At 28.2% G+C, this 65,801-nt stretch overlaps 6 protein-coding genes and 2 non-coding genes across 8 annotated transcripts; 5 read left to right on the top strand and 3 right to left on the bottom strand.

Annotated features, from left to right (window-relative positions):
• The first annotated feature begins 1,516 nt into the window (after window positions 1-1,516).
• Window positions 1,517-4,532, top strand: LOC114176949 (DEAD-box ATP-dependent RNA helicase 52B-like). Its single transcript, XM_028062153.1, has 6 exons — window positions 1,517-2,246; window positions 2,379-2,462; window positions 2,563-2,805; window positions 2,941-3,108; window positions 3,196-3,309; window positions 3,642-4,532. Exons 1-6 carry the CDS (start codon window positions 1,644-1,646, stop codon window positions 4,287-4,289), a joined length of 1,860 nt encoding a protein of 619 aa, XP_027917954.1. The 5' UTR covers window positions 1,517-1,643; the 3' UTR covers window positions 4,290-4,532.
• Window positions 4,533-9,533: 5,001 nt separating this feature from the next.
• On the bottom strand, window positions 9,534-11,848 carry LOC114179965 (adenine nucleotide transporter BT1, chloroplastic/mitochondrial-like). Its single transcript, XM_028066484.1, has 3 exons — window positions 10,622-11,848; window positions 10,276-10,437; window positions 9,534-10,195 (listed from the first exon to the last, which is right to left on the bottom strand). Exons 1-3 carry the CDS (start codon window positions 11,216-11,218, stop codon window positions 9,728-9,730), a joined length of 1,227 nt encoding a protein of 408 aa, XP_027922285.1. The 5' UTR covers window positions 11,219-11,848; the 3' UTR covers window positions 9,534-9,727.
• A 133-nt stretch (window positions 11,849-11,981) lies between these two features.
• LOC114179966 (ribosome biogenesis regulatory protein homolog) lies at window positions 11,982-15,572 on the bottom strand. Its single transcript, XM_028066485.1, has 8 exons — window positions 15,316-15,572; window positions 15,085-15,235; window positions 14,779-14,830; window positions 14,519-14,647; window positions 13,718-13,835; window positions 12,609-12,792; window positions 12,376-12,489; window positions 11,982-12,286 (listed from the first exon to the last, which is right to left on the bottom strand). Exons 1-8 carry the CDS (start codon window positions 15,423-15,425, stop codon window positions 12,143-12,145), a joined length of 1,002 nt encoding a protein of 333 aa, XP_027922286.1. The 5' UTR covers window positions 15,426-15,572; the 3' UTR covers window positions 11,982-12,142.
• Window positions 15,573-19,722: 4,150 nt separating this feature from the next.
• On the top strand, window positions 19,723-21,198 carry LOC114177103 (NHP2-like protein 1). Its single transcript, XM_028062348.1, has 5 exons — window positions 19,723-19,877; window positions 19,990-20,110; window positions 20,213-20,316; window positions 20,660-20,791; window positions 20,934-21,198. The coding sequence occupies exons 1-5, from the start codon at window positions 19,875-19,877 to the stop codon at window positions 20,958-20,960; spliced, it is 387 nt and encodes a 128-aa protein (XP_027918149.1). The 5' UTR covers window positions 19,723-19,874; the 3' UTR covers window positions 20,961-21,198.
• An 868-nt stretch (window positions 21,199-22,066) lies between these two features.
• TRNAS-AGA lies at window positions 22,067-22,148 on the top strand. Its single transcript has one exon. It is a non-coding gene; the product is annotated as a tRNA-Ser (tRNA).
• A 77-nt stretch (window positions 22,149-22,225) lies between these two features.
• On the top strand, window positions 22,226-22,307 carry TRNAS-AGA. The gene has a single exon. It is a non-coding gene; the product is annotated as a tRNA-Ser (tRNA).
• Window positions 22,308-36,716: 14,409 nt separating this feature from the next.
• Window positions 36,717-40,864, top strand: LOC114178746 (protein NRT1/ PTR FAMILY 6.2). The gene is made up of 6 exons (XM_028064811.1): window positions 36,717-36,928; window positions 37,032-37,134; window positions 38,489-38,706; window positions 38,852-39,396; window positions 39,484-39,827; window positions 40,080-40,864. Exons 1-6 carry the CDS (start codon window positions 36,926-36,928, stop codon window positions 40,610-40,612), a joined length of 1,746 nt encoding a protein of 581 aa, XP_027920612.1. The 5' UTR covers window positions 36,717-36,925; the 3' UTR covers window positions 40,613-40,864.
• A 14,668-nt stretch (window positions 40,865-55,532) lies between these two features.
• LOC114178652 (probable sugar phosphate/phosphate translocator At4g32390) lies at window positions 55,533-57,075 on the bottom strand. The gene has a single exon (XM_028064674.1). The coding sequence runs from the start codon at window positions 56,785-56,787 to the stop codon at window positions 55,750-55,752; it is 1,038 nt and encodes a 345-aa protein (XP_027920475.1). The 5' UTR covers window positions 56,788-57,075; the 3' UTR covers window positions 55,533-55,749.
• Between the last annotated feature and the right edge of the window lie 8,726 nt (window positions 57,076-65,801).

Consider the following 65,801-nt stretch of genomic DNA (forward strand, 5'->3'; position numbering starts at 1 on the left):
TTGTTCTTTTCAAAAGTCTCAAAATAACAATTCAAGTATATAAAATAAAAACCAATCATCCTTCCTAAAAAATATTACACAACAAGCAGCTTTTCACTTATGTTTTTTCTACTTTTTTAACACAACTGATTTCATAACTTTTTATCCTTCCCAACAGATAACCTAACAACATTCAACATCACACCAGTTCACGAATTCCCCAGGCTTCTAAAAGCATTCTATGTATTACTCATATGTTTTTTCCTGTAGTAGAATAAAACGTATATAAAAAAAAATCATAATCTACTCAACATCAACTAATACACTATTCTTTAACTTCGCATATTTATTATAAATCACACAATTATTTAATATTATCTACACATTCTTAATATATGCAAAAGTATGATTTCAATTATGTACTCCACTCCCTTTACATTTATAACATAATTTTGATCTTATATTACAATTAACCTTTTTAGTCAAGTACATTTTTTGTCTCATTATTTGTAATAATTATTTAATGTTTTTTTTATTCAATATAGTCTTAATATTTAGTAAAAGAGTGAATATAATTTATTTTATTCAATGAGAGTGTTAATGCTATCTGAGGATGATACATAATAATACATCTGTGTTTTCAACCAGAGAAAAAATGTCTCATCATCTATAGTTAACCGTTTTCCGATATAAAGAACTATACTGATCTATTTTAATAAATATTATGAGTTAAAAGAAATTGAACAAAAAAACAAAAAATATTAAACCTAACTTCTTCTTTTTTATCTCATTTTCCATAGATTTAAGGTATTTAAGCTTTGAAAGATATGAAGGGTGCAGAAACTCCTCAAACATTGTTTTAAATCTCAAAACTAGTCTCGTTCATGTTTTATTTTAGATAAAAATACGATAGGAAGGAGTAATTTGGTTATTAGAATTACCAATGTAATATAAATTATGAATATTATTATTATTTATGGATAAGATTAGTTTTTGGTATTATTATGTAGTCTTGTTTGATTTAATTGAATGACATAAGTTTAAAAAATCTAAGAGATGTATTTGATTTGATGGTATAAAAAAAAGGAATGAAGTATGTAGAGAAATATGGGTGTGAAATAGATAGCAGAAATTAAGAAAGAAAAAGGAGAGATTGAAGAGGAAAGAGGAATAAAGGAATATGAAAGAACAGTAATAGAGTGTAGTAGTGTAGTACTAACTAGCCCCAAATCGTTACGAATATTAGTCATGCGTTCCGGTTGTGGTTGGTTGGGGGTTGTGCTACATCCCATCTCCCACCACGCCAACATTTATTTCATGTTCAGACCCTGCAAATACCCACCCCATTTTCTATCAGCTTTTCCTCAAATCCCCTTTCGACACGTGCCCACCTGGTCCCACCACCCAAAAGATATTTCACGTGACCCAGGATTCTGCACGATGCCTCCATCCCACGTCATCCAACTGGGCCCACCCCTCTTTCTCCCTCTCCTTCAATGTCTTTCTCCTCTGCACTTCACCCGTCGTTTTCAGAGCCACTCTGCTATATAAACACCCATTCAAACCCTTCCATTATTATTCTTACTACTACTCTACTGCTACTACCAAACCAAAACTCCTCCTCTTCTTCCTCTCTTCACCCATATAAACAACAACCATTCACCATGCCCTGGTCTTATTCTTCCCCCTATGTGCCTCCGCAACACCACTCTAACTACATTCCACCTTCCTCCGATCATCCCGCACAAAACGGATTTCCCCGTGCTGCCGCTCCCCGTCCTCTACCCTGGCATCGCGGTGGCGCCGGCGGCCGTGCTGCCTCCGCCGGTCGTGGATTCTCTCGCCCCCGTGACCCTTCTCACCGGAACTCACGTTTCCCCGCGGAGGAACAAGAAAATGGCGACGCTATCAACTTTGACGCGTACGACTCGGTCCCCGTGGAGGCGAGTGGGAAGGACGTGCCTCCGCCGGTGAACGTCTTCGACGATACGGACTTGGACGAAGGGTTGAAGAGGAATATCAAGCGATGCAAGTACGTGAAACCCACGCCCGTTCAGCGTCACGCGATTCCCATAGCTACCGCGGGCCGCGACCTCATGGCGTGTGCACAGACCGGGTCGGGGAAAACGGCGGCGTTTTGCTTTCCCATCATATCCGGGATTTTGAAGGGTCGCTCCTCTCCTGGGTTTTCGCCTGTATCTCGTGGTGTCGCTGTTGCATACCCCACTGCGCTTATTTTGTCTCCTACAAGGGAGTTGTCTTGCCAGGTTTCTTTATTTTGCTGTCCGCTCTACTACGATATTAGGTTTTGTTATTTAAAACATGGATGAATAGTAAAAACTGCTCAAATATTCTATTTTCCTTTTATTGTGTATTTTAAATGTATGTTTTTTTGTTAGATACGCGATGAGGCCAACAAATTTGCATTTCAAACTGGAGTGAAGGTTGTTGTTGCCTATGGTGGGTCTCCTATAATTCAGCAGGTGTGTTTTTTGACATGCATGTACCCCTGTACAAAGTTGGTGTTTTTAAATGTAAATTCAGTTATTGATTGTGCATTTCATTGTTTAAAAATGGTAAAAGCTGCGCCTTTTGGAGAAGGGGGTTGACATATTAGTTGCCACTCCTGGGCGTTTGGTGGATATTATTGAGAGAGAAAGGGTTTCGTTGGAGAGGATTAAGTACCTTGCATTAGACGAAGCTGATCGTATGCTGGATATGGGTTTCGAGCGTCAAATACGCAAGATTGTGGAGAAAATGCACATGCCACCGCCAGGTATCAGACAGACATTGTTGTTTAGTGCAACCTTCCCTAATGATATACAGGTATGAAAATTATTGGGTTGCCCTGCTTTAATATTTGTTTATATTCGTAGTGGTGCGTTTTTCATGCTTCATTGTAATATTTTATTACCGTTTCTTGTTAAGTCCTTTTGATGTAGCATTTCATTGATGACTCAGAAACTAGCTTCGGACTTTTTGTCGGACTACATATTCCTGTCTGTTGGGAGAGTAGGATCGAGCACTGAACTCATTGTGCAGAAGATTGAGCTTGTACAGGATACAGACAAAAGAGACAAACTTGTTGATCATCTTTGTGGCCAAAAGGTGCATGGGACCAATGGGAAGGTAATAAGTGTCTATGCTCGTTTGTCAATTGGTTTGTCAATTGGTTTTTTGGATAATTGATTTAATTGTCTGTTTCCTGCATCGCAGCATGCTTTGACTCTTGTATTTGTTGAAACAAAAAGAGGAGCAGATGCTTTAGAAAGCTGGTTATCGAAAAGTGGCTTTCCAGCTATTGCCATACACGGTGACAAAGTTCAAATGGTTAGCTATTCTGCCTTCTATTTTATTCTCTGGTGCTTGAGATCTGTGTCTTTTTTTTGCCATTTCCCAATGGGTTTTGGTTTTATTGGTAATGAATTACTCCAAACTGAGTGTTAATGAAGCGAATTAGGAACGTTGTACCCAATAAACACGTAACATCCTTTTCCTTTCTTCAATAAAATAGATAACGTTGTACAGTCTCAACACCCTTCCATGCATATTAGTGTAGTTTGTTCTGTTCTTTACAGTTTTCAGCTCTCGAGCATTAATTTTATTCCATGTTTTTCTTGGTAACATATTATTCACTGAATGGTTCTTGTTTCGTTGTTTAGGAGAGGGAACGTGCTTTAAGATCATTTAAGTCTGGACACATTCCTATTTTGGTTGCAACCGATGTTGCTTCGAGGGGATTGGATATCCCGCATGTGGCTCATGTCATAAACTTTGACTTGCCCAGAGACATAGATGACTATGTGCACAGAATTGGACGAACAGGCCGTGCAGGCAAATCTGGTTTAGCCACTGCTTTCTTCAGCGACAAGAACAGTCCAATGGCAAAGGCTCTTGTTGGACTCTTGCAGGAGGCAAACCAAGAAGTTCCTTCTTGGCTCAGCCAGTTTGCAGAGTGTTCCTCCTCAGGTGGCCGTGGTCGTGGTTATGGATCACAGCGTTACAGCAGTGGTAGCTATGGCGGTCGTGATTTTCGAAATCCATCTGAACCTGAGGTGCAAAGCTACAACTGCTACGGTTCTCACGGCAATGCAGATAATGCTGTGGAATCTTTTAGTACAACCTCATACGTTGATACCTCGTACGACATGCAAAACTCCCTTGTAGAAACCTCTTTTGACAATTTGAATATAAGCTGCAATTATGATGAAGGTGATGTTAACTCTGTTGAACTATGTGGAGGAGGTGTTGCGGTTGGTGAAGAGGGGCCTAGTGGTTATGCATCTATTGTTCCCACTGGATGGGACTAGACTTGTATAGTTGGTAGTGGAATGTTTTTTTTTTGTTTGAGGGTTGGCGTTTGAGCATCAAATATATAATCTCCATACTATAGTGATATTAGTGAAGTTGGTAGCCACTTAGGTAGCAAACATTCCTGGTTCCGAATTATGCCATACTTTTTTGTGCACCCTCTAGTCATAATACAATAGATGATTATGGATGTAATTTGTTTTGCTTATTGACCACTCAGGACTTATTTAATCATTAAATGTTGATTGACTTTTCTATAACTCATTTACTATTGTTACTATATTCAATTTATTTGGTCAAATGCATTTTTTTTTATATCAGTAAAATCCCTACTATGTAATTTGATAATGTTTTTAATATTTAATTCGACATTTTGCTCATCTATAATTTTTAATGGTCCGAGTAATTAGACAGTGTTAATATTTTGAAGTTAATAGTTTCTTGGTCTAAATGCTATTATTTATTGAGGGAAGGTTTGAATTTAAAAGATGATGCTAGTAGTGACAAATGTTTCTTTTTAAATTATAAGGACCCTTTAATTTGAAAACTAGAATGAGATGTTATTTATTATTACTAAAGTTGTGTGTCATTTAAAATTCAATACAAAAATATTGAAATTGACTTTTAATTCCCTTTTTATTTTTTGTTTATATTTGTATAAACTTGGAGAGTTAAAAACAGAATAATCTTTATTGAGGTAATTGAAAATAATTTTAATATTTTGATATAAGCCAAGAAAATTAAGAAAATATTAAAAATATTACTAATATACTGTGGATGTTAACATCTGCTGTCTCTTATAATATAAAAAAAAAAACAATAATTTATTGATTATTATTGAAAGAAGTAACTGTCGTGCATATTATTATTACATAATTATTTGAAAGTGGCTCCTACCCTGTATTTAAATCGGTTAATTTAATTTGTAATAAATATTATTACCAGTAAACAATCTATAGTTATTATATAAATTGGTTACGAAAAATGTTATTATGAAGATTTAATTTGTAGTAAAGATTTTAATTACCAGCAAACAGTCTGCAGCCTTTTCACTTTGAAAGTATGTCTTCTTAATTATAAGAAGTTTAAAAGGTTTTAGTCCAGTTTTCTGACTTTTACTATTTTTTCAAAATATTCTTTAGTGTTTAATACAGTGACTTATATTTAAAATAAAGAGATAAAATATAAGTACAGATTACAGTCTAGAAATATTTTATTTTACTTTTTTGGTATATTTCTATTATAGTTTATTTTAATCCTTACCTCATTCTCATCAAAGACCTTTGTGCCTATAATAATTTTGTAGACGTTAGACAAATTTTATATTTGATTCATTTTTTATATAATACACTAATTTTCATAGTATTTTTCTAACTTTCTAAATTATAAAAAATACTAATTGAAATTTTAATAATGAAACAACTTCTACAATGCTCATCTATATATATAAAGCGATTCTTTTTTATGTTCATCATCCAATTTTACCGTTTGAATAATTTTTAAATCAAAATAATTATTTTTTTCATCTATACTTATATATAAAAATAAATAGTATTTATCTTTTCAGTATCCATATTTACTTTCTAATTTTATTCTTAAAATAAAATACTTTGTAAATTAAAGTAATTAGTTTTTCAATTTTTTAAGTGACCGTTTCTTTAAATTTATTTATTTTAATTGCCTATATTTTTTTAACTTTACTATTTTTAAAAGAAATAAAATCATTTATATTTAATCTACACTATTATATAAGGAGAATTCATTTTTTTACATATATTTTGTTTCAAGTTTACCTAATTGTTTATCAATTTTATCCTTTTAAGATACCGTTTTTTAAATTTAAGTGTGCTTTTTTTTAAATTCAACCATTTTTTTTAAATTAAAAGAACTATTTATAATGAAATATAATCTATAAAATAAATAAAAACTATCTACAATAAAATTATATAAAAAACATTTACATTTACTTTTATAGTTATAATTTTATTATATTTTGTAATTACTAAAAAAAATAACAACAGATGCACATGTTCACTAGTGTAATTAATTATTATACATTTTGCATTATTGCAACATAGGTGATCAATGGCAGATCCTTACCGATAATTTGAGGGAAATCAAAATAATATACTAAAAAAAGTTATAATTTTAAAGTTGTATTTGATATCCACTTCATTTTAAATAAGATTTTTTAATTTTATTCCACAATATTATCATATTTGAAAATTTATTTTCTCATGTTCTAAATAATTAATATCAGATTATTCATTTCTAACTTTTTGAACCTTGAGAAAGACTTTTCTAATTGAACAATCGGATATTTAGCATGTTTTCTAGGAAGTTGAATCTACTTTTAATCTTCACCAATCACTTTCTTTTATTATTTAAAAAATATAAATTTATTTATTTATTTTTCGTCAATATATATTTTTAAAAAAATAAAAATAAAAAATAATTGATCATAATATAATAAAAAATTTATCAACATAATTATTAAAAGAAAACTTTGATAACTGGCCCACAACTAAAAGTTAGAAATAAAAAGACATAAAATTTATTATTTTTTCTTTTATATTGATAATAAAAAAATAAATAAAAACTCGTGTCATAAACAAATAAATAATATTAAACTAATATTTCATTATCAAGATAAAAGAAAAATATTTTTTTTTAAGAATATAAGAAAATATTTGAAAAATGAGAACTAGAACAGTGAATACATGTCTATTTTTTTTTTCAAAAAATAATATTAGTGAAAAATCAATACAATAGATAAAAACTCAATAGATAATGAAAAAAATAAAAAACTATATTCTATTTAATTTTATATTTTTTTATTTATTAACATTAAATGTTATTATTTATAAAATAAATAAAAAACATACTTAATTTAATCATCATCACTTATCATTTTTCAATATAAGCTATGTATAATTTAAAATTTTTAAAACTTTTTAATATATAAAATTTAAAAAATTTTAGGAGGGCAATGATAGCTCTGTCGTCGAAAAGATCCGCTGATCTAAATTTGAAATAAAAATATCAACTTTATATTTTTTATTTCTGGTAATTTTAATATTTACAAATTATATAATATTACATAAATTTCTAAATAATTGCATTTCAATATAATTTAACATATTTAATCGGACATTTTTTTATTTTGTTAATATTTTTACTAAAACCAGATCGATTCAGAAATAAAAAATTGAAGCAAATAATACCAAATTAGTATTTCGGAAAACCTAATTTCTTTTTTAGTTAAAGAAAAATATTCCAAAGTAAATTGCATACTTTAAATTTTGTTTAAATGAGCAGTGTATAAATATATATATTATTTTCTGTTTATACACAAAATAATCCAAATTAAAACAATAAATTGCTTTCTTATAAGATTTTATTTTTAACTGAACGTATCATTTACATCAAAATAATTTTATGGATCGTACTATTTTTATGAAATTTAACTTCAGTTCTCCTTTTTAAGAAAATAAAAATAAATTGAACTGATTTTCTTATAACTTTTTAAGTGATTAATACAAGTTTTCAAATAATTTAAATAATATCTATGCATATTTTTTTCTAATTTGTTTAAATAAACATATTAGCGAATGATATAATAAAGTATTGTTTAATAGTTTAAAAATTAAATTGTGAAAGGGACCTGTAATGAATTTTGGACTGAAAGAACGAGGGATAGTGAAAAAGTGAAAAAGTGAAAAAAAGAGAGAGAAAGATATATCTAAAAAATAAATAAATATACTTATATAAAAAAATTAATTAAATACTTAAAAATGTTTTAATATGGAAGAAATAATTTCATTAGGAATACACGAACAATTCAAATGTTCTATATATGGCAAACACTAAAAATTAATATAGACCAATATGAATTTATATATCAAAGGATATTGAACAATTAAAATATCATTTCATATTAAATATATTTTGTTATAGACTAACATCTAATACAATGTCTAAAACTTTGTTTTACTAGCGAATCTAAGAGAAATGATAAGAATAAATTCATTATAAATCAAGCTGCATATCTACTCATGTTATTGTATGTAAAAACTTACAAATGAATCATATTGATTATTTGACTTCAACTGATATTTTTCATCTCTTTTATCAGTCACAACACGTTTAACCAAGTTTATCCTTAATTTTTCTTCAACCTCATAAAGCATTTCAAACCACTATATCATACTAATATTTAACAAAAGTAAATCATAATTACTATATACATCTCTTCAGAGATTTCATCCACAAATAGTGTCATAAGATATAAAAATCAATAACAAAAATAACTACTTTTCCTTACCTGTAATGACTATAGTCAAATCAAATTTTCCAAAGTTCAAAACTCAAAATTTAAACACCTAAAGAAAGTTATCCAAATATAATTGAATCTTTGTATATAGTAAAACATGTTAAGAGAATCAATCTTTTTAATTGATCCCACTAAAATTAATGACAAAATTGTAGAAAACGTAAGAGAAGAAGAAATCTATAGAGTAAATAAAAATTGAAAACTTTGTCCTCAATTAGTGTGAGTTGCATTCAAAACCAAAGAGATGAGAACTGAAAGTGAAAATTTAGAGAGAATGGAGAGGAAGTATGTCAAACTATATTTACAACCTTTTTTACATCAGTTTAAAACGCAAAGAAGAAAGAAAGTGAATCCCATACCTTTTTCTTTATTTATTTTCAAATTAGTGGATCTAAATACATACTACTTTATACACTAATTAGGGATTAACACTAAAATCTTTAAATAATTTATTGTTGTTGTTGCATTCGTACTATTGTGCGTATCGATAATTATATTTTAACCTACTTTTTTTGACTTATTTTTAACTCATCACTTTTATCACTTTTAGATCATCACATCACATCATTATAAAAATTAAAATAAATGATTTAAGAGTAATGAGAGTGATTGGTTAAAAGTGAATCAAAAAATATGGGTTAAAATATTTATTTGCATATTTCATAAAGGCATCGGCACTGGGATAAAACTACAATTAACTTTACATGTCAAAGATTCATACTTCTGTTCTTTAAATAATTTAATGTTATTTTCAGAAACATATGCGTAAAACTATACAAAAATTTGTATATTATGCGTCAATAAACTTTATATTTTAAAAACAATTTATTATCTATTAAAATAAAATAAGGTTACAAAAGTATTAATCATTTTTTAATATCAATGATTTGAATAAAAGTCTTCAATTCAATAAAAAAAATTGAGTATAAAAATTAATACTGTGAGCTGAGAATTTGGTTCCTAATGTAATAAATAAATATTTTTTCCTAAGAAGAAAATGAAGACAGGTTTAAGGAAACACCCTGGTTGAAATGGTGAAAGTGACATGCAGGGAAAAGCAAAATCTGCAAAACAAAAATTTTCCCAATTCCAAAACTCTTAGTTTCAATCTTGTTCATCTTCAACAAGTATCCTCTTGCAAGCTTCATAGCACATGAAAGAAATGCCAGCAGCAGGAACCAATTTTAAGCAGCTTGGTCCCAAACCTCGATAAAGACCTGCAGCTCCTTCCTTTTCAAGTATACTAATCAGGGCATGAAGCACGTTACCGTAATGTCTTCCATTCAGAGCCCCTGCTTGCATATGCTTACGAGCCACCTCAAGTGGAAATGTTGCACTGCTTGAAAATGCACCAGCAGCTGATCCAATTACAAGAGTCATCACATTCCCTATCTCCTCCTTACCAAAAATTTTCTTGTACCCTTTTCTGAGTGTGTCATATGCAAAATAGTTTGTTGCAGCATAAGGAATCACACCGATTAGACTAGGAGTGAGGCCCCTGTACAGTTCTGCAGGACCTTCCTCTCCAATGATTCTCACAAATGCATCCACCATGTTCTTGTACACTCCTCTCTGCAATTTTTTGGAGTATTGCCATAAATTTACATCAGTTCAGAGCAAGATAAGATAATCAGAGAGGTGTGAGTGCGTACCTGGACTGTAAGACGAGTTTTGAGGAGTTCAAGAGGGTATGTACATAGGGTAGAGCTAACACCAGCAACAGCACCTGCAATTGATGAGGGAGGAAATGGAATCTTTGGCTGTTCACCAGGTTTTGGAGATAGTTGCTTCTTGACAGTGTCATACGCAAATAACTGCATGTTCCACAAGATGTCAATAGCTCATGTGTGTAACGAATTTAGATTACAAAATCCACTGATGGACTCCTAGTTTTCAAGTGATGAATAATATGCAAATTACAAACCCCTTAGATAAATATGCATACTAATCAAACATTTGAAGAAAAGAAAAAGGACAATTCCGAACATGTTTACTCACCTCAATGGCCTTGCTAGGCGCAACTCGGATGATGTTCACGAAATTGCCTCTGAACAAGCCCTTCCATCCATCGGTCTCCATAATAGATTGAAACACTTGAAGTGAAGTGTGTCCACAGCTCCCCACCATCAAATGGGTCCTTATGGTCTCCAACGGTGCCACGGCTGTTCTTGACACTGCACCAGCAATTGCCCCACTCATCAACCTCCTCAATGATGGATTCCCAATCTTAAATTTCAATTTAAACGCCTTCCTCTTCTTTTCCTTCCTCGTACCATGGCCTTCTTCATCAACTTCAACTGCACCGCCACTCAATAACCCTTCAGAACCCGAGCTTCGAAGACCAGCTTCAGGCATTAAAACATATTTCGAAGAAGAATAGACCATGGATGGTTTGGTGCCACTTTCTCTGGTAGTGGCAGCAGGAGGATTTGGTGAAATCCCAAAACCGAATCCTGCTTGACCAACGCTTGCAAAGAAGCTAGTGGGACGAACTTTACCCTCAAGAGAATCCCATTCAAACTTGATTCCGGAACTAAATATTAGATCTTTGTTACCTAATTCAACACCTTGCACTTGCAACCTACCTCTACCCATGAATCCTTGTTTTCAATACAGATATACGGAACTGCTTCTCTCTTTAAAGTTTAAGCTTTGAAAGTATCACAAGGAAAGAGATGATTAAGAAGAAATGGGCATGCAAGAATATGCGAATTTGAGATGTTACACCAAGTAGCTGAGAACGAGTAATTCAATTCAACAAGAACAACGAAGACCAAGCCACACAAGATATCGAATAAAGGAATGAAGGTGAATTTTCGTTGGGTGGAGAATTTTGTCTAACGGAAGCTACAAATTCAGTCTATATCTATGAATCGGCTATGCAGATAAAGAAGGGAAGAGAGGTGTAATTTGCAAGAGAGGTATAATTTGCAAAGCTATACTTAACTCGTCTGTGTGACAGCCGATGCAAATTATGAATATTTCTTGCTGAATAAACTGAATTATCCAATTATTTTCTCCTGCTGAATTAAGGTCTTCATCGGCCACACAAGTTGGATAAAACTTATGTAATTAGAAGACAAAACACTCGCGAGTCACCACCTATATTTGTCCCAAAGGAATCTGCAAAAATATATTTGGTCTCATGCGCAGCACATACTAGTTTATGCACGTAAGGGCCCTTTGGTCTTAAGCCCCAAAAGCAAATGACATGTGACGCTTGAGAAAAAGTGTTATCTTCAAGAACTTTAAATATCCACTGCTGGTTCTCTGGCTCTGAGGACTCTTGCTCGGGAATTCTAAACAGAATATACGGAGTGAATGTGTCTGCTGCATGCAATGCATTGTTAGTCGTTAATTTGATAAATTAAAAGAATTCTGTGAATTAAAAGATCTAATTTAATTTTACATAGATGGTAAATAAAGAGGATATCAACCAATGAAACTAGTCTACAAAACTTGAAACCAGTAAACCGAGTTTCCAATAACTCTACAAAACTTGTTTTACTAAAATCTAAACTATTTCCCTTTCGCCTTGCCTTTCTTGAAATTTCCCTTTTTAAAAGACTTTTTCTCGGTTTTCAATTTCTTGTCAGCTGGTGAAGCCTTCCCATTCTCGCTCCTTCGCTTCTTTTCTTTCTTCACGTTGTGCATTGTGACGGCCTAGAATTCAGAGAGCACGATTTTTACAAAAAATTGTTAATAAAATTGGTAAAATTTGAAATCCATTTCACTGAAAGACTCTACTGTACCTTTTCAACATTCAATATGTTATGAGAATGCTTGGAGATGATCTTGTTCAATATTTTTTCAGTTTGCTCCCTCTCTTGTGATCCTATCCCGGTTCCTTCCACCACTGGCAGGAACTAGATGAAAACAAAACTACGGAAGTTAATAAGTCAATTTAGTTAACAATGTGTGCTTCTACGTATAACAATTTACATGGCTAAGACAAGCAGTTATCTGAGAGTATACAGTGCACAACCTTCCGATATTTTCCTTCATGTTTTGCAGGCTTTTCACCAGGCAATTTCTTGTCAAATTTCCCACCACTGGCTGTTGCAGTTGCTGCAATTCCTGCTACATTACCTAGTTCATCCTTTGTAACTTTCTTTGGTGCTGCCTGAGTTCCGGTTATAGGCAAAGCTGTAGCTGCCAACTGAACATGGCTGCATAATAATTTGTTCAGATTTCATCACAATAAAGAAATAATGAAGATATATATTCAAGAAAACAAGAAACACCAGGTCAAAGCTCTACGACAAACAAGTCAAAAGTTGACACATTGTTTAGGCAGGGCAGTTGTCACTAGATCACTCAATTGCTCCTAAAGCTGGGGAAATTACCACATGCCATGAAAGTCAGACAAATGAAGTTGAGATGCCACCATAGCGGAAAGATTTTCTATTAAGAACATCATATAGAACAAGTAAATGTAATTCGGGCATTGGAGCATGTACGGCCATCATATTTCGGGTCGACTTGTGCATATTATCTAGTTTTACCTTTTTCTATTTCAGCACCCACACTCTAATCCAGTACCTCAAAAAAATTTAAATGGGTCTCGCTAATAATTTCATTTTATCAATAGAAATATTGAACAAGGTTATGAAAATGAAAAGTACAAAATTATTAAGTTTTAAATTTTTTTAAAAATAAAAACTGACATGGTCTCACTCAAAAAATTAAGCAACTGGTGCGTATTGAAATAAAGGTACAAAGGAGGCTCTTCTTTGGCACAGGTGCTTAAGTTAAAGGAAGGAGTTAACCACCTCCCAATGCAAAGAATTGCCTAACAAATAAAAATAAATAAATAAAAAATCACTAGTGTATTCATGACAGTAGCATAAATATGAATTGTTTCTATCATTTGGATTTTGTTAAGTTTAGCATCAGAAACTTCAGTAAAAACTTTGTGAATGAGAAAAGAAAGTGGGCAATGGCTGAGTGAAAGGCCAAGGTCCATGATCCATGAAATAAATTATGCACACAATTATAAGCCGATGATGTATACTATAATAAACAGTAACAAATTGAATTCCCATGCTACGAACAAAATCTTCAACGTTAATTGGACAACGTTATGTTACAAACCTTGGTAAGGCACCAAATTTAGCAGCTTCTTTCAAGTTCTGTAGTCGATTTTTATCTTGTTTTTCAATTCTTTTCTTCTTATTTTCTCTTCTTTTGGCAAAAGGATCCTCTTCTGGATCTGAAAAATGTTACAATATCATTATTGATATGCAAAACATATAGTTCTGATCAGTGTCGAAAGGAATCCCAGTAAAATGTGAATTACAAGTTTGTATTCATGAAAATACAAAAATGTTAAAAGTCAACAGAATAATAACATTAAACATCAGCAGTCTAAATAAACATCACATGTGATTTGAAATATAGGTATATAAATACTACCTAACTTCCAGACTTCACATGAAAGAATTGTCATAACCAAAAATGACAACGTGCCAAAATATGGTAGGAAAGTAAAATCCTCAAAATTTTGAAATCTTAACTGATGGGTATTCCATCAAATAGATGTCTGGTTTAATGCTTTGGTAACCCACAGTGTCAGATATATGTTTTCATTAAACATTGAGCATGCCCTGATATATCTAATTGTTTCCATTTTACAATCTGGATTTTCTAAAAGGTCAATGGTGGTCTGGTTCAGATTTTTTCTCAAAAGAACAGTTTCGAGTACGCAAACCTTATGCAGGTCTGCCATGAATCATCCTATCTTAAAATTTTATCATATTCTGAACACATTGTAGTGGTTCTGTTTGTGCCCAAAAGTGATAACGTAAAGTAGAGTGTCTACGGTCTACACCTTATTCATGACCATTAAAGACACACGGTAGCACTTCACAAGGAAAGAGATGTTCGATTCTTTACCATCAGTTTCTTTTGCCTCGATGATAGGTATTGCATCTTCATCATTTGCGCGATCATACCCATATCTGCGTTTCCAGGTTCCTGATTGTTCATCGTACACAATCTTGTCTTTCTTCCGGTTCTGTATGCCTGCATAATAACACAGGATAAAATTCATCGGTTCAACTAGCAAAAATTAGAGAGCACTAAACCTAAACACAGACTAAGTAAACAGCATTAAGATAATTTGAGGGTCACATGGGCAGCATGAATAGACAAACCTTTCTTTTTGGCAAAAACTTCCCATTTAGTAGGAGGCTTAGGTTTTGGCAGCTGAAAGCATCACAAAAAATTATGAGCCAGTGTTTTGAAAAATTGGACATAATAAAAATACTGGAAGCAAAGAACCGACGAAGGAATCAGTAAAATTGCAAAGCAGACACGTATATGAAAGAAGAGGCTTTGGAAAGTTGCAATACAATAGGAATAAGGATTAGGGTTACGAGCATCAAAGTAAAAAGTAACAATTAGTAGAATTTATAACCTTTGGATTTAAAAAAAGAATAAAGATTGGAGTGTGGGATTACATGTTTTTCTCTTGGCAATTTAGTTAGTGGCGGCGGCAAGTTGACTAGGGGGCCATCTACATCTTCAGTCGATGGTAATGTGAAGAGGGCATCTGCGATAGCTTGAACCAAGTGAGTGCCTTTCAGCAAACACTGCTTGACGAGGTCCTCCCTGTGTTCAATTAAAGTAAGCAAGGCAGTTTCAAAAACGAAAATAACAAAAAACCCTGAAGAAGAAGAAGAATACAGTACCTGGAAAGAGGTGGTTGAGAGGGGAAGGTGTGATTGGAGTCGAAAGCCATGAGGTGGCCGAGGTCCACATCGAACTTGTGCTGTTTCTCACCCTCAATCTCCATCTCCATCACCTTCAACTTCAACAAATGAAACCAATATCAAACCTCAGCGGCGTCGGACAAAGTGGGTAAGGACTTAAGGGCTTGTGATATGTTGTGAGAGTGAAGAAAATAGAGAAAGCAAAAGAAAAAAAGGGTTTTGGTGGTTTTGTAAGCAAGCTCTTCTAACAAAATTATCAGTAATAGTAATTTCAATACTATATCTTCAACAACCAATCTTATTTCAATATTTAGAGATTATAGCTTCTTTTATTCTTTGAGAAACAACAACAGTTATCACACGAATCAAACAAATATTGCACATACAATTATTCTTTTTCTGTTGTAATCTATCTTTGTTTTATTTCTTTAATAAAACATTTTTTCTCATACAAAATAATTCTAAAAACTAATTGTATCATATGTAAAATTTCATATATATGCATATGTATACAAAATTTTATTTATCTCCAACAGATAACTATATATATATATATATAACTATATATATATATATAAATATATACTAATTTTGTTAGATTTGTCTAAATATTTTATTTGTATATAATTATATTTTATTACAATTTTATAATAATATAATGAATAAAATAAAATATAAATTATTAATAATATTAATATGTGTATGATACAATATGTGTATCGAATCGTATATGATATGTTGATATGTTTATTTTGAAAATAATATGACACGATACGTGATATATACATATTAAAAATATACGAAAATTCTTAAAAACATGATAAATATATGATTATTATTGTGTGTATCTAAATTAAAATCAAATGTATAAACATTCTTAACATACAAAATTACAAATTATTGTCATCATAAAAGTATTACTAGTTTTCACATTAGATACTTCATTTGTAAGTATGATAAAGTATCATATAAAGTATCGGATATCAATATGTGTCAGACACAAATATCTTATACAAATTAAGGTGTGTGTGCATCATAATATTAAAATATAACAATAATAATAATAATAATAATAATATTAATAATAACAACTAGTTATATATCATTTTCACATGATTTACACAAACTATACTTTATTTTAATCATCAATTTTTTCAATTAAAATAATTGTTTAACTTATCATATTTGTCACATCACTCACGAACTCTCAAAACTTAATCTTCAAATTATTTCATTTATCCCTTCAAATCCTTTAATCCAAACAACACCACAATCATCTTTCCGTCCTTCCAAATCCTTTCACTCATCTGAAATCATATTTCCAATTCAAACACACCCTCAGGGTATGTTCTTTTGGAAGAAATAATTTGAGAGAGGAATAAATTGAAATGATTAAAGGGTAAAGTTGATGTTGTTTCTTTAAAAGGAGTTAATCACATGCTAATCCTCTCTTTTCAATATACATGAGTAGTAAATCTTTCAAAAAGAACACAATGTTACTTTCCGTAGTCAAAAATAAACACATGGTAAGTTTTACTTTCCTTTTTTGTCAAACTAAATTAATTTAAGGTAAAGGCTTGGTACTAGTTAATAGATTTGATTAACTAAATAAATTTTTGTGAAAAGAAACAAATTTTCATGAACTATATAAATGATAATTTATATAATATGAAATATCACATATAGATATGTTTGCTTTAATTTATCAAAACATAAACATATCAATTTAATAAAAAATGTTAAATATTTTATAAGTAAAGTTATCAATTAAAGATTGTTAGTTTTTTTAATAAAGGGTCTTTAAATGTATAACATTAGTGAAACATTAACCCAACACACACAATATTAGTAAGATTCTAGGTTAGAGATTGCGTTAATTCCTTATGTGAGTTGAGCTCATGTTTCAGTGTTGTTCTTTAGTTATCATTTGTTTTTGAAAAACCCAACAAAGATATATGGAAATTAATTATTTTTGTTCATTATTATTGTTTTTATGATTTCAACTTTGTTATATTTATAATTACAGATCAAATTTGTAATACAATCTTTCTCTTATATATGAGTTTGACTCATGTCTCATCGATATTATATCTTTCTAGTTATAGATCATTGATTACAGGTAAATAAAAAAAGATAACATATACATAAAATATAATAAAAATCATAAAATATTCTAAAAGGACATTTATTCATATGTGGAGGTTAGATAATAAATTTTAAGTCTATAATATTAGGTTAAATTATTCAATTGGTCCCAAATTTCGTATGAAAATTTGAATTTGGTCCCTCAATTTGAAAAAGTGTTAAATAGGTCCCTAATTTTGATAAGTTGTCTCAATGAAGCCCCTTTCGTTAAAATGACAGAAACGGCGTTAAGAGCACAGTGACGTGGAAATGGTAGACGGAACTGAACAGTGAAGTGGCATATTAAATGTGGTACACGTGGAATTTTGAAATGCTTTAATAAATAATTATTTTATGAAAACTGTGTGGAAAGTTATTAGATGCTGTAGTAATTTTTTTTTCCAAAAACGCTGTTGGAATTTACTAAATGCTGTAATCAAGATGTAATAAAACAGAAAGGGCATTGGCGAAATTGGGGCTTCAGAGTTCGTCTAGGGTTTTCCTGCGTTTTTTGAAATTGGACGAAGGAGTGGTTCGCAGAAGCATCGTGAGGGTGTGGGATCTTTGTGCTGGAAAGTTGGCTTTCGAACAACTGAAATCATAGTGTTTGTAGTGGAATCATAGTGTTCTATTATCAAGGTGCTTCTTTCAACAATCCAGCGGAGGCTTGAAATCATGTTTTGTCATGCACGACCTTCTTAATGATTTGGCAAAATATATTTCTGGTGACATATGTTTCAGGTTTGAAGTTGATAGAGCAAAGAGAACATTGAAGGAAACACGCCACATTTCATTTGTTAATGATGACTACAGAGTATCATGTAATGAGTACGAGAATTTATATGATGCAATAAGGCTACGGACATTTTTGCCTGTAACTAGGATATCTTTTTGGTCTTGGTATTGTGAGACTTTGACGCTTGAGTTGATATTTAAGTTGAAGTGCTTACACGTTTTATCTTTTTGTGGTTGTGTTAACCTTAAAGAGGTACCTGAAACTATGGGCGATCTAATGCATCTCTGATTTTTAGACCTTTCAAATATTGGAATTACAGGGCAATTCCACCACAGACCTTAGCAGCAGTGTTTTCAATTGACTTCATACATTTCTTCATTTCTTCTGCCACCACAGACCTCACTGCAGTAGTCTTTTCTACATTCTTATTCCTACCACAACCCATTTGTTCAACATTCTTTATACTCAGCTTCCCACCACCCATTTCTTCAATTTTCAGCTTCCCACCACCCATTATTACATCATTTAATAACTTTCCACACAGTTTTCACAAAATAATTATTTATTAAAGCATTTCAAAATTCCACGTGTACCACATTTAATATGCCACTTCACTGTTCAGTTTCGTCTACCATTTCCACGTCACTGTGCTCTTAACGCCGTTTCTGCCATTTTAACGGAAGGGGCTTCATTGAGACAACTTATCAAAATTAAGGACCTATTTAACACTTTTTCAAATTGAGGGACCAAATTCAAATTTTCATACGAAATTTGGGACCAATTGAATAATTTAACCATAATATTATATTTAAATGTAATATACGATATTGTTCGATTCATAATTTTTAATTTAAAATTTTAACAAATAGTTGCATTTAGAAAAAAAAACAAACTTAATCCGTTTTTATTGTTTAGTTTATTGTTATTATTCTTATTATTATATATAAAAGTACATATTTTATATTTATATTTCATCTTTAAGTTTATTTTAAAATTAAACAAAAACTATAACAATAAAGAAGCATCTATATATATAATATTTTGATTTTTATTTTACTCTTAATTGGGTTTTAAATAAAAATAAAAAATTATTAAAGTGACTATGTAATCTTTTCTGTTATTTTTTGTATATAACCACTGTTATTATTCTTGATGAAAAAATATATGAATATTTTTTCTTTAAAGAATATAAAAGCATAAAGTTTCTATTTTTTTTATCAGTGCAACACAATTTTCACATTAATATATAAAAATACACATTTTATATTTTTATTTCATCTTTAATCATATTTCAAAATAAAAAAATAATAATGTATTAAATGATACATATTTCAATTTTGTATTTAATTCTTAATTATATTTTTAAATAAAAATAAAAAATAAATATTCAAATACTAAGATAATTACTGGTATAATAATCTATTTTTTATATAACAATTAGTATTAATATTATTTTTTCTTTAAAATATACAAAAGCACAAACTTTACTAGTATTACATAATTGTTTGTTTCTAAGCAAATATTAGAAAAAAGATTTGTCCAGTATATTGCTGGGCCTTGAAGTCAAAGAAAGATCCTGCAACGGCGACTTCAATCCGCATAAAAGCCCAACATTTGTTATTCCTCGTTCTGTTGAAACCAAAAACCCTAACGCCCTCCTGCCTCCGTTCAATCAGCAATGGTATCTTCTTCTTCTTTTCTGCTATTTTTTTTTTTCATTCTATTCTCATTGTTTGAAAGGTTTAATTGATTGTTGAATTTCGTTGTTGTGTTTGTGTTGGTGCAAAACGCAGACAGGAGAACCAGTGAACCCCAAAGCTTACCCTTTGGCTGATGCTCAGCTCACAATAACCATACTAGATCTTGTTCAGCAAGCTGCAAACTACAAGCAGCTCAAAAAAGGTGCAAATGAAGGTAACTAGCTAATTGTATTTGCTTTATGTTAACGTTTTTTTTATTATTAATCTTCACTGTGTATGATAAGTGAATAATGTGCTTTTTCTATTGGATTTGCAGCCACCAAGACCCTCAACAGAGGTATCTCTGAGTTTGTTGTAATGGCTGCTGATACTGAGCCGCTTGAGATTCTTCTTCATCTTCCTCTACTTGCTGAGGACAAGGTATATTATTTTCCTTATAAGTAGCCACATGCTATTTATTATTTGATATTGTTTAGAATTGCATCTACAATTGTTTGATAACCTTGTTTTGAGATGTTTCATTTACTGCTAGACAAATGTTGAACCTTAATTTGTGTTAGCGTAGCCATGAGCGATAATGAGCCAAATCCATAACCTTGAATGGTTTGCATAGTTATGATATTAGTGAAACCTAATCAGTTTTGTAAATCTTTCTTGCCGGTGTGGCTAATTGAAAAATACTTGGCTTTTTTAACCATTCCTGCTGATTCGTTTCAATTGGATGTTACTGTGATTTTTGTTTCTCACTGTTTGAATTTTTTAGAACGTGCCCTATGTGTTTGTCCCATCAAAACAAGCACTTGGGCGTGCCTGTGGGGTCACTAGGCCAGTGATTGCTTGTTCTGTGACAACCAATGAAGGAAGCCAATTGAAATCTCAAATCCAGCAACTAAAGGTATGCATATGCACTTTGCTTTTCTTTCTTAGATTTGCCCTGTTGATACCAAATGTCACTTATATTATTTATTGCCACACACAAAAATATGTATAGTTTATCGAAATTGGTTTCTGAGTCTTTTTTATTTATTGGTTTGCAGGATGCTATTGAGAAGCTTTTGATCTGAAAAATTCATAATCCGTATGATGGGCTTCTTGAGTTGTGGCAATTGCTCCTTCTGAGGCTTTGACCGGACGAGCTGTGCTATGTTTACCCAATAGGCTTTATGTGTTAACCTAATTGATTTTCTTTTATGTCGTCAAAAGTTATTTGCGAATGGTATTTTTGTGATAACTGGTATGAGTAATGTTTTAAATTGATACAATGCTATTTAATGCGATTCTTATCAGTGAGTTTTTAGAGTATCTGCATATATCTTGTTATTTTTAATTCAACAAACTACAATAAAGCAAACTGACTATAATATTTTTCAGAAGAATTCTGTGGTAGCCAGCAATACACATTGCTACAAATTTTAGGAGTATCTGCATACTTCGTTTTCTTTTTAATTCAACAAATTAAAATAAAACAAAAATAATTATCATAAGTTCACAGTACGGTTGTAGCTACGCAAAGTCTCTGGCAATTAAATTCATTATCTTAGTTTTGGTATATCAATGATAGAATCTTATTATGAGGCCAAAAGTTAACTTTTTTAATTAATAGTGTAATAATTTGATTGTGACCTACCAAATTTCTGTCACACATATTGATACAATCTATAATAATATAATAATTTGTGGCGCTTACGAAATGTTATATCACCAATAACCTTATTTAAAAAAAAAAGTGAATCTTATTCCTCCAATCATTGTTAAATTTATTAAAATTAAGCTCAATGTATATAAAAAAAATATGTATTATGTTTATTTTCATTCATATAAATAAGATATTAAAAAACATGTGAACATATTTTTTCGTAAACATAATTCATGTGATTCTTTCAATCCAATAATAGGTCTCAAAAGATATTATCTAATCAAAATATATTAAAAGGTATAATATTTTATATAAATTTATGTGATGTAATTTGATCTATTTTTTACCTTTTATTAAGGTGACATATAAAATTATTTACTTAGATAAATAAATTTAAATTTCTCACATATACAATACAACGTAAGAATTGTTTATATATATTTTTGTTCTAAAATAGTTTCAGAACAATGATTTCTTTTATTACTTTATATTTATATAATATAAATTCTAAAAATTTAGAAGCGACGTCACTGAGTGGGCGTGCCGGAGTGGTTATCGGGCATGACTAGAAATCATGTGGGCTTTGCCCGCGCAGGTTCGAATCCTGCCGCTCACGTTTTCTTTTTCTCATTATCTGACGAATTTACAAAACTTGAAAAATTATAAAAAACACCTCTCTTAGAAAGACGTCATGTGGGCGTGCCGGAGTGGTTATCGGGCATGACTAGAAATCATGTGGGCTCTGCCCGCGCAGGTTCGAATCCTGCCGCTCACGATTTTGTTCGAAATTTTAAAATTTGATCTCGTGATTTAAGTGTAGAACTTGTAGTTATAATATGTTATCTTTTATTTAAAATAGTTTAAAGTTATCAAAATGAAATTATAATCACATTATTTTAAGATTTGATTTAGTTATTGGATATCCAGGTGAGGAAATATGTTACCTCTCCATTTTTCTTTCCATCAATTTTACTATGACCTTAATTAAACTCTTAATTGCATATTGTTTAGGTAAAAAACAAAACTAAATCAATATAAACACCAACCAAAAATTTAGGTACAAAGCAACAAATATTATTCACAGTATTTTGTAATAAAATTTATATTATGTTTTGAGACCTGTGTGTTATTGCTAGATTATAAAGACATTAGTTAACGTTTTGAACGAGTTTAATGATTTGAATATAAAATATTCGTTTACTGCACATTTTTTTAATTCATTTACACGTGTTTGAATCACAAACTGTATTCAAAGATAACTAGTTAGAATTTATCTTTTATTTTAATCTTACAAAGATGTTAGAGTATTATTCTTTAGTTTCAAACTCACTAAACTAGGTTAATAAAAACACTACCACGAAATTCCCAAAAAGATAGCAACAATGTAAAAATATTGGTGAAACAAAATAAACCAAGCATCAAGCTAGTTTCTAATAGTTAATAAATAAGAAAAACAAAGTTCTAAAATCCAAATATAGGTCCTATTCATATTTACACAAAAATATCATATTGTAATTATGACAAAATGCTTATAAAATAACAAAACTAGCAAATGCATTATTTGTATGGAAATCCATAAAACAAAAGCACCAAGCTTGTATTGGACCATTAAAAAATTAAATGGAAACAAAGAAACATGAAAACATGAGTATTAAAATAAATAGATTAAAGTTTCCAAAAATAAAGTGTTTTGGATAAATTAATTGTTCTTATCCTTGGATATACCTTTGAAATAGAAACAAATCTAGCACTGGCTGGGACACACGTCCAGGTGAGCCTTCTAAAACGCAGTATTATTAATGGCACTGTCGGCCATTTTATTATTATTGTTCCTTCAAAGTTCAACCAAAAGCATCACCAGTCCCATTTTTTTTTGTCTCAACCATTTTATCAACTCTGTTTTTCTTCACTTATTAAGTGAACAAAACCATTGCAGGTGAATCATTGTTTCAACTCCCGCTTCATGTTTCACAGTTCGTGAATCACATTTATCTTCTATGCACAAACTACCACCATAAAAGAAAGAAAGAAAATAAAAACATTTATTATGCTATTTCAAAAAAATTTAAATCCATTTCTAGTGTAGATTTAAAAATTTAGCATTAATTTCTTATCTAATACTAATATTTTAGAGATACGAGTAAGTGTTTGAAATAATTGAAGTGTGAGTCAAAAAATCTCATATTAAATAGAATAGACAAAGTTAAACACTATATGAGAATAAAAACTCATAATACCATTGTCTTAAAGTTTTAAGAATAAAAGTAATATTAGAATAGACAAAGTTAAACACTATATGAAAATAAAAATTCATAATACCATTGTCTTAAAGTTTTAAAAATAAAAATAATATCAAATATTATATATATATATATATATATATATATATATATTATACATATAATCAGCTCACATCGGATATGCACCATATATATATATATATATATATATATATATATATATATATATATAATAACAATCTCTCCAGATCATAATTCATATATAACTATAATCCAAAACATATCAACAAATATAACTCAACAATAAGTCCATGTACATAAAACTAAGAATAGAACAAGTTCTTTTATTTTTCTCTTTATCTTAAGTTGAGGTCTATTCTTAATCGATTGTTTAAGGTGGGAGGTTGGAGAGAAAAGTCAACAAATTATTGCTCAACTTTTAGCAATAATGGATTACAATATTACACATCACTTAAATAATGCATTACTTACCACGTGTCTTGGAAATTATATATTAAATACTACCATGTGTGTAAATAAAATTTATATAAGTTTATTTCAAAATAATAATTACTTTTATCACTTCAATTATCACGAGATATCGGCTTGGATATTGGATTGGGTGTGTTGTAACTTGCATGGTGTGGTGTGAAGAAATTAAACCAAATTTGATAAAAAAATTTCGGCATGACCTATAAATTTAGTTTCAAGACTTTAGAATCATAGGGTGAAATATTTTCCTCTCCTCCACATTTTCCTTGTGTCTGGCATTTTCATAATTAACAATGTCAAAGTGTTATCAAGTAAGTCTATTGCTTATTTATTTCGTGTTCTTTAGTTTTTCGATTATAACTTGTTTGATCATACATACACCAGAATCCAAATAACCTAAGCATCTCTTTTATATATCTATTCACATCTAAGTGCCTTTCTCAATACTAATTTGGTGAGATTTTAATTGTTCTAAACCACGATTATATGATCAAGAGCACTCGATACCGAATATTAGGAAAATATAGTGATGTTAAGTCTGAACAAATTATCTAAATGTTTTTCTGTTATTTAGATTCTATATATGTAAAGTTTTGTGTTTAAATAAATCTATTATTTATTTCTTTTTAATTGTTTTGAACGGGGTTAGTTTTTAACCACACCAAATTAATTCTGTAATAAAATCCAAGAGTGTGTTCATTTGTGAAGATTGATTTGAAGGAAAAGAAAAAAATATGAATTAGAGAATAAAGTTTGTGTTGTTCACTTCAAAAAATTTAAAAATGCAAGTGGATGGATATAGAAATAAATTTTGTAAAGATTTATGAGTGATTTGATTTATGTGATAAACTAAAAAATAAGTTTAATTGAGAGAAAAATTATATTTAGATAAGTTAGATTTATTTTATAAAAAATATTTAATGAATAAATCAGAAAAAAATTACTTTAATAAAACATAATACATTACAATATATTTACATATTGATTTTTTTTGTAAACAATTTAAAAATTTAGATTATTAATTGTTGTTGTAATATAATTTTAAAAATCATATATTTACATTATTATGATAATTATATAATATTATTAGTGATAATTTTCATCATTAACTTACATACATTAAGAAAACATACACATAAATCAACTTGAATTAAGAAAAATAATGAAATCTCTCAATTTCTTTAATTTTTCTTTTCTCTCTAATCTTACAAAAAAACACATCAATCATCCTCAAATTATTTCTCTCCCACTCTTCTAAAATACTCTCAAGTGAACACAATATAAGTGTGCAGGTTAAAAAATTTTTGATAATTAAAATTTCCACATCTTTATAATTTATTTCAAGAAATGTTCTCAAAGTAAAAAAAAAGGCTGCATACTTAAGTACACAGTTTTTAACCGAAAGAAATGCATGTTAATTTTTATTTTTTTTTCAGTACTAGACAATTTATTTCAAAATTTGAATAGAACAATTGGTACATTGTCGTTAATATTCAAGTAATAGAGTAATTAATTCCTTTTGAGAAACTAAACATAGTATAACCAAATTACAAGTTAACTAATTTAAATAAATTTTGTAAAAAAACACTAGAATCTACACTAAAACATGTAGCTTCAAAACAAATTCATCATAATAGCACAAAACAAGTAAAATGTCATTTATCTACTTTTTAGATGCTCTGTCAATTTTAAAACATCAAAATACAACTAATACAAATATACATTTTATTAAGTATAGATTGTAGTATGAAGTGACATTTTATTACAAACATTTAATGATTTTTTTTATTGAATTTTATTACAAACATCAAAATACAAACAATTTATATTACCATTTAATGAATTTTTAGTGTATTTAAATAAAAAAGCTTGAAATAAATTATTTGACAACAGGGAATATGATTATTATTGTGTAAATCTTATTACATTTATATTTTAAATACATAAAAAGGTAATTAGTTATATTTTCATTTTTAATTTAATTTTACGATATTAGTTTACATTATTGGATAATTATAGTCCAACGTCTATAGTAACCAAAATTACATTATATATAAAAATATTATAATAATATAAAAAGGGTAAATACACATGGATAACGTGTGTTGGTGCGAAAAGAATATTCCAATTTAATCAGTGAAAAAGTTTCATCTAAGCATCTTAGTGATGATTCTGTTTCCGCTGATTCATTATCGTCATTCACTATTTTAAATTGATGTCGGTCATATCTTATAAATCAATTTAGTCATCCATGCTAATGAAGACCACTAATATTTTTATTTATAAAATGGTAATGATTGATAAGTTAAATATTGGTTTTTTTTGTTGTACATAATAAATTTTATCCGATTAATGTGTGAATTTTTCCACAACAAAACTTATTTTGAAAAAGATTAAATCTGGACCACTTATTTAATTTTCCTTTTCAAAAATTAAGTTTGGATCCACAATGTTAAAATTAGTTTTAACTCATGAGTCAATCCGACTCATCATGAATTCAATTGAGTTGAGCTGAAAGTTGAAATATTTAATTTTTTCATAAGTAGATTAAACTGAACCCGACTCACTTAACACACTTATTAAACGGATTCGAACCGAGTTGAAGGTGGGTTGACTCATTTAATCCACTAACATTTTTTTACAATTTTTAAATTTTTTTGTTATAATTGTTTAATTTGTTGTCAAGTTATATACATTGATATTATAATATTTAGGTATTATTTTTATAATAATATTTTGAGAATTAGGTGAACACATTGATTCCACTATTATAAAAAATAAATTAAGTCAATTTACTGTCATTGTAATATAATCAATAATTAAAATAAATTGAAAAATAAAAAATAAATTGTAAGTGAACCAACTCACTACTCCATCAATTCGTGATGGATTAGATCAAGTTATAAAATTTTTAGCTCACCAAACAATAAACCGAGTTAAACTAACATTTTTTTAACTCAACTCATGATTAGTCGATCTGTATGAGTCGAATTGACTCACTTTGACACTCATACAAAATGGATTACTATTTGAACTTTTTTTTTTAAGTTTTTTTACTGCTTTCTATTCATTTATTTACAAAAGAGTAAGTTTCATCAAAATTCGACTCTTTTAAACTCAATAAACATTATTATTTTGATAAATAATATAGACAAAAAGTCCATTTGTAGATTTTTTTTTATGGAAAATGTTTATTGTGAGTAAAACAATGATATAAACATACCAAGGATAAGAAAAGCGTAATAGTCTACAAAAGAAGAAGGAATAATTAGCGTTTCTCAAAATGTTCTATATGGAAAATATTATTTTTTAAAGCATCTTTTTAAGAGGTTTTAAGTAATTCGATCTAAGCAGCCTTATTTAAATATTAACTAGTTTTAGATAATTTCATAAAATAACGATGGCAAAAGAATAAAATTATATTTCAAAGTAATTTTAAAAACTAGTTTAAAATTATTTTTATTTAGATTATATCAAACTACTTATATATTATATATTATTTAAGATTTTTGAAAATATTATAGGAGTATATTGACAATTTAATCTTAAGCCGGTAAGAATCGACTAATATTAATATGGAAGAAATGGTAGAATGAGCCTCAAAATTATTGATGTTAATTAATTTTGTAAAACATATGACTGAATTGATGTGTTACGTGTTTGGATGACATGTAAAGTTGTAATTAGTATGTAATAAAGACAAAAATGAGTGAGGTTTAAGCGAACCATGTTTGACCAGTCGATCAACAATCTCTTCTCACTTTTAAATTTGTTTTAGAAAACCAAAATTGATTTCCTTTTCTCTCACACGTCACTCTTTACCCCTAACTTTCAAAGGCCTTTTCGCCTTTAGAACATGCTTTGCAGTATAAGGTCTCTTCCAATATTGTTGTCCTGATTGAGTTTTTATTTTTTTATTTTTTAGTTTTAACTTCTTCTTTTTTTTGTTACAAATAGAAGAGATCATACATGTAAATTAAAGCGAAAAAAAATTTAAAAAGTGACATTTGGCATTTTTTTTCCGTTAATATATTGTTAGTGTTGGAAATAGTCTAAATCAAAAATCTCACATTAAACAGAAAAGACAAAGTTAAACATTATATAAAAATAAAGACGCATAACACCATTATCTTAAGGATTTGGTGTAAAAGTGGTGTCAAATACCTTATATGTGTAAAATTAATGTCATATAACCATATGAAATCACAATCTTTCAATGACTACAATCCTATAATCCATTAGTGATATCAAAGACGACGGTTCAGAGTGACTGACCGCATAACCATAACGAAAAATGAGTCACCATACACCTGAAGAGAAATATATCATATGAAAAAAAAAGAAAAAAAAAATAAGGGACTTACCCTTGAGGGAAGATCGTTGGGAATAGTCAAAGTATGAGTCAAAAATCTCACATTGGATAGAAAAGACAAAGTTAAACACTACGCAAAAATAAAGACCCATAACATCATTGTCTTAAGATTTTTGTGTAAAAGTAATGTCAAATATCTTATATATGTAAAACTAATGTCATATAACCATATATGGAACCACAATCTCTCAATAACTATAAACATAACCTATATATAATCAAAACATGTGAAAGTATATATAAACCCACGGTTAGTTACGAAGTTAATAATTTATATAAATTTTGAAAAGACAATAATTTAAGTTTTGCTTATAAATACAACAAAGACCGAAAATATACTTAATTTTTATTAATTTGTTAAGTTCATTTAAACTACGGTCTAAAATTTTTCTACCATCCTATTTCCTTTCTATTCACGCTGAAAGTTGATTAAATAATGTCGTAACTCAATAATTTGATTCTTAGTGGAATAATTATTAAAAGAAATTGTATTGCTAATTGTCTCCTAAAAGTGGTTTAGTATTATTATCTTTTTTGCAAGTTTAGGTAGTTGACAATCTCTCCTTTCTTTTTATAACAAATATGATATTTTTTAAATGAATTACTTATATATATATATATATATATATATATATATATATATATATATATATATAGTTAAGTGGTTGAAAATAACATGTCTTAAAAAGTTTCATATAATTTAAAATAACCAATAGTGTGAATATTAGTGACTATATAATGAACTTTAAGTCCATGATATTTCTGTCCTAGTCAAACACACTTTAAACTTATATTTGACTTTTCTTATATTTGTAGTAAAGTGTTGTAAGGTTTAAGTTTACTTATTGTTTTGGAGGGTGTGTGAATGTACTTAAGATCAAAGGACATTAATATTTTTAATTGATAATGTATTTTTCTCAATAAATGAATATATATATATATATATATATATATATATATATTCATTTGTTTCTACGTATAAAATTAACTTATAAATATAGTGAGGTTATTTTGATTTAATCAATAGTTTAAAAATAACATTTAAAAAATAAAATGGTTGTATATTTGAATAATTATATGTAATAATTATATTTATGTATATATGGAAATGATATATATTACTTAAATGATTTTTTTTATCGCTCGTAATTAGAAAATAAAAAGTTTGCGAACTATGCATTGTAGTTGTTAGTTTCATGGTATCTAATCCAATGAGGTGGACTTTATCTATTTTATTTTACGAGACCTAATATAATAATTAGGTTGAATTATTAATTTGGTTTTATTTCAAGGAGGGATATTATTGTTATATTTAAAAAATATTAAAATTTAATTGAGTCAAAATTTGAAATATAAAAATTAAATTAAATATAAAACATTATTACGTGGATAAACATGTGACTGTTCACGCGACAAAACATAAAAATTAAAAAATAAATATGATTGAAAATACTATAAACTGATACGCAACATTTACAATTATGATGTTAACGTTAATCTAATGAAAAAAATATGTAATTTGATTATTTTTAAAAATTAAAGAACTTAATTGTGCCAAATAAGAATTAGGACTATAATTAAAATTTTTAAACGAATTAGAGAAAAAAAAACGGATTTTAACCTTAATCCAAATGTTTATTATACTCCTTAGTTTCACGACCTTTCCTCTTAATCCTTGCTGCTAATCCTTTTTATGACTAATCATATTATTCCCTTTCTAATTTCATTTTATGCATGTCCGTAAGGACACAAAGTTCCTTCATTAACATTAATTTTATCTTGATTTAAATCAAATCGCTTCTGACATATGATAAATGTTTTCTGAAAATAAAAAATAGTTAACTGCAAAATAAACGTGCCTTACCCACCCATGGGATGAATTAAGGTAAGAAAAAACGTGAACAATGAATTTTAAGATTCACTAAAGTTAATGAACATTAAAGTTTAAAAAATGATACTTATAAAGTTGTATTAGTGGGGATAAAATAATGTTTTATTATACTAATGATGAGCAATTAGTGCACACTTCACTAATTCTCCCTCAATGGTAATGACTTGCACAAAATTATATTTAATTGAGTGATGTTAAGCCATCTTTCTCTTTAAAATAATCTTTATATTATGTTGGTAAAAAATATTAAATGAAATAAACACTTTTAACCTTCTAAAAATATAAAATATTTAATACTTTCATAGTTTGTAAGAGGATAGACATGAATTGGCTCTACTCTTTCAAAACAACAAGTAAAATTTAATTATTTATTTCATTTTTATAGATATACAAGTTTTATCCTGAACCCTTTAAAAATTCTTTGATTCCTATATAAATAATCTCTGTTTCGTTTTGGTTTTCTGTCATTACAAAAATTAATGTAGTTAATTGTATACATTGTTTTATGTTTTAGTTTTTTAAATCTTCTCCTAGTTCTTCTTGCTCTATGTCCTACTTATTTTCCTCTTTTTAGGATTAATTAATGATTTTGTTCTTTAATTTATTATTTTGATTTATTTTAGTTTTTTTATTCGATTTAAATTAATCATTTAATTTTTTAAAAATATTTAATTTGGTCTTTTTATTAATTTTTATTCAATTTAATTTTTTGAATGATTAAATTTTATTTGAGACCAAATTAATAATTAAACTCAATTACAATTTATATATACATGTTAAAATATTTTTTTATAGTTTATGCATCAAATTATTACACCTGAATATTCAAATTATTTAATTTTTTACACTCCACCTAAATACTTAAATTTTTTATATTTAGATGAAGTGATTTGATGTATAAATTAAAAAAGAAATTATTTTAACATGTACATATAATTTGTAAGTAAATTTAATTACTAATTTTGTCTCAAACTAAAGAGGATAAAATTTAATGATTTTAAAAAAAGAAGCCTAAATTGAATAAAAAATAGTAAGGGGACTAAATTTAAATTTTATAAAAAAATTTAGAGGTCAAAATTTAATAAAAAATAATAAAGAGACCAAAATAAACTAAAACATCAAATTGAATGATTAAATCAATAATTAAGTTTTTTTTCATATCTAACACTCTGATTTTGACTTTTTCTTTTTTGTTTTAAAAATATGAATTATTTACTTTAAAGAACAATATCCAAAAAAAAATTAAAAATATTTTTCCTTATCAAGACTTCGATTTTGACTTTTTTTTGTTTGTTTTAAAATATGAATTATTCACTTTAGAGAACAATATCCAAAAAGAAAAATTAATGGAACCAACTACGCTCCTTTTACGGAGTCAAGTTGCAGGTTTTTGAGTCCATCCTCAGTTGCACATGTTCTGCATTATCGCCAGTTGTTTCCGCATCAAGGGGAGGCTTATCATATCACTTTACAAAATAATTTATTTACTTCCCACTAATCACAACATTCAACACTCTGGCCCTCACTCATTGGAACTTCTAACCCTTTTCAAAATCACAGCTTCGGATGTGAAAATGAAAACCAGTACGCAACACAAAATCATTCACATTCTTTATCCAACCCACTTTACACCTGACAATACTTCTATACAAAACCACAACAACCATAGTACGCGCTAATCAATCAATCAATAATATTCCTTCGTATTCCACCAAGCACATCCTCAAAATTTGTCTGGTTACAACACTTTGCTGCCACTTATGCCATTTTTGGTTTTATCATAATAATATCTAAGCATATTCCATTCCACCCTGAAGTGATTGGAAAAAATGTTGTCCATGAGATCAACACTATCAAGATATACATTACAGCAATAAATGCAGGCATGTTGGGGAATAAGTAAAGATTTCAAAGGATACGCTCTTGCAGTTTTTTATGGAAAATCTGAAATCGTGCTTTTTTTTTTTGTTGTGTCAAAAGAAGACGATGAATAAAACAGAAAAGTTGTTGAAAATGATGAGGTGTGAACATTTAATAGGCAAAGGGAGGGTCTGTATCTGTATCACTTTATTAACCTGGTTCGATAATTAAGAAGAAAAAGGTGAATCTTTTTTCTGTAATATCACCATCCTTAAAAAAGTAATTGAGATGTTTACATATGTTCTCAAAATAATTGAATGAATGGATGAGTGAAAAGAAGCGAAGAAAAGAGTGAAAATTGATAATGAAGTGTTTGACTTGACAACGATCTTAGCCAGGAAATAGAGGTTGGGAATTATGAGTTTGAAACTTAGGAGGCAGAGTACTCTGCATATTGAATTATGCGAAAACACAATGATAGACAGAACCCACAAGCACATGAGTGGCTTAGTTGGCAAATAAGGTCACAAGTGGGTGGACTTTACCTGTAGTGGCGGATTTAAGAACATACCAGAGAAGTGGCGTCAAGAGAAAGAGTGTTACAAAAGAGGGAGAACCCACATAATATGAAACAAAATTGAAAATAAAGTCGTTAGTCAGAGAATATAAAAAAAATATCCCATACTGGGATATGCAGGGTCGTGAATCATGATATGCCATGATAAGAAAATGGACATGGATATGCTGCGAAGTGGTTGGGATTGAGTGATAAAAGTAACGAACAGGATTGATAGCAAGAACACATAAATTAGTGAGTGGTACATATTTGTTGTCTGGAAAGTCTCAAGGTTAAGTAATATGTAAGAAAACATAAACATTAAGTTTTAAGGATTTATGTTAAATGTAATGTCAGGTATCTTATAAATACTATTCCAGTAAAAATAATTTAAAGAGTTGTTAGTTGTTGGTGTTGCATTTTTTGTGATGAAACATTGTTTAGAAGTTTTTTGAGTGGTAGATCCACAAAAGGATTGCGTGTTTGATTGGGCACTATGGAATTGATACAGTGGAATGCGATTTTTCCATGTTGCATGTTGGTTTAATGGTTGGACGGCAAAGCCAGAATTATGTTGTTGTTGTCTGTTGGTACGTGTGGCAGTGGCTTGCACGTGAAATATCGGCCACATGGATCTTGTGTAGTGTGGGCAATGGCTATGGGTTGTGGTTGAACATTATTGTTGTGATGTTCATTTTTGAGCTAAGGTCGATGTTCCGCATGCAACGGTTTTATTTAGAGATAGGAATAATGATTCTTTCTTTGTCAACTTTGAGGACCCACCCAGTATCAATTATTTGAGTCAACACTCGTTTTCAAATTGTTTAACTCATTGTGTATTTGAATACACCAAGCTACACCGCTTTTTCCTATTATATCAAATAAATTCTCCTTCTCTTCCTCAATCGCTGATATTATGATTGAGACAGAGAAAATCAGGAGCTAACCAAATACTAATTTTGCAACCCCCGTGGCACCAAGGAACAAAGTGGTTGTTAGAATACAAGAGTGGAAGTTCATTAACTAAAGCAACATATATATCATGGGTGGGTAAGAGAACTTAACATGTGTAATGAAAACAACTGACGGCAACACTGATTTCCGCTAAATATTGTTATCAGAACTGGTTTTTGTTGGCAAAGATAAGTTAGACCAAATACATATGGATGAACACGTGTAAGAGTTTTATGACAACACTGTTTAGCAGAAAACAAGGGTTGGTGATGATATATATGAATATGATTTGTTTTTGATGGAAGGATAAGTGTTTGGAGTGAACCTACCTAGCTCTCGGTTCTTTCAACTTCCATAAGAAATTCTTTTATGGCGATATATCTTTCACAGTAAAAACTATCTTATTAACGTATGATGCACGAATATGATATGTGTATCAGATACGACACATTCAATAAGTATGTTTATTTTGAAAATAATAGGATACGATACGTAATAGATATGTGATATATAAATATTGAAAAATGTACATTAATTCTTGAAAACATAATAAATATATCATTGTTAGTAACTAATGTTAGTGAACAATTTATAAATCAATTATTTTGGTAGTCAAAACATTGGTAGATCATGTTAGTAATTAATTTAGAAATCAATTCATAATAAAAACTATTTTAATCATCAATTTAGATATCAATTATAATTGTTTGGAACTATTTTAGTTGTCAATAATTTTTAATTTTTAAATTGATATCTATATTGGTCACTGTATAATGACTCATTGTTGTCACTAAAATTTGTCATTATTCAAAATTTTTCTTGTAGTGTAATACGACTTTATAGATTATATACTTGATTAATAAGTATCAATAAAGTATCCTAAAATATCAGGACATATCTAGTAGAAATATCAGTGATGATCACATATAAAGTCCTACGGTATTTAATGTAGGAAAACATTTTAATAATAAATAGATTATACTCGTCTATCTTATGTTTTCTAGATTTAGTTCGATATTTCTTTTTTTTAAGGCACACAAAAAATCTCTTAGAAGATTATGTTTGAAAAAACCCTGTTAAAAAAATAATTAAAAGTTAGTTGGCTGTTTAAAACCTTTAAGTTGGGCTTATTAAATTATAAATGTTTCGCAAAATTATCCATTCAAACATAAAATTATAAAATTAAACATGTTAAGATTCTATTTTATTGATAAAATATATTTTTAAATTATTAACCAATTATTATTTTTATTTACATGTCCATTATTTTAATTATATTTCTCATATTGCGCATCACACTTTTCATTTTGAACTATATCCTAAAATACCTCCAATCAAATTTAATAAAATATAAATATAAGTTTTTTACTATACGTTTAATATGTGAACCAGGGATAATCCAATTATTTGCGTGGTGGAGAAGAATTTATATATGTTTGTAAAAAGGTTGACACCCACATAATCGTCAACATCTTTATTTTATTATTCTATTGGTAAAAATACTTAAAATAATAAATAATAAATAAAATTACATAAGAGTGTTTGGTATAGAATGAGTGGCTTGTATATCACCACCAATATATTAAAGGGCAAGCAAATACACCCGTTTGAAATAAAATGTTGGGATCGATCTTTTAAGAAAAATTATTTTCGGTGGATTTGGTCAATGGGTTACCAACATATTTATATAAAAAATTATAATACTCTTTTTTCAAATGGAAATATTTTTTAGTTATGAGTATTTTAATATGATTTTATTTATATTATCCCTTATTAAGATGAACCGACAGTTTTAATATTTTTTGCCGAATAGTATTTAAGAATTCGAAATAATTTAAGAATTTACTTAATTAAGAGATTCCTTATTTGACTATAAGAAAAACTGTACATATAGATAGATATATAGGATTTTATATTTGGTTTTCTCTATTTTTATTAATCCGAACCCATTGCTTCCCAATTTTTTTTATGCATTTTATTTGAATTTTAATGTTTATCCTCATAGCTAATAATTATTTGTTAAAAGATGTATTATTCTCACTACTACTCAGATCTGAGATCCATCACTATTCATAGGGATAAATTACCATATACACAGATCTCAAATTAATCCACACATTTCAGCATTTTCCAAATAAAACACTGCAACTTCACAAGTCTTATTAAAAGTGAGTAGGCAGAACCCACAAGTGTTAAACCAAAAAAAGGAGTTGGTGGGGTGCACAAGAAAAGAAATTCAGAGAGTGTATATGCTTGTCAATTTACGATTTGATTCTCCCACCATTAATTCCACAAATGTTTATCCTTCATAGTAGTAAAGTGCGTCCAGATATAACCTCCTTTTCTTGTAGAAAAAATTGACGGTTGGTAAGATCTGTCTGTTTATAGTTAAAGTGACAATAACAATGATTAATGTTAATTAAACACATGAATTCATCGTCATAATGTTTTATTTTCAACTCAAAACAAGACACCTTCTGCGGCTATCTGCATATTCTGTCCATATCTACCTACACACAAAAACCAAAGGTAGAGATCCTTTTCCAATGTGGGGTAGCAAAACCACTTCAAAGGGTTGGCCAAGGTGGAGTGGCTCACAGCCTTCATAACTCAAATCAATGTATTGTACCATAAAAATTAAAAAGAAAAAAAATATTGAAATATTATATGCTTGCATGTTCTAGATTCCACACATTGTTCCCCCAATTCTTCCTGGTCAATCAACATTGTTTCTTACCTTCATATTTACTTAATTAATAATATTCTTAATAAATATCTTATCAGAAAAAATAAGTTCAGTCTAGGTAGCCTTAAACCTTCCACTAATTGCCTCAAACCTAATCCTTCTAAACTTTATGAAAAAAACCAAGCAATGATCTGTCTCAAATGAATAGTGGCTTTTGGATTCTCATTTGCCTATAAATGGGGAACCTCTCACCACAAACCTACTTGTGAGTTTAGAAGAGCAAAGCCTCATACCTTTCTACCACTTTAAGTCTTTTCTAGTTTCTTCCTTCAGAGAAAAAAAATGGTCAGTGGTCTTTGAGATCTGTTGCTGAATAGTTTTTTAGTACATGTTGCATGTAACTTCAAATGTTATATGCTTTTTTTAAAACATTTTGATTCTATTTCAGGAGGAAAAAATGAGTTGGATTGTTGCAGAAGCTGTGGACTATAAAGGCTTCCCTGCAGATAGATCCAAAACTGGGGGTTGGATACCTGCAACTCTTATTTTAGGTTTGTAGAAAAAGCCTTATCTCCACCACTTCATCTCATGTAGGTCATAATTATGGAACTCAATTTTTGGAATATGTCATCATTAGACTTAACTCACAGAATATAACATTCAAAGCTTTGGTTGTTTTGTTTTATTTTTATCCTTTTGGTCACAAGTTGGAGATTAGGGTGATTCATCAATCAGCGATGCAGAAATAGATATAGGGGGTGCTGTTGGTGCATACAAGTTCGAAGAACTTTGCTTCTAAAGACTAACTTAATAAATTTAATTTAAATCAATCAACTATTTAAAAGTTTATTTAACATAATTTATAATTAGTTTTAACTTGACAGGATTTAAAATTAAACTATTAAATATTTTTTTTCGTTATTTAAATATTTAAAACATTATCTTCACATTTTTTTTTTCATTTCAGTTCACATCATTTTCGTCTGTTACATCTATCACTTTCTCTGTTTTTATTTTATTTTCTCTCCACCCTCCCAACAAATATGGGATATATACTCTCAGCGTTTTCCTTGTCATTATGTCTCACCCACTGTTCTTTCACGTTTATTCAACAAAAAGATTCTCACTTACAGAAATCTTTCAGCATACACAAATTTCAAATATGCATCCCAAAAGTGATGTCGATATTTTGTTATCCTGTTTTAATATTCACAAAACAATTTCCCTAAAAGATTAAGACATTATAACTAAAGTCTTTTGAATGGGTATTATTGTTTCCAATTCCGACACGCCTCCTCGTAGCAACAGTGACTTGAAGGAGATAAGGCTCCTAAAAGTTTTATGGTGTTACCATAGCATAAATGGTTTTACAGATTAACCTTCAGTATAGTAGTGGAGTTTTTATATCTAAAGCTTTTAGGGGCAATGATTGCATATGGGGGAGGAGACAAACCAATTGGAATAAAGCCTTGCATACCTGTGATTGAGCATAATTTTTATATATATGTCACCTTCTGTTTGGCCTCTGAGGAAAAAAAGCATATTATTTTATTCCCTCTTTATGATGTGAATGAATCCATCAATATTCCATTCGTCTCCTCCTTTTCATCTTCCCTTTTCACTCCACTTTCTAAAAGTTGACCATACTTTATTCATTTGTTTTCGGCTTTCACAATATATTAGGTGTCACTTTTCATTTACAGCCTCTACTTACGAACACAACTATTTTACTCTTTGTTTTATGACACATGCTTTAATCACTTGCTTCTCTGCAACCTTTTTCGGTCCCTTTTCTGTTGCAACAAAAGACTAAAGATTAAGCCAATATTAACTTCCACATAATAAATGATTAAGTTACACGAATTGTATTCTAACAGTGGAAAGTGAATTCTAAATATTCTTCAGGGATTGAAATCGTGGAGAGGCTCTCCACCATGGGGATTGCAGTGAACTTGGTAACATACATGATCTCAGTCATGCATCTGCCAAGCTCAACTGCAGCTAATACCGTCACTGACTTCATGGGGACATCATTTCTTCTGTGCTTGCTGGGAGGTTTTCTGGCAGATTCCTTCCTTGGCAGATACAAGACAATTGGAATCTTCGCTTCGATACAAACACTGGTTAGTTACATTAATTATTAGTCACTACTTCTCTCATAAAAGTCAAATCGTAATGATACATGTACACTCATTTATATAAAGTTGAAAGCTTTGGCTTTATGTGTACGTTCTCCCTAGTTTAACTTTGAGGGAATGGTTATTTCAGGGAACAGCTACATTAGCAATCTCAACAAAACTGCCACAGCTACGTCCACCATCTTGCCCTGCCAACAGTGACAGTTGCAAACAAGCCAATGGATTTCAAATGGGAATCTTATACTTGTCACTGTACCTTATTGCACTAGGAACTGGTGGCCTAAAATCTAGTGTTTCAGGATTTGGCTCCGACCAATTCGATGAGAAAGATGAGAAGGAGAAATCCCAAATGGCATATTTCTTCAACAGGTTTTTCTTCTTCATTAGTTTTGGAACTCTGGCAGCCGTCACGGTACTCGTCTACTTGCAAGATGAAGTGAGTCGCAGTTTGGCGTACGGGATATGTTCTGTTTCTATGATCGTAGCCATTGTGGTGTTCTTATCAGGAACTAAAAGATACAGGTACAAGAAGAGTTTGGGAAGCCCCATTGTCCACATTTTCCAAGTTATTGTTGCATCAATAAAGAAAAGGAAGATGCAACTCCCATACAATGTTGGTTCTTTGTATGAAGACACTCCTGAAGCTTCAAGAATAGAGCACACCGACCAGTTCCGGTAATTAAGCTTATTATCTTTGCTACCCTTGTGGGAGCTAGCCAAATCTTTAATGAACTTGTTTGTTTAATGTTTTTAATTATGTAGTTTCTTGGAGAAAGCAGCCATTGTGACAGAAGGTGACTTTGAGACAAATGCATCTGGTTCTGCACCAAACCCATGGAAATTATGCTCGCTAACAAGGGTAGAGGAGGTGAAAATGATGGTGAGACTTTTGCCAGTGTGGGCCACAACCATCATATTTTGGACCACTTACGCACAGATGATAACCTTCTCGGTTGAGCAAGCCTCCACCATGGAAAGAAATATGGGGAGTTTCCAAATCCCTGCAGGCTCTCTCACAGTGTTTTTTGTGGCTGCAATACTAATCACTCTAGGTGTTTATGACCGACTCATCATGCCCCTTTGGAAAAAGTGGAAAGGCAAACCAGGTATACAACACATTATTAGATTTAGTTACTTCAAAAGTACTACACTAAGATTCCTTAATTATCTACATTATAACTTAAAATGAAATTCTGCTGTCATGTTAATCATGACATTATTATATACATTGCACTAGCAGAAAGCTGCATGTGAAAACATAGCATGCATGTTGTTTCCATGTTTCACAAAATTAAATGCGTATATAGTATAAAATCAACTTATTCACCAAAATATTGTTTTGTTCCATCTTGTCCCAGGTTTCACCGACCTACAAAGGATTGCGATTGGCCTCGTACTTTCCATTTTAGGAATGGCGGTTGCTTCTGCGTGCGAGAGGAAACGTTTATCAGTGGCAAAAAGTGTAGGTGGGAACCATGCAACACTTCCCATAAGCGTTTTCTTGCTGATCCCACAGTTCTTCTTGGTGGGTTCTGGTGAAGCATTCATATACACGGGCCAGCTTGATTTCTTCATAACACGGTCTCCAAAAGGAATGAAAACCATGAGCACGGGTCTGTTTCTCACAACGTTGTCTCTGGGTTTCTTCGTGAGCAGTTTCCTGGTCTCAGTTGTGAAGAAAGTTACCGGGACAAGAGATGGTCAGGGGTGGCTAGCCGACAACATAAACAATGGCAGGCTTGACTTGTTCTATGGACTACTCACTATTCTGAGTTTCGTTAATTTTGTAGCATTTGCAGTTTGTGCAGTTTGGTTTAAGCCTAAGAAACCTAAACAAGCAGCTATGCAAATGGGAGCAATTAATGGGTCCACAGCTGAGGAAAAGTGCTGAAGACTAGAGCTTTTAGGATTTGGTATTATAGGCATTGCTGTTATCATGGTTTTGTGGAATTGTAGATAAGCCTGTTATATGCATTCATCCATCCGAAGAATAGGTTGATTTTGGGTTTTTCATTAATAATGTTTGGGTTGGGTTCTAAGTATGTATAAGCATGTAACATAGTTTCTACTCTTTCAACTCCTTGTTACACTTTTTTACCAATCAGGCTTTGTTGTCAATACTAATATATTTGTTGTCTTTCTTTTTTTGTGACTGTATATAATTTAATTGAAACTAAGGATGTGTAAAAAAAAATTCCTAGCATATAGCATATGAGTGTGGGAGAGATATATGTCTACGTAATTTAATAATTAATTATAGAAAAATAATGTTTTGTCACCCCTGAAAGAAATACTCTCACTTGACAATTAGTAATATAATGATTTACAGTAAAATTTTAAGTTAACAAATAAAATAAATACAGTTAAATATTATTGTTTTCAATTATTAAATTATTTTAATTAGATAAACTAGATTTAAATTATAAATTCAATTTATTCTATTGGTTCTAGATTAAATATTTGAAAACTTTATAATCTATGCCCAAATTTAATGAAATTACGAACTTTAAAATTATTATAATTTTAATATACTTAACATATTTTTACATCTACTATTTTATTTTTTAACTTTTTCTTTTTAAATATAAAATATAATTTTTTTACTGATGAAAATATTCTTAAAAGTAAGGTGTGGTGGAATTAGTGATGAATTTTTTTTTATGGACAGACCAAGTATAAAGAGAGACTTGACAATTACAATTTAACGTTTTTATGCCAATGGGAGGTTCTTCATAGTTTGTCTCTTTGAAAACTTTCAAAAGTAATGTGTCACATCAATTTGATTATTCTTTTATGGAGATGTTTCAAAATTTCAGTAAAATATAAATTGAAAATATGGAAAACTATTCGGACAACATTTCTTTCCTGTCCTACAAACTCAACTCATGATTGACTCAAGAATTAAGACTTTGTTTGTTTTAATGAGTAGAGTCAAGAGAGTAAAAAATCATGAAAATGAGAAATAAAGACGTGAAAAATTAAGTTAATTAGATTAATTATAAGAGAATAAATAATAAAAGAAAATGAAAAAAATATTGGAAGTAATTTTATTATTGTGATAAATAAAATAAATAATAATATTTTGACAACTAAGTTTTATCGATTTCTTTTATAATTTAGAGTAACATTTTCTAAATTATCTTAAAATATAATAAAATAAGAAAATAAAAAATAATTTAAAAGATGCATATGAAGTTGTTAAAAAAATATTTTTTAAAAAAAATTAATTGATAAATTAGTAAGATAATCATTTTGGCATTATGTTTAAATTGAATGATGATAAGTTATTTATATTCATTAATATATATTTGCTCTGATTATGTTTATTATTCTCGTAATAAGTTAGGACCCTTTCAATAATGTTTGAACGATTCTTTATCACTCAAGTGTTGCATGGTCGCACGTCTCAAAAACTCGTGCTTGAACATCATTTTTTAACTCAACCTCTCTTATGTTACGTTACATTTTCAAAGAGTGATGGTATAATGACATTAGATAGGACAAAATTACACACACTTGACACTGAAAGATAATATTATTTTAATTATATTTATATTATTTTTAATTTAAAAATGTAATATATAATTATTATATTAAAAATGAAGTGTCAAATGAACTCAATTTTAAGAACAGTGTCAACATAACTTTTTCGTTTTAACTAATGCCCATGCCGTTACTCGAGATAATGAACAATGCAACTAATCATTACACATTCATTAAGCATTGCTTTACTATATAACATTTTCATATAAGTAAGCTTTCAAGTTTTCTTTCCAAAAATTAAACTTAGTAAATACACAAAAAGTCCACTTAATTAGAACAATATGTATATTATGTTAAAGTACCAAAATATTATGTTGATTCCAATTTAACATTTTATCCTAACATATATGATCAGTATTAAATCATACTTTAATTTAACATATAATTATATCTCATCCAAACATATATTCACATATCTAAATCAATATTCACATCTTCTTTAAAAAGCATTCAAAGAGGGAAAAAAAGCGATAAAATCCTTTCAATATTAGTTAAAATTGGTCATTACTTATTAACATCATGTACAATATTAGTTAAAATATACTATCTAAAAATAAGATGAAAAAAATCGAAATTTAGTAAGAATAAATTCTAATAAAAAAATAAACATCTATATCTATTTATAAACTTTTCATTTTTATTTATTTAAAACTTACTTTTAATAAATATCAGGTCTTGCAAGGATTGAAATTTATTGTTTACTGTACGCAAATAAGAAAATATTATACTTTAAACAAATAAAAAAATCTAAATTTATAAATGGAAGTATAAATGATGATACTACAACTTAAAGCTATAAATTTATCAATACAATCAATTTTCAATAATTAAAAAGTATTAATATATTAATAATAATGAACTTGATTATTCAATTGTATTAAACATAAAATTAATTATAGAAAACAATAAATAATTATAAAATTTATGTGAATTGATATGTGGTTGTCCCTTGGTTTCTTTTTACTAGGGATTGTGACACAGCATGACCCACCACTCTTCGCCAACTTCATGGTCGGTTCTTCTATAGATTTCTCATTTGTGGTGTTGCTTCATCTCTATCTTCCAAACTCTTAATAATTCTATTCCCAACCATTGACTCAAAGAGAAAAATGTTATAATTCTTTTTTAAGAAAAGGACAATTATAATATTAAAAAACCAGAGAAAGTATAAAGAAAATTTGAAATATAGTAGTTATTTTATACGCATAATTTTGTTTATTTTTATATAGTAATTATTTTCTAGACATAATTTTTTATTATCTTTCTTCCTTTTTCTTTGCTATATAAGTATAGTTTCCTTGCCTAGCTATTAGTCAAGTTCTTACCATTAGTGTCTGCTCTATCATTTGGTATTTGAATTCTAAGCATTGCCTTGAGATGTTATTCTTGTATGGAAAATGATGTTTTCACAACTTATTTTTAAGGTCATATAATCTTGTAATTTTTGTCTTTTTGTTTAATGTTACTCAAAATAAATTATGAAATATATAAAAGAAAAACTATGTATTTTTGTTTGTCCTTTCTATTATAAATTGTAGTATATTTAGTTTTGTATCAAATATAATTATAACAATTTCACGTAAGACTGAGTTATAATTTAAACAATCAACACACAACATGATATATAATATAACATATATTAGTATACATTGCATTGTCATCCAAGAGAATATTACACCAAATCACACTACATCATTTTTATTCAATATTACAAAATTGTGAAATGCATATCAATGATTCGAATATTTATTACATTCGTGCCTCCTGAAATACTCGGTGAGCATGTCTCAAGACTAATATGTCTCAAGAGTAATATTTGTTCCGTTCTGAAAATTTAAGTGTGAGTCTAAATTTTATATTAAGTACAAATGAGAAGATTGAACACTATGTTAAAAATATTATATCTCTTGATTTTAATTTTATTGATAGAGATATTATATATTTTATTCTCTTTTATTATTATCAAATATTATGTATTATGATGACATATTAGGTTTTATTTTTTCCTTTATATCATAAGATATTGTACTCTATATATTAAACAAGTCCAAGTTCTCGTATGAAAAGTAAGAAAGTTCTTTGAGCTACTTTTCATCAAACACCTCTTGTACATATTTTTTTTTCTTACTTATTCATAACTTATACATATCTATACAAGTCGGTTTTGTAAGATTGGGTTAGGCTTAAACTCCACTTCTAACATAGTATCAGAGTCATTGTTTACAAAAAAAGCCTATCTTAGCGAGATTTTTTGAACATTCTGTTCCTTCCGCTCTCGGGCCGCTAACAGACCACCCATCAATATCTAGGCACACATCGACTAGAGACAAGAAAATTTCATAACATATAAGTGAGATGCAAACCTCACCTTAGAAACTGATTTTGTGGGATTGAGTTAGGATTAAACTCCACTTCTTACACACCGTACCAAAATGAAGATCCATGAACTTATTATTTTCAAATTTTGAGTTAAGAGTGATATCAATTCTTTATGTGTGAATTTGATTCATGTCTCTTTGTTAAGTAAATTGCTGAATGTTGTTTCCTTACAAATATAATAATTTAAGCGCCAAGATTTTGAAACCACCAGTTCTGAGTTGGGTGATTCAACCACAGCAATTTTGAGAATATATTCCAAACTATTCATTCAGAGGAATATCCCAAAAGAGATTGTTCATAAATCAGTGATTATTAACCTAAGCCTTATCTGGTATGTTTTATCTCGAATCTTTTTTTTCCTTTTCGTCATGTCAACAGTGAAAATTTTGACAATATTATGATTGGTCATGCCTTTGTCAACTTTAATCTAATTCAAGGATAAGAGGAATGTTAATGTTCTACGGTTTCAATATTCAAAGTCTAAAATATAGGATTTGACATTTGCGGATTCCAGAGGAATGGAGTTGTGTATTAATTATGTTATGGAGTATAATACTCCAAAGTTGAATTGAAAAAGAGCATATTTTTAGGGGTTAGAATTTAAAACATTCTTAACCCCAGAATTTAAAGCTAAACATGGGATGGTCTCAACTTTTTACTAATCTTAACTCACATTTCCATTATTGGATCCACATTCATTTTCAGCCATTTCTTTGGCATCTCTCAAGCACCGTAGGGAGAGAAACGTCCTTTCCACAAATACAACCTAATCAAATATAGGTATCAAATGTATATATACATACAATTAGATGCAATTATTTATATTGGACAAAATTTTTGATAAATCGTTTTAGAAATAAAGGTAAGAAGAAAAAGAAAAGCTCTTTCAGTATCTAATTAATTTGTAAAAAATATTTTATGTTGGTTCTTGTAAAGAATGACTTTTATAGTTACTGCATCAATTAGTTTTAATTTATAGATAGTTTTAATTTTTCTTTAATGATGTTCATGAATTTCCATAAACACATGTTATATTAAAACTTTTTTTAAAATTGCAATTGAACATTACAGTTAAGCTTTTCCAGTTATTAATCAATTTATTTTATATTGATTATTGTTAATGAAAATTTAACTGATTTCTTTTTAATAATATTGGTTATTGTTAATGAAAATTAGCTAGTTTCTTTCGAACATTAAATTATTTGAAGAAATGGACTAATATAGTGACAGTGAAGGATTTTGATGTGAACCGACACATCTTTGTCAATATTGTCAATGTAGTGATGAATCTATGATTATAAAATAAATTATTGTAGAGTTGAATGCGATTTTTTTTCAATGGTGAACATTTATCATTTAATTGTAGAAAAATTAAAATTAAATGATGCAAATCGGATAAAGAATATGAACCTACCATTAATTTAAACTAAAATGTAATTATGTTTAATTTGTAATAGTTATTACATTAATGTATTACATCACTTTTGGATTTTTTTTATCATTCTTATTTTTTAAATTAATAATTTTAATATATATATATATATATATATATATATATATATATATATATATATATATATATATATAATGTATATCTCTGCAATAACATGCTCTAATTAATTGAGTATGACTACTAGTTAAATTTAGAGGAAATCTTTTAAGCAAAATTAAATATGTGATATTATTAACTAAAATTAATTAATTTAACTATATTCATTGAACTTGATGAATTAATTATATTTTTAATAAAATAACCAATAGTATAGTTTTCAAGACTTGTGAACATATCAGTACACTTAAATTTCATTCACTTTTTTATCATTACTTTTTTTAATCTTTATCTGCTACAAAATATATTGCATTTTAGCGACTAATACTTTTGTCGCAAAAAATACTTACATTAGTAAGTGAAGTGTTTAGGGACTAATATTGGGACCGAAAATAAATGGTGAAAAAAATCTTAGTCGCAGTAATCGATTTTTAATTCGGTCTTTAAAAAGTGATCGAAATTTTATTGGCTAAAGTGATCACTAAAATTTTGTCTCATTTGGACATAGATGACCAATTTTTTGTGACCAAAATTGCTACCTTATCTTAAATTATAACATGTGTATGTATTAACAAAATTAAAGAACTTGAATCCGTATTATGATATTCATTAGATATATTAATATTCTTTACCTGAATGTTCCCCACTTGATCTTGAAGTTATAAAATTTAGAGAAATGAATTCTCTCACTGAATTGATAATTAGTCTAATGCTTCAAAATATGTGAAGAAATAGATTTTATCTTCTTTTCATCAATAGTTTCTTTTCTATCACTTTTAAAAAATGAATTTATTCTTTTATTCTTTATCAATATATTTTTCTTTTGTAAATAACATTAAAAAAGAATTTATCATAGTATTTTTTTTTTATAATTGAGACACATAATTATTAAAATAAAAATATATTGTAATCAAGTCATAATTAAAAATCGGTTATGAAAAAACACATAATACATTATTTATTTTTCTTCTATATTTATAAAAAAATGAATATAAAAAAAGCTCATGAGATAAAAAATAATGTTTTTCGTTATTGAGACAAGACACAAGAAAAGATGCGATAAATGAGAAATGAGAGCAAAAATAATGAGTTTGTTTTTAACTTTTTTTTTCTTCAAAAACATAAAGAAAACATATGAAAGAAATGATTACAATATTAGAGTGAGAAATTATTACAATTTGTGAAGAACTAAAAGATAATGAGAAAGAAAATAAAAATTATCTTAAAAAATATTTGGTTTAATTACTCTTTTGATTCATGTTTTGGTTTAAAAATGTTAAATTGGTCTTACAGTTTTTTTAGTTTCAATTTGATCCCAATTATTGAAAAATTGATACAATTTGATCTTTTACAATAAATTTTGTTAAATTTTTTAAAACATATCAATGACTTTTTTATTAAAATTGAAACTCTTAATATGGATATTTTGCTTTGTTTGTGTAATTAACATTATTGTATAATCAATTTTTGACAAAAAAAGGACCAAAAAAAAATTAAACCTAAATATTTTTATTCTTTATTATATTCAATTTTATGTTTTATTATCTATTAACACTATATATTGTGCTTTATAAAATAAATGGAAAAATACATAATTTAATTTTCATAAATTTTTAAAATATACTACCTATAATTTAATAAATTTTAAATATATATATATATATATATATATATATTATAAATTTAAAAAATTTAAAATTTTGGGGGCACCTCCCTGCCCCCATTAAAATTCGCCGCTGCATGAGATAAAAAATAATGTTTTTCGTTGTTGAGACAAGAGACAAGAAAATATGCGATAAATGAGAAAGGAGAGCAAAAACAATGAGTATGTTTTTAACTCTTTTTTTTCTTCAAGAACAGAAAGAAAACATATGAAAGAAATGATTACAATATTAGAGTGAGAAATTAATACAATTTGTGAAGAACTAAAAATAATGAGAAAGAAAATAAAAATTATCTTAAAAAATATTTGGTTTAATTACTCTTTTGATTCAGGTTTTGGTTTAAAAATGTTAAATTGGTCTTACAGTTTTTTTAGTTTCAATTTGATCCAATTATTGAAAAATTGATATAATTTGATCTTTTACAATAAATTTCGTTAAATTTTTTAAAACAGATCAATGACTTTTTTATTAAAATTGAAACTCTTAATATGGATATTTTGCTTTGTTTGTGTTATTAACATTATTGTATAATCAATTTTTGACAAAAAAAAGAGACCAAAAAAAAAATTAAACCTAAATATTTTTATTCTTTATTATATTTAATTTTATGTTTTATTATCTATTAACACTATATATTGTGCTTTATAAAATAACTGGAAAAATACATAATTTAATTTTCATCAATTTTAAAAATATACTACCTACAATTTAATAAATTTTAAGTATATATATATATATATATATATATATATATATATATATATATATATATATATATTATAAATTTAAAAAATTTAAAATTTTGGGACGGGTCGGGGCACCTCCCTCCTCCCATTAAAATCCGCCGCTGGATAGAAGTATATAAATATTCAAATAGAAAGAGTTGCATATGAACTACGTGACGAAACTTAATGTACTTAGGAGGGTTTTGGCCCCTCAATTTCTTTTTCACCTATATAATAAATAAAAATCATTCTTTTAAATTTTAAAATTTGTTATGTATTTGATCCCGTCAAAACTTTTGTAAATTTAATCTAGTCTCTACAAATATTTTCCGAAGATCAAGCATACTCACTATCATCAAAATAATCATATTGTTTCATGGAGTTATTTATTAAATATATATATTGTCATTGTCAATATAATTATATTACTCCGACAACGCCAATGTCTTACATTAGTTAAGAATCAAACTAATGTTGTGTTTGGATTGGAATATGAATTTGAGTGAGTGAATTTGCGCTGATTTGAATTGATTTGTAAGTGAAGATGAGATGATTGGATTAAGGGAAAGATAGTGTGATTTAAGTGAATGTGAGTGAAAAATTTATGAAAATTTGTATATGATGTGATTGATAAAATTTAATAAATTTTTATTTTTAATATATATATATATATATATATATTAAATTGTATGATTACTATTTTACCCTTCATAATAAATGTAATGTAAATAAGAAAAATAATATTAAAATAAAATTAAAATTAGAAAGATATAACTTATTAATAATATCATTAATAACTTCAAATAATTTATTAATATTTTCAATTATAATTTGAAATAATTTATAATATACACTATTTAATTTAACAAACAAAACATATCTCTACTTCTATTTAAATTTATTCCATTTTATATAATTTATTTATTTTAAAAAAATTACATATAACATATTACAAAACCATAATTATTTTAATTTGTGTTTCTCACTAATACTAATACTAATACCAATACTAATAATAATAATAATAATAATAATAATAATAATAATAATGGCTAAATATGTTTTTGTCCCTTAACTTTTCAGTGAATTTTGGAATTAGTCTATTTTAAAACTTTGAACCAGTTTAGTCCTTCATCTTTCAAAATACATAGATTTAGTCTTTTAATCAAATTTTGTTAAGTTTATTTGACATTTCAAGCGCATTTCATAATAGTATTTGACTTAACATTAAAGCAAAAATATGTCAATCAATAAATCAACTCAAATTCAATCCTGAAATGCGTGCGAAACATTAAATAAACCTAACAAACTTTGATTAAAAAAATTAAATCCTTGTACTTCGAAAGATGAAGGACTAAATTGGTTTAAAATTTTGAAATGGACTAATTCCAAAATTCATTGAAAGTTAAGAGACTAAAAACATACCTGACCCTAATAATATTATTATTATTATTAAAAAATAAAAATTATATACATATATAATTGTTATATTATATATTATCATTATAATATATATATATATAATGAATTGATTCATGTTTTTAATTATTATGTTACAATAATAACAAAAATATAATTAATTTTTATTATTTTTATTTTCTTGTAATTATATTATTATTATTATGTAAATAATAATTATTTTTTTATTTTATTATATTATACTATTTTATTACTTATATTTATTTTATATTTATTGATATTATGTGAATTAAATTTATCCAACATCGAACAAAGGAGAAATATGGTAATTGTAATTTTTCATTAATATTTTATTATAGTTCAGCAAGTTTCTTTGCAAATCTTTACTATCTTGTGAAGAAAGTTAGCAAAGAAAGTTATGCTTCATTTTTTGTTTTTAATTACCTTTTTGTTCATCTGCGTTCTCTTCATTTTTTGACTTTTCATCCATGTACATAAATCCGTCTCTTGAACCAAACACACTATTAGAAAAATTTAAATACAATTTTCTTCATTACACTTTGAAACATTTTCTTTTTTATGGATAAATTATGACATGACCACCAAATTCCAAAATAAATAATACTTTAAATAGAGTAATTGACACTAACACTTAGGCAGTTCGCATGTGCACATTTTATAAATCTACTGATTTGCGACAATGAGTTTTCATTCTTTTCGTGTTCGCATGAGGAAGTTTAAGCAGATTAACAATGATGGATTTACGATTAAATGGCCAAATATCATCTCTTCAAAATTGTAGAGATTTACAACAATTTATATTAACTTTACCGTTATAACCTTTCATTACGATTAAAATAAAAATTGATGAGGTGATGCTCGGTCCATGATAATTCTATGTTGTTACTATAATAATTGGTCTCCTCATTTTTATCTACAAATTATATATATATATATATATATATATATATATAACAATAATTATTATATATATAATATTATTTATTATTATAATTTATTATATATATAATAATTATTATTATTATTAATATATGTATATAATAATTAAACAACATAAAAATAAAAATATTTATAATAATTAAAATATTGTTAAATTTTAATATTTTTTATTTATTTAATAATTTTTTATTTTTATCATTAAGGGTATTTTGGTAAATACGAAATTTTATCTATTAAAATATTTTTTTAATCTATCCCATCACTTAAATTATTCACTAATTTTCATAAAATTCATCTTCAAATCCACTCACTTTACCCTCTAAATCCACTCAAAAACACACATATATTCATCCACTCACATCAACACAAATTCATTCTTACACTCCCCTCCAAATCCATTTACTAAAAAAACACAGCCTTAAATATAGTAATGTTTTCTTAACTGACTTGAAGTCAACACTTTCCTTGAATGATTTTAGCCTAGGTTGATTTATGATCTATATAAGAAATTATATCAAAATCATGGAATTCTAAAACAAATTTGTCATTAAAAGGTAATATGAGAGAAAATTTACATTTGATCTCGAACTTGTTTCTTGATCAGGGAGTATATGAAATTGGACAATAATATTTTAACCCATTTTTTTTTCACTCACTTTTAATTTACTACTCTAATTATCTTTCAATTATCTATTTTAATTTGTTTTAATGGTATGATGTGATGATTTGAGGATGATTAAAGAAATGTATAAAAAAAAGAGGATCAAAATATTATTATTCTATGAAATTTACTAGGAAAAAAAAGTTTGATAAAAAAAAAACGTGTTTTGTCCATCCAAAATTGTAAAGGTTAATTCTACAATTTGACAATTTTGATAATCAGTATTGGACTTCGGGAAATGAAGACGGTGACAAAGATGTTGGGAGAAATACTATTATATATATCAAGCTTGAAACACATTTGAACTACCTGAGAAGAGACAATGCACTTGAAAGATTGTCAAACTTACTACTAATGGTGGGCTACTTCTTTATGCACCACCCTTTTTTCTTCCTGCACACTCACAAATTTTCCCATTTTACCCCTGCACCTCTATCTTCATCTTCTTCTCCGATCCCCTTCACGTATCCACACTGTTACACTCACTCCCATCCTCATCTTCTTCACCCGTTCATCACCTCCATTTCATTTTCTTCACATTCATCTCTAGCCAATTTTCCATTTAACTCACTTTCATCACAAATTCAATCCAACACACCTCTATTCTCTTTACTCTCTACCTCCATTCACCCGAACACAAGTATGAGTGATGGATTTTGACCAAATATTTTTGAAAAATTAAAATAATATATTCAAAATTTATATATTTAATTAGTGTCACAAATTCAATAAAAATAAATATATAATTTAGTATTAATTGAACTATAAAAAAAACTATACAAGTTTGAAAGATAGTTCATCCTTTTTCATATTTTTAAACTTGTCAATAATTGAATTATAATTAACTTTTTTAGTTATTTTCTTTTCGATGTAAATAATCATATTATCTACAAAATATTCATCTTTTATTTTACTAATATACATAGATCGATTCAAAAATCCTCACAAGTTTTCAATTCATTGTTATACGGTGAGAAACCACATTGTTTTATTTTCATATTCATCGACAGTTTCTCTTTTATTACTTTTAAAAAATAATTTTATTCTTTTATTTTTCATCGATGTACATATTTAAAAAAGAAATTTAAGACTAAAAAATAATTTATCATAATTTAATAAAAATTGAGAGATGTAATTAAAAAAAAACTATGACAATCAATTCAAATTAAAAAACTATGAAAAATCACATAATACATTACTTTTTATTCTATATTCATAAAAAATGAATGTGCAAAAAAGTCATGAGATAAGAAAATAGTGTTAAATATTAAAGAAATATTTCACTATCAAGTGAAATAAGAGAGTTGTCTTTTTTTCTCTAAAAATGAAAAAAAAATGATGAATGAAGACATAAATAATAAATTTATATCTAACTTTTTAGTTATTCTCCGATAATAAAAAATACATGTAAGCGTGAGAGATATGTACAACATGTAAAAAACATAAAAAGGATAATGAAAAAGAAAATAACAAATATTTTAATATTTTTTCTTTAATATAATATTTTATTATTTTTATTAACATTAAATGTTGAATTTTATTAAAAATAAATAAAAATAACTAATTTAATTTTTTTAATTTTCAATATACTGTTACCTAATTTAAAAAATTTCAAAATGCATATAATTTAAAAAAAATTAAAAGTTTGGGTGCATGCCCTTTTATCCTCCGCGACTGCATAATACCATGGAGTGGGGAGGATGGAGAAGAAGAACTGGGAAAAAGAAGAAGAACCGAGAGATGGAGGAAAGAGAAGAAGAATGGAGAAGAAGAAGTAAAAGCGTGGAGCTTATAAAGGGGGGAGCAATAGATTTCGGAACAAGAATATATAATTCATAACATATTTTTCGAAAATATCTTTCGAATTACATTATTTGAAATACATTTCGAAATGTGTAATCCAAAACACATTTGTAGATAAAAAATACTTTTAAAATTATACAATCCAAAATATATTTAAAAATGTACTTTGAATTATGTAATCTAGGTACTTTTAGATCAGAAAATGTATTATAAATTACATATTCTGGAATGTAATTTTTTTTAAATGCATTTCAAATTATGTAATTCTCCAAATTACACATTCTAAAATGTATTTTTTTTAAAAAAAAAGACATGAAATAAATGTTTCATAAGCTATTTCTCATTCCTTCCTCACCCTACGCCTCTTCTTCTTCCCTGATCTTCTTCTGCCTCCTCCCCCGTTCTTCTTCTCTTTCCTCTCCCACCCCCATGGTTGTGTGTTCTGGTTAATGGAGGTGAAGAACAAAGGTGGAAGCATGTTTGATGGAATTAGTGGTAAGCACAAATGGAGTGAAACATAGTGCAAAGAAAGATGTAAAGAAAAACGATATGGAGGTGGTGATGAACGGGTGAAGAAAAAGAAGAAGATGGAGGTGCAAAAGTGTAACTTGTGCGGGGTAAAATGGAAAATAAAAATTTTGAGGGTGCAGGAAGAAGAGGCCCTAATGGAGAAGGAACTGCCATGGAAATTTGGTTTGCTTCATGTAATTTTAAAGCTTTCATTTGAACAAAATATAACAGGGGTTGCATGTTACATCCACGATTTGATCCAGTACAAGGTAATCTAATTTTATGTTCAAGTCCACTAGGAAAAATAACAGTTTTTACTTCAATGCATTCATAGAAGCCGATAAATCGGAGGATAAACCCGCTGAAATGAAGATGATTTGTTATTGGGGAGAACCAACGCATTCCGTAGTGAAAGTGGGGTATCAAGACTTAAAGAAAAATGTAAACAGAAATACCCATACCAAATGTTAAGGTGCGGTATTTATTTTTGGGCTGATGATAACCACCTTACCCAGAGTAATTAAAGTATGAGTAGAAGCCCGTTTATTTTTATCCAGAGATGTCAGCTCATATAAATGCACTCGGAATACTGTTGTATGACACCTCTCTTCTTTATTTCCTATTTAATATTTACCAACAACTAATAAAAGGCACCCCTTGCATCAGATCCTAAGCTCGTCTTGTTAACCACTGGACTAACATAACCTGTTGGTATTTGTAATTGGATGATAATATTTCCTACCTTCCGACCAAAATATAAGTAACCAATATCAGAGGGTAATTTTGACTGATTCCTTCTTATAAGCGATTGACTAACGTTGTGTATCGTCTTTGTTTTTTATCCATGTTAATGGAAGTCTCAAAGCTCGGCACTTAATCTGGATAAAGATGCCCCTTTAAGTAAATTGCAGAACTAACACGTACCCTCCACAAGCAACATATCAAGTTCCAAACAACAAAGCAAGAACTGGCAGCAACCACAACCAACCAAAAGTGGAACTAGAAATCCGTGACGAAACGAATGTAATTGCAAAAATCAATAATGCGTAAGTATTAATCCCACAAAAGTCTAGTAAAAGTCCGAATGAGCAAAGCAAATCCAACGAAACAGAATATCAAATACGTGATGAAGAAATCAAAGTATCAACAAGCAGCTAGGGGGATGTTCCAATATTAGAACCTGACGGTAGCAAACTTAGTGGTTTCTAAAAGAAACGGCTGGCCATCATGCCGAAATTAGTGACTAAACTAAAGCCGTGTATCTCAGGGGATGTCGAGTGTAGACACTAAAATTCCTCCTCCACTATAAACAGTGGATTTTGATCTCAGAAAAATGAAATTCAGGGGAGTGCATGAAGGAACACGATAACTATATAATATTAGAAACATACAGATACACAGAATTCCTTCCTTTTCCCCAAAACTTGGAAGCCAGAGACAAATGGTATCACATTAAATACCTTGACTCAACAGGACAAAATGAATGAAGCGACACAACAGCCATAAACTAGCGGAACATTCATCATGCAATTTCATTTTCTAGCCATAACCACGAACTACAGAATCAGTAATATATATGGGACAAAGACAAACATAACTACAGCGACGAAAGAAGCATATGATAATTAAACTGGCAGAAGTAACACAATGATATAATAATGATAACGGTAATAACAATAACAATAATTATAATAATAATGACTCGATGATGACAATAATTACCTAATAGCAGTACATTACAGAACAAAGCCATAAACAAAACCTGCCTCATCCAACTTTATAGAAGAGTGACCAAAAATGAGACCATCAGTTGAATCAGTTCTGGTTGTCGTTCTTCCTTCCAGTCCCATCCCCATCCTTCTGTTCCAACAACCTCCCAGCCTCTTCATCAGCCTGCTGAGCCTTCTTCTGCGCTTCAGAAGCCTTCAGGGCCTGCAACTTGCAGTGATTATAGTACGCAACCCCCAAAAACGCCAACCCGTAACCCAACAAGTTAAGTGGGGTCACAGTGTCCTTTATCACAGACCAAGAGAACGCAATCAAGAGCCAATCCTTGACCACCCCAGCAACATTCATAGTCAAAGCCGAGGTCTTTCCCACCAGCAAGAAAACAGCAAGGTTCAACGCAAAAGCGCAAGCAGAATTGGTCCCGAAAATCCCGAAATCCAAATGCAGGCTGGAGTTGTCCCTCAACGAAGGGTACTCCATGATAATCCACGGCACGGACAAGAACACCAAACAACAGGGAGCAATATAGTAAAGCGAGGTAATAGGGTTCAACGAAATTCCCTTGGAATTAAGCAAAATCTGAATCAGAACCAACCTAGTGGCCTCAAACGCAACTGCCAGAAGCTGCAGCGTGACACCCCAGGAATCGAATTTGGCTTCCCCGTAAGCAGCAATTGCGACCCCAAGCGAAATAGAAACCATGTTGGCCATGGTCTCGTTCTTGAAGACCTCTTTCTTGAACATGACCCCAATGGAATACACCGCGACAGGCATAAGCGCCTTGAGCATCTGAATGAACGAAACAGATAGGTATATATACGCGGAATTGGAAAACCAGAGGGAAAGTGAATAGAGTGCACCGATTGGGACAACGGATTTGAAGTACAGATCCCGAGACATCGAAACCGGTTCCACGAGCTTGAAGACGCGAACGAGAAGGTAGGCGAGGGAGGAGCAGAAGGCCATGTGGATCATGGTGAGCGAGATCGGAAACGGCCAGTTGTACATCTTCCGATCCAGAATGTACTTGTTGTAGACGATGACGGTGAAGCTGAGGAAGATCCATATGGCGACGTAGGTGTAGGAGAGGACAATTTTCCTGACAACACCGTCGGAGACCGCCATTGTTTCTGGTGGCTAAAACTTAGAACCCAACCCTAACCCTAACCCTGACGGTGGTGCGGAGTGATTTGTTCTGTTCTTTAAGAGCGCGGAAGAGGGAGATCTGGCGGAAATTCAGGTGATCTGCATTCAATGCATTTGGATTTGGATCTCCTTCAAATCTCAACCCAGGAGGTGATTAAAATGAAAATAACTCCCAATTGAATCCCAAATTTCTATATTTCACTATTATATCCCCTCTATCTCACACCTTCACTTTGAGTACACACTAATCCATGGTTAACTATAACGTGTCCTTTTTACAAGACTTGGGCTATTTTATGGGCTTTCCCTGTTTCTATTTTTATCTCCAACTTTTTCATACCAACAATGTCCTTTGGGGATTACTTCCAAACACAACATTTTGGTATAATGTTCCACACTCTTACTAAATTAAGGGTGGCCACCGTTTTGGCCCAATAATTTGGGGAGTGTATACAAGTTACTTCATCTTAACTCTAATGCCCAACAGTAAAAGTGAAACCAGGTTTGAAATTTAGACAAGGTGGAGTGGACGAAACAAACAAGTGGCGTGTCACGTGTTGGAGTTAAATTTGAAATTTGGGCATGAAAGTCGCGTTCGACAAATAGTATCACGTGGGAAACCTGACTTTGAGGGCACTTGTGACCTCCGCGAGGACGATTAAGGTTTAAGGATTCACAAGAGTCGCGATGTTTACTCTTTGCTCGCATTGCACTCTAAGCGTGTATCTCCCCCCAAAAGATGCAACTTAACGTTATCTTTTGTTGTAACATGTTCTGACCCCTAAAAAACCTGGTTTTGGGGATAACAGAATAAAGAAAACTCCCTTCCACGTTCTAACATTGCCTTTCCTTGAGATGAGGTCCTCGAATTATATAATATGAAAAAGCAACAGAAAGAAAATCTTACCCATGTCCTCACTTTGGAATAAATTAAAATTAAAGGTGCCAAAAATTAAAATAAATTACGTGTTATTTTTAAGATGATTAATGTTTTGATATGTGGGGGTAATATGAATTAGTGGTAATGAATTAGATGGTATTGAATCAGATATTTGTTAATGTATTGAATAATTGTTAATAATTGTTTAAGCACATAATCTTGAGACAAAATTTAGGGGTCAAAACAAATGATTAATTATGTTTTTAGTTTTGAATTTTGACTTCTAAATTAAAATTTATCATGGTCTGAAATTTTAATACATTTTAATCTAAAAACTTTACAAATGAATGGATGTAATCTTTTAAACTTAATTGTGTTAATTTTTTTTTATGTATCAAACGCTTTTCTAACATATATTAAAGTCAAAACGTGTTAGACATTATAAACAATTCAAATGATATCATGAAACACATTTAATACTTAAAAAAAAATAACGTAATTAAGTTAAAAGAATTATATGAATTCATTTTTTAAATTTAGGTACAAAAATATATTAAAAAATTTTATGTGTCAAACACATTTTCTAGCATATATTATAGTTGAAATGTGTTAAACAGTGTAAACAATTCAAATGATAGCATGAAACACATTTGACACTTTACAAAAATTTAACATAATTAGGTTTAAATTATTATATTCATTAATTTTTTAAATTTTGGGACAAAAATATATTAAAATTTTAGATATAGACAAATTCTAATTTTATATTAAAACTTCAATCCTAAACAAATATTGAAATTTAAGATAAATATATAAAAGTTTTAAAAATATCAAATATATTACAATTTAAAAAAGATATATATATATATATATATATATATATATATATATATATATATATATATATATATATATATTACATGTTACTATTATACATTATTACTATTATTACATGTTACTATTATATATTATTACTATTAGTATTATTAACATTATTAGTAAAGTTATTACTCTTATTTATAATATATAATATTATTAATATTATATATTTTTGTTAGTAATTACGTTTCAATTTTTATTAGATTATGATAAATTATTTTTTTGTTTTTAACTTAAAAAAAAAGTATATTAATACATATATGATTAGTTTAAAATTTCCCTCCAACATTTCATTGTTAATGTTCATAACCATTCAAATTTGAAGGATTTGTTAATCATTATTGAATTAGGTCAATCTTTGACAAAAACAAAAAAATTAAAGATATTTTACTTAATTGATCGTCTAATTCATTTTATTTAACTTTTAATGTTTTTATTTTCTACAACAAAGATTTTCAAAAAAAAATCGTAATAAGATGAAAGATGAATTTCTTGAACACAATATGGTTATTTACATTGAAAAAGGAATAACTGGAAATTTTTATTCCGAATAAATTATTAATGAGTTCAAAATTTTTTACTATAAATTATTTTGGCTCCTCCAAAATTATTGGTCAAGATCCGTCACGGGTTATTATTATCAACTATAATTAATAATAATTATTACTATCAAGTATAAATATTATTATCATTATTATTAATTATAATTATTTCTATTATATTACTATTATTATTAAGAACTATAATTATTATAATAAATATTATTATTGTTATTGTTTTTATTATTATTATTAGATACACATTTTACTTTTACTTACTATGTAGGAAACATGTTTCAATTACTTATCATTTTTATTTGTTTTGTTGTTCATTTATCTTTCAATTTGAACAATTATTTCAATTTAAAAAATAGTTACTAAAATTAGTAAAATAATAAAATGGAAACATGATTGTTTTGTTGTTGTTGTTATTATTATGGTTACATACACATTTTACTTTTACTTACTATCTATGAATCATGTTTCAATTACTTGATCCTTTTATTTGTTTTGTTGTTTATTTATCTTTACATTTAAATAATTATTTCAAGGGTTAAATATGTTTTTGGTCCCTTAACTTTCAGGGTGAATTTTAGAATTAGTCAATTTCGAAACTTTGGACCAATTTAGTCATTCATCTTTTGAAATACGTGAATTTAGTCCTTTTAATCAAATTTTGTTAAGTTTATTTGATATTTCAAGCGCGTTTCATAATAGTATTTGACTTAATATTAAAGAAAAAATGTGTCAAACATTATAACAACTCAAATACAATCCTAAAGTGTGTACGAAATATCAAATAAACCTACAAAAAATAGATTAAAATGACTAAACCCACATAGTTCGAAACATGAAGGACTAAATTGGTTCAAAGTTTCGAAATGGACTAATTCCAAAATTCACTAAAAGTTAAGGGACCAAAAACATATTTAACCCTTATTTCAATTCAAAGCAATAGTTACTAAAATTAGTAAAATAATAAAACTGAAAAATAATTTTTTATTTTAAATAATTATTTAAGTTTAAAATATAACAATTAAGAGGATAAAATTGATAAAACAAAAAAGGACACCAAAGATGTTTATCTCTTTATATATGTAGTTGTATTATTATTATTATTATTATTATTCTTATTATTATTATTATTATTATTCTCACTACACGATATTATTTAAGTGTTATTATTATTATCTATTATTGTTATTGTTATTATTATTATTATTATAGTTAAACATACATTTTACATTTATTTACTACGAGATTATATCTCAATTACTTGCACTTTTTATTTATTTTGTTGTTCATTTAATTTTTATATCTGTGTAATTATTTGAATTAAAAAATAGTTACTAAAATTATTAAAATGATAAAATGGAAAAATAATTTTTATTATTTATTTGAATTTAACAAATAATAATTAAGAGGATAAAATTGTATAAACAAAAGAGGACACAATAAATGTATATCTCTTTATATATGTACTTATTGTATTATTATTATTTTTATCACTACGAGATATTATTATAATGGTATTACTATTATTATTATAGTTAGACACACATCTTAAATTAATTTACTATGGGATCATATTTCAATTACTTGTCTTCTTTATTTGTTTTGTTGTTAATGTATATCTTTATATATAATTATAGATTATTATAGTTGACATTAACCTTGTTAGCATTAATATTAATATTTATAGCATAAATATTATTATTATTATTAGTATCACTATTATTATTATTATTATTATTACTATTCATAATGCTGTTATATTACAAGTGTGCTTTTTTTAATTATAGAAAACGTTGCTAAATACTTTTTCTAAATATAGTTTTAATCTTTTAAAATTTTTATAATTTATAATTTATATTAATAATATTATTAGTATTTTTAATGGTTAAATAAATATAATAATAATTATATTATTATTCTAAAAAAATTAAAATAAAATAAAAACAAAAAAATATTCGCATGGATCATAGGCTATTATAATCATTTCGTAAAATCAATTAATTGTATTATATTGTGATATCAATTCTATTTATTATATTTGAAACTGAAATTTTTATTACATCACTTAGATTTACTATTTTATTACTTTAATAACAACATTTACAACAATATACCTTAATTTTCATAATATTTCATTAATAATACTTTTACTATTTTATTATTTTAATATACAAAATAAAACAAATACATCCCGTACGTACGCGCAGGTCAGTGTACTAATTTTATATTAAAACTTCAATACTAAACAAATATTGAAATTTAAGATAAATATATAAAAGATATATATATATATATATATATATATATATATATATATATATATATATTATAGAAAAAGAAAAAAATTGGAGGGGCCCTTACCCCTATCATTAGTGTAAGGCCCGTCATTGCTCGTATACTTCATTTTTATTTGAGTGCTTTTAATTTCCTGGTTGTAATAACTGACAATTGTTAAATTTTTTAATTGTTAAAGTGGTTGAAATTAGTAAAGGTGCCTTTGTCCATTTGAACTTATAGCTACACAAACCTGTATTTGAAAATAGTTTGGGTATATATTACTTGCATCTTACATAACTTATTCTCCTTCTGAGTATTGCATTCAACACACAAATTATAATCCAATTAAAATATAATTACTAAAAACATCTCAGATATCCAAATTGCATTCAATCAACATTCAAACAGCAAATTTTAAATCTAAGTAACAAAATAAAAATATTAATGTTGAAATATAAAATTACATAACAGAATAAAAATAATATTATTTTTTATTATTAATGTTTAATTTTATTATCTATGTATTTACTAATAAAATATTTTTAAATTCATTTACAATCAACAAATTATATATATATATATATATATATATATATATATATATATATATATTCAGCTGATCAGAAAAGAAAAAAATAGTAAATTTATTCAAGATAATTATGTATTTACAAAATATTGTCTCAATTCATCATATTTCATCCTAACGAGGATGTGATATGGTTTCAAATGGTGAATTGGACATTTCCAATAAAATATCATTCTTGAACAAAATATGATAGACTTTTTAGAAAGAGGGTCTCATTGGCGTGCATCCAGTAGGAATATATATATACATACATACATATATATATATATATATATATATATATATATATATATATATATAATTAAAATATTAATATTTTGGATTATTAAGTTCATTAATTTTTTTAGTGTTATCACCATTTACTAAAAAGTTTTATAAAAAAGTATTTAAATTTAAAAATTATGGTGTTGGTAAGAAACAATAAAATAGTTAAAAGTAAAAGTGATATTTTATAAATGAAGTTTAAATATTTTATTATTAAAATACAAAGGTTATAGATAAAAAAAAATCAATTATTTGAATTTCATTTTATGAAGAACATTATCTTTATGAGTTATAGAAAATTTGAGGAAAAATATTTACTTGAAGTTTATAATGTGCCATGAAGGAGGAATCTTAAAGAATATAAAGATCATGAACACATTTGAAAAATTCATGTTTTTATGTTTTTGGTCTTTTTACTTTCTTTTAAAGTTTTTAGGTTTTTTTAAACTTATGTACCTACCTATATATAGAGGTACAAAAAACAAAAACTAATATAGACATTTTTAGTCATATAATGAATTTTATTTAATTAAAAAGAGCAGTCTCTTTGTTCTTAGCCTAGGCCTTAGGTTCTTATCAAAGATTAACATCTTTTTGACAAATATTTACTTGATTGGTCAATCTTCTACATTATGGCGTCTTCCATCTTTGTCTTATTTTGTGTCATTTTCTGATTTACTTGACTTATCAATCTCTTAGATTGTAGCATCTAAATCCTTGTCTTATTTTTTATTTTGCATTCTTCTATGATTTATTTTTGTCGTCCATCAAGAAGATTCAAATTTAGAAACGATGGTACTCTAACCAGAATAGGATCGTATCAATAAATATTTCATCTTTTCTATTTTCTTTTTTAAAGATTCCCACTCATTTGTTCACCTTTTTAAAATTCTGAATCCACTTTAATTAAAGTGTAACAATCTTATCATTAACTATAACCTTAAAGCTATTAGAATATTTATACTCATTTGAATCTTTATGTCTTCTAGCTTCCTTTAGCTCTCCTCTTATAAATATTTCTTGAAATATTTGTATTATGTTATTAGTTACATTCTTTGCATTTATCTTTCATTCATTTTTTCTACTCAGTCTTCATCAAGTTATCCCTTGTATTTATTCACATCATCATGTATACCTATGTATAAAGATAATTTTTCTTTTTGGTGTCCACATTTGTTTTTAAATTTTACTTTTTATATGTACTTAAATATAAAGTTATTTATATTTAATTTTATAATTATAATAATTGTTAACAAGTGGATTTAAAACTAACTCAAACCTACGAAACCGTTTGTAAGTTGAGATTTGTACCCATGGTGAGATATATACATCTCGTGCGTGAAACTGTACATTGATGGATAGTCTAATAGTGGTCCGATAACGAGTGAAACAATATGCCCAACCAATGTAGATAGGACACACACACACATAATTTTCAATTTTATCCTTTTTATACACAAAAAATAAAAGCTATTTATAATAATAGTTATAAAATACTATTATTATTATTATTATTATTATTATTATTTTGTAAACAAACATATAACTCACACATGTGTTTTCACCACTAAAGAGATAAATTAGATGGATACACTCAAGCCATGATTATAACTACTAAAGAATAAAAACTATTTTCTTTATTAATCGGGCTTCAGAATTTAAATCTAAAGTACTTGTGCCTATATATATGGAATGTATATAAGATAACTTGTGTTTTTCAAAACATGCATAAGTGTTGGAAAAACGCATCATCAATTAAGAATATTACCGTCTTTACCCCCAATAATCACACTATTAACATATAAATAAGATAAAAACAATGAACATAAGAATATAATCGTGAAAATCCCAAAATCGAAGGAAAACCACTTCACCAGATAATAACACTATGTGAAAATTTGTACAACACATAGACTACCCTCTCATGCTATGACCTCAAGTACACCCACATTCTCCAAAGCAAAAATTAAACTCAAACCTCACAAGACTATACTACAAGAGTATAAGAAAAGTCTAATACAAGCTTAAAGTGTGTTTGATTGGGGTAAGGAACATCATAGACTTAGAGTCCATTATATAGTCATTAACATTCATCCTCTTAGTTATCCTAGATGATGTGAAACTTTTCGAGACATGATGTTTTTATCAACCCAACAATAAGATGGTAATGTAGACATTTAGGTCTATACATGTCCATATTAATTATAGAAAAGGTCACATATGTTTATATGTGTACATAATTTAAAGAATGTTCGAGTAACAAAATTTTTCTTCTCTCATGTATGATTGTTGCAACTCTTTCATTATCTCTAGAAATTGGACCTTGAAGAGATCACAAAGCCAATGAGATACTTTGATTCTCTCTTTTAAAAGTTTCACCTCCAACCTAACCTTACTTTTCGTATTGTCTAAGTGATAAAAAATTAATAATAATGGAAGACAAAACTAAACATTTAGGAATTGATAAATACATAATTGTTTTATGATAATATCTTTTTGAGATAATGTCAAATTTTATTTTTTGACGATAAAACCGCATTTTCTTTGCTCCACCTCTTTTTTATCTCTTTCTCTTCAATCTCATCATTATCATCTTCTTTAGAAGAAAAATAATTAAACGTAATTTTATGTTTCATGTACATTAGGAAGAATGTATCAGTAACACCATGATGTATGATATTTCTCTCACGTTGTCATGACCATCTTAATAGTAAATGACTTTATTTCATAGCAAAACATCACATAAAATTTACCAATATAAGATTATACAAGTACTTACCTTCACTTGATCATTGTTACTTGTAAGTCTTAACATAGAGAATAATGACAAGTTTGTATACTATCATTTGACTTGCTACATTGGTATAATTTTCTCAATCAATAATAAGGGTTGCGAGTTTTATTCATGATTAAAGATTTAAAATGAAAAATATTTTTTCTTTTACTTTTTTTGAAATTCAACATGTCCATATATAAACACAATCGTTAATAAATCTCTTCCACTTATAAACAATTCACATTTTTTACCATTTGAAAACTTTCGTTCAAAGAAGAAAATAAAAATAAAAAATGTTTTTTTTAATATTTTCACAAGAAATAAAAATAAAACCAAAAATGACTTTCTAAAAGTACTTCAATTTTTTTTTAAATAATAATCAATTTTAAAGATAAAAAATAGTTTATCATTATAATAACTAATTTAGAAACCGTAAATTATTAGTTTTTAAAATAATTATTATGATAAATAAAAATTATAATTAATTTATGAATTAGATTTAAATTAATTATTAATATCAGTTACGAAAGTTTTGATTAAAAAAAATTAGTGGTGTCTTGATCATTATTATATTAATTAGTGACGAATGGCTTATTTTTAAAATATGGTTTTGATTTTTGTAGCTAATATCGTATTTAGAATTGCGATGTGATGTATAGTTGGAATTCTTACTCCCTTTCAATTAAATTGCAGTATAAGCACTCAAATTGGATTGCTTTGTTTTTTCTTTTTAATTAATTTCTGGAAATTGCATATCTCTGGAATAAACCGTACTAT

This window comes from Vigna unguiculata, chromosome 3 (assembly GCF_004118075.2).
Source record: "Vigna unguiculata cultivar IT97K-499-35 chromosome 3, ASM411807v1, whole genome shotgun sequence".
NCBI classification, from domain to species: Eukaryota; Viridiplantae; Streptophyta; class Magnoliopsida; order Fabales; family Fabaceae; genus Vigna; species Vigna unguiculata.

Excerpts from the sequence above, each read along its gene's own strand:
- LOC114176949 (XM_028062153.1), top strand. The coding sequence starts at position 1,644 with ATGCCCTGGTCTTATTCTTCCCCCTATGTGCCTCCGCAACACCACTCT. Across the intron at positions 2,247-2,378 it reads CAAGGGAGTTGTCTTGCCAG|ATACGCGATGAGGCCAACAA; the intron begins GTTTCTTTATTT and ends TTTTTTTGTTAG. Across the intron at positions 3,109-3,195 it reads TGCATGGGACCAATGGGAAG|CATGCTTTGACTCTTGTATT; the intron begins GTAATAAGTGTC and ends CCTGCATCGCAG.
- LOC114179966 (XM_028066485.1), bottom strand. The coding sequence starts at position 15,425 with ATGGAGATGGAGATTGAGGGTGAGAAACAGCACAAGTTCGATGTGGAC. Across the intron at positions 15,236-15,315 it reads TCTCAACCACCTCTTTCCAG|GGAGGACCTCGTCAAGCAGT; the intron begins GTACTGTATTCT and ends AATTGAACACAG. Across the intron at positions 14,831-15,084 it reads AATTGCCAAGAGAAAAACAT|CTGCCAAAACCTAAGCCTCC; the intron begins GTAATCCCACAC and ends TGATGCTTTCAG.
- LOC114178746 (XM_028064811.1), top strand. Across the intron at positions 39,397-39,483 it reads GAGCACACCGACCAGTTCCG|TTTCTTGGAGAAAGCAGCCA; the intron begins GTAATTAAGCTT and ends TTAATTATGTAG. Across the intron at positions 39,828-40,079 it reads AAAGTGGAAAGGCAAACCAG|GTTTCACCGACCTACAAAGG; the intron begins GTATACAACACA and ends ATCTTGTCCCAG.
- LOC114177103 (XM_028062348.1), top strand. Across the intron at positions 20,317-20,659 it reads CTCTACTTGCTGAGGACAAG|AACGTGCCCTATGTGTTTGT; the intron begins GTATATTATTTT and ends TGAATTTTTTAG. Across the intron at positions 20,792-20,933 it reads CTCAAATCCAGCAACTAAAG|GATGCTATTGAGAAGCTTTT; the intron begins GTATGCATATGC and ends ATTGGTTTGCAG.
- LOC114179965 (XM_028066484.1), bottom strand. The coding sequence starts at position 11,218 with ATGGGTAGAGGTAGGTTGCAAGTGCAAGGTGTTGAATTAGGTAACAAA. Across the intron at positions 10,438-10,621 it reads CGCCTAGCAAGGCCATTGAG|TTATTTGCGTATGACACTGT; the intron begins GTGAGTAAACAT and ends TGGAACATGCAG. Across the intron at positions 10,196-10,275 it reads AAACTCGTCTTACAGTCCAG|AGAGGAGTGTACAAGAACAT; the intron begins GTACGCACTCAC and ends AAAAAATTGCAG.
- LOC114178652 (XM_028064674.1), bottom strand. The coding sequence starts at position 56,787 with ATGGCGGTCTCCGACGGTGTTGTCAGGAAAATTGTCCTCTCCTACACC.